The sequence below is a fragment of the Carettochelys insculpta genome, chromosome 2 (genome assembly GCF_033958435.1).
Source record: "Carettochelys insculpta isolate YL-2023 chromosome 2, ASM3395843v1, whole genome shotgun sequence".
In the NCBI taxonomy this organism is placed as follows: Eukaryota; Metazoa; Chordata; order Testudines; family Carettochelyidae; genus Carettochelys; species Carettochelys insculpta.
Genome location: NC_134138.1, coordinates 1,195,648 through 1,265,816, shown reverse-complemented (window position 1 = coordinate 1,265,816; position 70,169 = coordinate 1,195,648). Strand labels below are relative to the sequence as shown.

Here is a 70,169-nt window from a genome sequence, read left to right as displayed (position 1 = left end):
CGCTCATGCTCCCGCTCTTGCTCTCTCTCCTCACGCTCTCTTTCTCGTTCCTGGCGCTCGTGCTCACGCTCTCTTTCCCGTTCCTGGTGCTCCAGTTCCTTTAATTTCACCTCGAGCTCCAGCCGTCGCAGCTCTGCGGCGGGGGACTCTGCCCGCGATGGACCACCGCTAGCTGAGCGCGACCTGGCGGGCACCGCGTCTGTCTGACGGCGTCGAGCCCCTGCTCCTGTCAGAGAATCCGAAACGCTTCCCGAGGCTGACCGGCCACTTTCTGCTGGGACAGGCTCTGCCCCCCCAGATCGGTCATTCTCTTCCAGCTGTGCAATCAGCTGGGCCTTGGTCGCCTTCCCCACAGTCAGGCCCCTCTCTCTGCACAGCCCCGCTAGCTCTGCGTTCAGGAGTCGGGTATAATCCATCTCCCCGCTATCTCCCGGGGTATCCACTCACCAGCAGCAGCTGCAGGAATGGCTCTGTTCCCCCTCTGGCTCTTGTGAGACTCCTTCCTTCTCTGGTGCTCAGTCAGCCACTGCTGGGAGCTCATCCGTGGGTGCAGTGCATCCCACTCCTGACACCAGTGTGATGGGGTTCAGGGGTCCCCCTGCACTGCACCCCGTCCGCTGGCAGGAGAGACTCTCACTCAGCAGGTACAACAGCAGGTTTATTAGGCAACAGATGTCCAGTTTCTCACAGAAGCAACAGCACAGCAGCCAGAGACAGTCCTTCCAACCTGTCCTGGGGAGAAGACCCCGAGGGGTGCCCCTCTGGGGTGTAGCTTCCCCCTCCTCAGGCTGGCTGCCTTCCAGCTCTCCCTTTTCCTAGCCTCTAACTCCCGCGCCCAGTTCAAAAAACCCAGCTCAGCTCCTCCCTGCTCTTTGTTCAGGCAGAGGTGTCACCTGCCAGTTGTAGCCCCAGGGTCATCCTTAGCCACTGGGAGCTGCTGCTTGCCTCGGACATCCAGCCTGACTCACACATGCACTGCCCCCCGACTCCATCACACCAGGGTACTGAGGGAATTGGCAGATGTCATTGCAGAGCCTTTGGCCATTATCTTTGAAAACTCGTGGAGATCAGGAGAGATCCCAGATGACTAGAAAAAGGCAAACGTAGTGCCTAAATTTAAAAAAGGAAAGAAGGACAATAGACCGGGCAGCCTTACCTCAGGCCCCAGAAGATAACGGAGGGGATCCTCAAGGAATCCATTTTGGAGCACTTGGAAGAGGGGAAAGTGATCAACAGTAATCAGTGTGGATTCACCAAGGGCAAGTCCTGCCTGACCAATCTGATTAGCTTTTATGATGAGGTAACAGGCTCTGTGGACATGGGGAAGTCAATGGATGTGATGTACCTTGACTTTAGCACAACTTTCCCCCACAACATTCTTGCCCATAAGTTAAGGAAGTACGGATTGGATACATGGACTCTAAGATGGAGAGGAAGCCAGCTAGATGGTCAGGCCCAACAGGTAGTTGTCAATGGTTAATGTTTGGTTGTTGGTTTCACATGGGGTGCCCCACGTACCAATTCTAGGGCTGGTATTGTTCAACATCTTTATTAACGCTGGATGAGCGGATAGATTGCACTCAGCATATTTGCGGATGACACCAAGTAGGATAGGTAGACACATTTGAGGGTAGGGATATGGTCTACAGTGACCTAGATAAATTGGAGAATTGGGCCAAAAGAAATCTGATGAGTTTCAACAGTAAGAAGTGCAAAGTCCTGCACTTGGTATGGAAGAATCCCAAGCACTGTTATAAGCTGGGGGGCAACTAGCTAAGCAGAAGTGCAGCAAAAGAGGACATGGGGATTATGGTGGATGAGAGGCTGAATGTGAGTCAACAGTGTGCCCTTGTAGCCAAGAAGGCTAATGGAATATTGGGGTGCATTAGGAGGAGCATTTCCAGCAGAGAAGTTTGTATTCCCCTCTATTCCCCCTTGTGTAGCCTCATCTGGAGTGTTGCGTCCAGTTCTGGGCCCCCCCAGTATAGAAAGGATGTGGATTTGCTGGAGCAGGTTCAGCAAAGGACAACAAAAATGATGAAGACGCTGGAGCACAAGACCTATGAGGAGAGGCTGAGGGATTTGGGCTTGTTTAGTTTACAGAAGAGAAGACTGAGGGGTGATTTAATAGCAGCCTTCAACTTCCTGAAGGGGAGCTCTAAAGGGGATGGAGAGAGGCTGTTCTCAGTGGTGTCAGATGACAGAACAAGGAGCAATAGTCTAAAGCTACAGAGGGCTGGTAGGTTGGATATTAGGAACAAGTATTTCCCCAGGCGGGTGGTGAAGCACTGGAATGTGTTACTGAGACAAGTGGTGGAATCTCCATCCCTCGAAGTTTTTAAGTTTTTAAGTTTTTAGTTGGGGCTGATCCTGCTTGAAGCAGGGGGCTGAACTCGATGACTCCTGAGGTCCCTTCCACCCCTGGGATTCTAAGATCTTTTAGCTATGTGCCTGCGCTCCCGTGTACCACATTAGCCCTGCACAGATGGCTGGTATGGGAAACTTCCAGGGAGCCATCAAAGACCCTGAAGTCAGAGAAGGTATGAAGATGCTCAAACCAGATTTGTTAAACGAGGCACGGTAACAGCTGGCCGCAGGGTCTGCTGACCTAAGCTGCATTTGTACCCCTAACAACGAACCAGCTCAGTCAGTGCCTGGGCTGCAGCCCGGCCCTTGGCTGGACAGGTATAACGAGGTGTGATGGAGTGGGGGGGGTGCATGTGTGAGTCAGGCTGGATGTCCGAGGCAAGCAGCAGCTCCCAGTGGCTAAGGATGACCCTGGGGCTACAACTGGCAGATAACACCTCTGCCTGAACAAAGAGCAGGGAGGAGCTGAGAGGGGTTTTGAATCGGGGGTGGCAGTTAGAGGCTAGGGGAAGAGAGAGCTGGAAGGCAGCCAGCCTGAGGAGGGGGAAAGCTACACCCCAGAGGGGCACCCCTCGGGGTCTTCCCCCCAGGACAGGTTGGAAGGACTGTCTCTGGCTGCTGTGCTGTCGCTTCTGTGAGAAACTGGACATCTGTTGCCTAATAAACCTGCTGTTGTACCTGCTGAGTGAGAGTCTCTCCTGCCAGCGGGCGGGGTGCAGTGCAGGGGGACCCCTGAACCCCATCACACGAGGTACCCCAGCTTGTATACACTGAGACAATCTGTGATGCACACCTTACACGTCAGCTTACACCTTAACAACACGGTTGTTACCTGCTCTTGTGCTTTCCTCCTGACATTTCAGCCAGAGCATTCCCGTGTTGTGTGCGCACTCCTGGTGTTGCAGGCAAATTAGCCCCGTTCCTGACTTGTGTCACACTGTTTCTTCGGGTGTGCGGCTGGGTGCCTGTGGGCTGTCCGGGTAGCAGGCTAGCCGTGTGCTGGGATGTACAGATGTGGTACACGCCTTCTAGCAGTGGTGACGGCGCTAGTGCCAGTTTCACGTCCCACACACCAACTAGCCAGCGGACGGCTGCTCCGGACAGGGCCCGCCTGTTACTCACAGTGTAACTCCCGCTGACTTCGGTTCAGCCTCAGCCCGTATGCCAGGCCCATGCTTCAGGCTCTTTCTTGCTCCTGCCCCAGCCCCAGCCTGTGCTCATGCCCCTCCCCGTCCCTGCTGCTCACTCCCTGGCAGCTCAGCATCCCCAGGCCCGGTGCTGGGCACTGGCTGGATACACCTCACTCCCGGCCAGCAGAGCAGCCCCAGGGGCACCCGAAGGCCAGGCCTTGCGCTGAGCTCTGGGTCTGTGATACTCAGACAGAGGCTTCAGCCACACTGCAAAATGAGAGACTTCAGCGAAGCCACCACGCAGCCAGGGCGGCAATCACCGTGCCAGCCGGCCCAGGAGTGCCTCTGTCTCCGAACCGTGTGGGGCACTGGCAGCCGGAGCCCCTCCCACGGGCTGGCAGCTTGAGCACTGAGCCTGGGGCACGGCTGGGAGCCGGGCACCCCCTCTCGAACCGACAGCCTGAGCTCACAGCTCGACACCCCCACTCGGGGCTGACAGCCAGGGTGCTCAGCCCCAGGCGGCGCGGAGGAGCTGCCAGGCAACAGGCAGTGTGGCTGATGCAGTGTCTACATAGACGCTGTGTTGCCCTGCCAACATCACCCAGCGTGCCGCACCTCTTGCACTGCCTGGTTGATGCAGCGGGTGACTCACAAGGGCAGGAGCCTCACCGCAGTGCAGACATGATGGCGATAGGGGACTGCACCGCCACACCTCGACCTCCTGCGGAGAGCAGCCAGCCCCAGGTCCCCGAGCCCCAGCAGCCCCTTGACGTGGCTCCTGCAGCACTCATCAGCAGCGCGTGCCATTTAGATACCTCGTTTCGTTACTGACACGCCTCCTGATCAGCCCGTACAGAGCCCTGAGCTGCACTCTTACCCCACTGTCACTGCTGACAACACTCGGCCAGTCCTCTCCCGGTGAGAACAACAGCCAGGAAACCTTGTTAGTTCCTGAGCTCACAGCACAGTAGCCAGGAGACCTGAATTCCTGGTGTAACCCACACGCCAGGGGCTGGGTCTCCGTCCCTTGTGGTGGCACTGAGACCATGTCCCCAGAGACAGGGCAAGCCGCCTCTGCAGCCGTGGCAGCATGTCTGCCAGCTTCCAGCACGCCTGTGCTGTAGCAGCTCCTGCACTGAGCTCCAAAGGTCCCTATTCAGTCTGCCGCTGGGCAGTGACGCGGGGCTGGGGCACTTTGGGCTGATCACTAGTTTGGCTCCTGAAGCACCAAGGTCTAAGGCCTTGTCTACACCACCGAGTTTTGTCACCAGCCACTGCTTTTGGCGACAGCACAGGGAGAGCTCACCCGCTGCAAGGCAGCCTTGGCTGGGAAACCATCCAGTTCCAGGGACCAAACACTTCTGCCCCACGAGAGTCTTTTCTTCCCCCCCATTTGGAGTCCACAAAGAGCCAGTGCAGATACTGCCCTTTGTTTTGTCAACAGAGCTGACTTCCCCCAGTATCCCACAATGCCTGGCCTGGTGGCTCTGCTCAGAGTCTGGATCTCTGCCCCTTTCAACGCTCTGGGAAGTATCTGACCACTGAGTGTGCTGCTCCATTTGGAATACAAAGAGCAAATCATTTGAGCCCTCTAACGTTTCCCGTCACACGGAAGTTAGAAATTTGTACAAAATTGATGAGGGAAGCCACGGGACGTAAGAAGAGGTCAATGGCCAGCAGGATTAAGAACAGTTTGAGGGTGCTCTCTAAATATATTAGGGTAATATTGATCCATTACTCGATGGAGGTAGTAGACTTATCAATTATGATAAAAAATAAAGACGCATTAAAAACTGTTTCTGTTCTGCATATGGGGAAAAACATCTTAGGTCATCTCCTCATATAGGCTATGTCTAGCCTGCTGGCTTCTGGCAGGAGACCTCGGCAGCAGCCCCACCCAAGCAACACTTCTGCTTTTCCACCACCACTCTCAGGAAAGTAGACACATTCTGCTGGGACATCCCTATGTACCTCGTGCCACAAAGCATAAGGGATGTCTGGGCAGAGGGGCTTTTCCCAACATTTGGCCTCATGGCTGGGCCAAATGTCGGGACAGCATCTCCCACCAGAATGGTCAGCACAAGATAAGCAAATTGCAGAGTGCAGTTTGCATATGGTTTTGCTGACAGTTCCCTGCAGTTTAGACGCAGCCATAGTGATAACTCTCTATTCTGCTTGTATCTGGAGGGTGTTATACAGAAGCTCCTAAAGTTAGACATTTTTAAATCACCTGGTCCAGATAACTTGTGCCCCAGAGGTAGAAGAGTTGGCCCAGGCTCTTGAGGGACCAATACTGTTGACTTCAGAAAGTCTTGGAGCCTCAGGGCACATCCAGAAGACTGGGAGAAAGTGACTGTTGGGCCAATATTTGCAAAGGGTAAAGAGGATGATGTGGGTGGTGACAGACTTGTCAGCCTGACACTGATCCCAGGCTGGATAATGGAGTGGCTGACATGGGACTGGACTAATAAAGAACCAACAGCGAGTAATAGATAGTCTGGGCCAGAAGCTTTCATGGGCAAAGTCCTGCTGCGTCACGTGCTTCTGCTGAAGCGGGTCTGTGCCCACAGCAATTTATGCTCCAAAAGATCTGTTAGGTTGTGAGGTGCCACAGGCCTTCCCGTTGGGTTTGAAGCTACACTAACACGGTGACCTCTCTGATAGCAGTGGGCAATCGAACTCGTGCAGATCAACGGGGGGCTCTGGGAAATAGACCCTGTCGCACTAACTCGGTGTCTGGTTGGTGAGATCGCACATCGGTTGCTATCGGTTACGGATGAGCTCCATTTTGGGATCTCTCAAGGGTTGGACTTGGTGCCACATGGCATTTTGATTACAAAGGTAGCACAATAGCCAATTACCACAGCCCACCTGGAGTGGAGTGAAACCTGTCTGAGTGACAGGTGTCAGAACATACCTGCATGTGAGGACTGCTCAGAGACACGGCCTGTTCCTGGGGGTCCCACCCGCTGGCACTGGGTCTTGGCTTTATCGGCGCCCTGTCCGAAACCCTAAAGCCATCAGTGACCGAGTTCATGGCCAACGAGAGCCGGGTCCATACTGGCGAGAACAGATCACCGATTCAGGGCACTCTGGGTAGCTTGGGAAACCGAACACACCGAACAAGTCACGTTTTCATACAGCTCGACGTCAATAGGCCGCTCAGCTGTGCTCGTGGTGGGGGAAGCAGGTAGCCTGCCAAAGGTTTGGGGCTCTGCTGGATAATCAGCTGTGACGTGGCGGCCAAAGAACCAGTGTGATCCCGGGGACCCTGGAGCAGGAGCAGAGAGATTCTTGTACCTCTGTGTCTGGCACTGGTGCAGCTGCTGCCAGCCTCCCGGGGCCAGTTCTGTTGCCTGCAGTGCTGGGAGAAGGTTGGTAGATCAGCGGGGGCTCGGGGAGTGCCCCGGCCTTAAGGACAGGGGTCAGAACCTGCCTGCCTGTGACAGCGACAGAGTCAAGCAGCTCGGTCTGGTTAGCTTAGCCATGAGCTTAAGGTGCAACTCATGAAAACCTGGCAGGTGCAGACAGCAGCAAGGGCCTGGGTCAAAGTTTAACGCAACAGGGCCTGTTTCCTGGAACCCCCCATTGATCTGCACAAGTTCCATTGCCCACTGTTATCAGAGAGGTACCAGTCCAGGCAGCTGTGGCACAGCACTGCAGGCAGGTCCATACCACGGCACTGCTGTGCCCACCCAGGGCAGCTACTGCTGGGGGTGGCAGCCCAGGTGTTCAGGGGCAGAGGTGGGGCCGTGCTGGGCTGGTGCCAGCAGCTGCTCTCTGGCTGGGGCTGGCTGGGGGGCCGGGGTGGGTGGAGCTGTGTGCCTGCCAGCAGTGGGGCTGGGCCGGCCGATGTGTCATCCCCAGGGGCGGGGAAGGGTTTAAATCAGGCTCCTGGCCCGCTCAGCCAGGCCCAGGACGGGGCGTCCCTGCCAGGGTCGCGGCCAGCAGCTCACCTGCGCCCAGCGCCAGCCCCGGCAGGTAGGACAGAGGCCGTGGGAAGGTGTGGGGGGCTGGGGCGTGTGCAGCAAACAGCCACGACAGGAATGCAGCACTCCCCTGCTGCCGCCTCGGGCAGGGCTGCCCTGGGCGCGGGGCTGGCGGGAGCTGCCGATGCCTGGGGCTGGGGCTGGGCCCCGCCAAGGCACCTGGCAGGTGAAACCGGCGGGGGCACCTCTGGGCTCGGACCCCCGGGGCTGCAGCTGCGGAGTCCCCGGAGGCTGCTCTGGGCCAGCATGGGCCACCCTGCTGTGGCAGCAGCCCCTCAGCTCACCTGCTGTGCCCCTGCGGCTCACCCCTCCCCCAGCTGCTCACCCCTCCCCCAGCTGCTCACCCCTCCCCCGTGCCCCTGCTGCTCACCCCCCCGTGCCCCTGCGGCTCACCCCTCCCCCAGCTGCTCACCCCTCCCCCGTGCCCCTGCTGCTCACCCCTCCCGCAGCTGCTCACCAGCTGCTCACCCCTCCCCCGTGCCCCTGCTGCTCACCCCTCCCCCCGTGCCCCTGCTGCTCACCCCTCCCTCGTGCCCCTGCGGCTCACCCCTCCCCCAGCTGCTCACCCCTCCCCCGTGCCCCTGCTGCTCACCCCCATCCCCTGCTGCTCACCCCTCCCGCAGCTGCTCACCCCTCCCCCGTGCCCCTGCTGCTCACCCCCCGTGCCCCTGCTGCTCACCCCTCCCGCAGCTGCTCACCCCCACCAGCTGCTCACCCCTCCCCCGTGCCCCTGCTGCTCACCCCTCCCGCAGCTGCTCACCCCCACCAGCTGCTCACCCCTCTCCCGTGCCCCTGCTGCTCACCCCCATCCCCTGCTGCTCACCCCTCCCTCGTGCCCCTGCGGCTCACCCCTCCCCCAGCTGCTCACCCCTCCCCCGTGCCCCTGATGCTCACCCCTCCCCCAGCTGCTCACCCCTCCCCCCATGCCCCTGCTGCTCACCCCCATCGCCTGCTGCTCACCCCTCCCCCTTGCCCCTGCTGCTCACCCCCCTTGCCCCTGCTGCTCACACCCCCATGCCCCTGCTGCTCACCCCCCGTGCCCCTGCTGCTCACCCCTCCCCTGTGCCCCTGCTGCTCACCCCCCTGTGCCCCTGCTGCTCACCCCCCGTGCCCCTGCTGCTCACCCCCCCGTGCCCCTGCTGCTCACCCCTCCCCCGTGCCCCTGCTGCTCACACACCCCCTCGTGCCCCTGCTGCGCTCAGGATGCCTGTAGCCAAATCTCTCCGGTGCCAGCTGTTGCACAGACTCTGCAGTTGCGGGCGCAGGGTGGGAAGGGGCCTAGACAGGTGTGATTTGGCTGCAGGACGCAGTGCTGGTTGAGGGTCTCCCGCAGGACCCGGCTTTGCTCAGCCTGTTCACCCGCACGCCTGGCACAGCTGCAGCAAGAGGCTTTTCACACTAGAGCAAGAGGCCAAAGCTGCCAGCCCTGGGCCAGGAGAACGCCGGCCTCACACATTAGGCCCACCTGCCCCAGGAGCCAAACCCTTCGCAGCACCTCACCTCACCTCACCCTGCTGCGGGGGGGTAGGGCAGGGCAGCCCCCAAAGATGTCATTGCTGCGCTGGCTCTAGGCATAGGCAGGCAGAGCCTGGAGGCCTTGTCGGGGGGCACCGTCTGCCGGGGTGTGCAGGGTTTGACTGCCTGGCTGCAGGCTGTACCACGGCATGATGCGGTCTCAGTGCCACCCCCCAGGACAGGGAACAGCAACGCCAAGATGTGTGGCTAGCACCGCGCCGTCAGCCCCGAAAGGACGAGCCCCGTGTAGTTCGGGACCTGGGGTCAGCTGGACTCTCAAGGCACACGTACACAGGGGGATAGCACACGCCTGACCTGTGAGCGTGCGTGTGAGCCGCACCAGCGTGTGCATGGACAGGCATGTGTCTGATCTGTGAGTGCATGTAAGTCGCACCGGCGTGTGCATGGACAGGCATGTGTCTGATCTGTGAGTGCATGTAAGTCGCACCGGCGTGTGCATGGACAGGCATGTGTCTGATCTGTGAGTGCATGTAAGTCGCACCGGCGTGTGCATGGACAGGCGTGTGTCTGATCTGTGAGTGCATGTAAGTCGCACCGGCGTGTGCATGGACAGGCGTGTGTCTGAGCTGTGCGTGGGTGTAACCCTCACCAGCGTGTGCATGGACAGCCGTGTGTCTGAGCTGTGCACAGACGTAAGCCTCACCAGCGCATGCATGCACAAGGGCCTGTCTGACCTGCACGCAGCTGTCAGCCTGCAGGTGGTGTGTGCGCACAGGGGTGTGTCTGACCTGTGTGGAGATGTGAGCCACACCAGCCTGCATGCCTGGGGTGTGTGTGTGACCCCTGTGTGCACGCCTGCAGGAGCACCATGTAAGGGCATGCAGGCATGCAGAGGTGCATGGGGGGCAGGGTGCTGTGGAGAAGACGTGCCTGGCTCCCTCGCACTGCCTGACAATGTCTCTCACTGCAGACTGTCAGGGCTGCCCTGGCCTGCGTCTGTGCGGCAGTCCCACCCCTCAGAGACGTGCTGCAGGCCAGGTCGGCATCTCCGTAACACTGGCTGGGCCCCCGGCATCGTCCTCAGACCCCAGTGATGTCGGGCTCAGCGGAAGCCCACACTGCTCTCCCTAAAGGCACAGCCCAGGTGCAGTGCAGGGATGGAGGCGCTCTGTGGGGTTTGCCGCCCCCAGGTGCAGTGCAGGGATGGAGGCGCTCTGTGGGGTTTGCCGCCCCAGGTGCAGTGCAGGGACGGAGGCGCTCTGTGGGGTTTGCCGCCCCAGGTGCAGTGCAAGGACGGAGGCACCCAAGGGGGATTGCTGCCCCAGGTGCAGTGCAGGGACGGAGGCGCTCTGTGGGGTTTGCCGCCCCAGGTGCAGTGCAAGGACGGAGGCACCCAAGGGGGATTGCTGCCCCAGGTGCAGTGCAGGGATGGAGGCGCTCTGTGGGGTTTGCCGCCCCAGGTGCAGTGCAGGGATGGAGGTGCTCTGTGGGGTTTGCCGCCCCAGGTGCAGTGCAAGGACGGAGGCACCCAAGGGGGATTGCTGCCCCAGGTGCAGTGCAGGGACGGAGGCACCCAAGGGGGATTGCCGCCCCAGGTGCAGTGCAGGGATGGAGGCGCTCTGTGGGGTTTGCCGCCCCAGGTGCAGTGCAAGGACGGAGGCACCCAAGGGGGATTGCTGCCCCAGGTGCAGTGCAGGGACGGAGGCGCTCTGTTGGGGCTGGAGCTGGGGCCATGCCTCCCACCCCCGCACCTCCTGGAGCAGGCAGCTGGGCTCGGCCTGAACCCTGTTCCCAGGGAGTGGCTGGTGCCGGCAGCCTTTGTAGCCCAGCCCGGCATTCCTAGGAAACTCGGTTAGTAAATGTTTCCAGCAAACCAACACCCGTACGTGCAGGAAGAGGCGCCTGCCCCGTCCAAGGCCTCCCCGTGGCCCCCGCCCCTATCACCTGGGACTTGGAACGTAGCCCACACCAGCAGGTCCAGACCCGTGCGCCAGCCCCAGCGCTGGATGCTGGTCTTGCAGTGCCCTTGCACAGCCAGCCTGGGAATCCTGCAGCCAGGCCCCTCTGCTGAGAGAGGCTGGGCTGGAGTAGCTGGGGCTTCCCGCCAGCCAGAGCCATGCCCTGCCCTGCCCCCCAGCACCTCCTGCTGGGAGCTGCACCCCCCATTACCCCGGCCAGCAACCTGCCCTGCCCCCCAGCACCTCCTGCTGGGAGCTGCACCCCCCATTACCCCGGCCAGCAACCTGCCCTGTCCCCCAACACCCCCTGCTGGGAGCTGCATCCCCCATTACCCCGGCCAGCAACCTGCCCTGCCCCCCAACACCCCCTGCTGGGAGCTGCACCCCCCATTACCCCGGCCAGCAACCTGCCCTGCCCCCCAACACCCCCTGCTGGGAGCTGCACCCCCCATTACCCCGGCCAGCAACCTGCCCTGCCCCCCAACACCCCCTGCTGGGAGCTGCACCCCCCATTACCCCGGCCAGCAACCTGCCCTGCCCCCCAACACCCCTGTTGGGAGCTGCACCCCCCATTACCCCGGCCAGCAACCTGCCCTGCCCCCCAGCACCTCCTGCTGGGAGCTGCACCCCATTATCCCAGCCAGCAGCCCGTCCTGTCCCCCAGAACCCCCTGCCGGGAGCTGCCCCCCATTACCTCAGCCAGCACCCTGCCTTGCCCTGCCCCCCACACCCCCTGCTGGGAGCTGCCCCTTCCAGCACTCCTGCCCCACCTCCCACAAGCACCCCCTACAGGACGCTACCCTGCCTCCGCCAGTGCCCCTGCCGGGCGCCCCGCCCAGGCCGATGCCTCGTGCCCTGCAATGCCCCCTGGGCTGTGTTGGCCCACGCTGGCTTGGCTGCTGCTGCCTGACCCTCACCACTCCGTGCAGCTGGGCCTTTGGCTGGGAACGGGTGGGGCTGGCCCCCAGAAGCCCCCTCCCCCGGCCCAGGTGCAGCTGCAGGAGGAGCCCGTAGCTGGCAATGCTGCTTGGCCTGTGCTGCCCGCGTAGCAGCAGCCATGGCCACCGGGGCGGGCGCCGTGCCCAGCAGCTGTCCTAGCCCGGAGCCTGGCCGCTGGGCTGGGCCTGGCAGAGGAAGTGACACCCGTGTACCCCAGAGGCCGAGGGAGAGCGAAGTCCCTGCTCGGCGGCCCTGGTGGAGAGCGCAGGGCTTCAGCCCAGAGGGTGGCGGGTGTAATCTCTCATGCTGCCCGCCTGGGTCTGCTGGCGTCAGACCTGGTGTCACCTCCTCCGCCAGGCTCTGGGCTAGGACGGCTGCTGGGCACGGCACCCGCCCCAGTCACCACAGCTGCTCTACAAGGGCAGCCGATGCTCTGGACTTCACACGCCAAACAGCCACAGCCATGAACCGCACAAACCGAACCCGCCGCGCCTCGGCTTTCACCAGCCCCCCCTCCCTTGGCCCTCTGCGCCCAGGACCTGGGGCACAGTGGCTGCACACCAGCGTGTGTGTTCAGCTCACAATCCAGCAACAGCACCCACTGATGCAGGAAGGTACGGCAGTCGTATGGCTCCCTGAACCCAAGGCTCTTCCACTTGTGGGTCTCAGACATCACTAGGGGTGTGAGGGTGTAACTCGGACGGCTTCTGAAAACTCCATCTGCCTGGAACAGGCTTTGCTGTTGCGGACATAACAGGAGCTTTGCTGTCTTTTACCAGCTTATGGCAAAACTTGGTTAGCGCCGCAGCAGCTCTGCACTTGGCGTGTGAGTGCTGTGGGGCCGAGACGAGCTTGTCAAGAGCTAAAGAGAACAATTAAGCCACACAAGAACTGGTGAATGTGGGGAATCCAGTTCACATCCAGTCAATGTGGGGGGATCTTGGCCATTACCCAGGAAAGCAATAGGGTTGTGTGCCTCGGTTTCCCTTTTCATACTGCACATTAGGGCTATGTCTACACTAGCCCCAGAACTTTGAAAGGGCATGATAATGAAGCCAACTGAAAGATGCTAATGAGGTGCTGATATGAATATGCAGCGCCTCATTCGCATAATGGCGGCTGTGGCATTTTGCACACGGCTGGCCTATGCAGGGTCCTTTTCAAAAGGGCCCCGCACACTTCGAAATCCCCTTTTTCCTATAACCAAACACGCTACAACCAAACAGGAATAAGGGGATTTCGAAGTGTGCAGGGCCCTTTTGTAAAGGACCCCATGTAGACGAGCCACCCGTGATCGAAAGTGGCACTTTCAAAGTGCCACAGCCACTGTTATGCTAATGAGGTGCTGCATATTCATGGCAGTGCCTCATTAGCATTTTTCAGTTAGGTTCACTATCATGCCCCTTTCGAAGTCCTGGGGCTCGTGTAGAGACGACCGTGGTCTGGAATGGCCTTTCTCCAGTGAGAAGCTCCAAGACGAGTTACAGGCGTCCCCTGTGAAATGTCAGAATCACAAGGTCTCTTCGCACGCCATGTGGCCTCCCTCGCATACCACGCTGGCATGTCCAGGGGTTGTGCATGTGGGTTACAATCTGTGCTAATAGTATTGGCAATAACTCCAGATCCATTGCCAAGTGTGCATCACGCCATGCCTTTGGCTCAACACCAGTGCAGTCTTGGCATTTCAGAGTTACCTTGCAGCTTCTCTTTGCAAAACTGAGGCATTTCCTTCCTGCTTGCCCAGTGGGCCAGAATCCCGAACTCTCTTGTTTAACAGGACTGCCTGGGCATGTCTCCCTTGCCAGCAATGGCCTGCTGGTGATGCGGGTCTGTGCCCATGAAAGCTTATGCTCCAAAATATCTGTTAGTCTATAAGGTGCCACAGGACAGCTTGTTATTCTCGAAGATACAGACTAACACGGCTCCCTCTGTGATAATGGCCATCAGGTCTTTCTCCCGGCAGCCAGGGAACTAGTACAAACACAGGCAGTTCTCGCAGTCTCCACTGTCACCGTGTTCGAGGTCCTGGCGTATTTCCACCACCAACCTCGGCTTCCACACAGAATCAGAGGGCAAGCCCACAAGATTAGCAGTGTCTGCAGCGGCTGGCGAGGGGGGATACCTCCTACCCCGCATGCTGGAGAGGCTACCTGCGCAGCCGCTCTGCGTTGCACGCCCAGCTACCAGGCTGTTTGCTGAACCTGGCATGCGCTGCCCGCTCCCACTGAAACAGCATCGTCGCCTTCCCAGCAAACAGCGTGGCTCTGGTCACCGCTTCCTTTCCGGGCTCGGGGTGGAGCCACAGCCAGCTCTGAGACAACGGCTTTGCTCGCCACCATCCCCGCCTGAGCGGCACCTCCTGCAGACGAGGGCTGGCTGGGAGGCAGGGTGCAGGAAGGGGGTGGGGGCCTGGGCAGGAGCAGGGGCAGGAGCAGGGTTGGTGATGGGGAGGGGCATTTACCTCCACACATCACGACCCCGCCCCCTGGCTGGGGGAAGGGCAGCATGAAGAGAAGCTTTTCTCCCCACCTCTCCCAGGCACCTCCCTCCTGTTGCTCTGATTGGCCGGATGTCCAGCCAATAAGAGCAGCTGGGGCGGTACCTGGAACAGGCATGGCGAAGAGGCTCCCCAGGGAGCCGTGAGCTACCCTTGCCCCAGCTGAGGGTGGGGGGTGGCAGTGGCCAGGTGGAGGTGGTGGCACCGCTGCTTCCTGCCCACACCAGGCGGAGCTTGTGGGCCGAATCTGGCCCCAGCTCTCCTGATCCGGCCTGCGAGGCTCAGGGCTCCCCGCCCCCGCCCCCGCCCCATCCCCCTTGTGGGCCAGATGCTGGGGAGGGGAGTCCCGAGCCTCGGGGGCCAGATCCAGACAAGCTGTCTGGGGTTCCCCGTCCCTGATCTAGTGCATACCTGACAGCTGCTCTTAAATATCTGCAAGGGCTCCACAGCCTCCCCAGGCCATTCACTGCAGTGCGTAATCACCTGACGCCTGGAGAGCTCTTCCTAACGCTCAGCTCAAACCGCCCATGCTGCGCGTCCAGCCTGCTGCTTCTTGTCCTGGCTCAAAGGTTAAGGAGACTCGTTTTTTGCCCTCCTCTCTGTAACAACCTTTTAGGTACTTGAAAGCTGTCATGTTCTCCTCTGAGTCTTCTCCTTTCTGGACTAAACGAAGCCAGTTCTTTTAATGTCCCTCACAGCTCATGTTCTCTGGACCTTGGATCATTCTTGTTGCTCTTCTCTGGGCCTTCTCCAGTTTCTCCACATTGTTCTTGAAACGCGGTGCCCAGAACTGGACACAGTGCTGCACTTGCGGCACAATCAGCGCAGAGCAGAGCGAAGAATGACTTCTCCTGTCTTGCTCCCAACATACCTGCTAGTGCATCCCAGGATCATGTTTCTTTCTGTAACCCCAGAGGCACTGGGACCACTGACCAGGAGAGTGGAGTCCTCTATGCAGCCTGAGCTGGGTGCCAGCTAGCTTTGACGGGCTAAGAACACAGAGTCAGACCCTCTACTGACAGCCAGGGTTTGTCTGCTTCATGCTTTTCTGCAGCAGCATCACTGTGTTGACTCCTATTTAGTGTGTGATCCCCTGTGGCCGCTCGAGCCCTTTCTTCAGTGCTCCATCTAGGGAGCCCCTCCCCATGCTGTGAAACTGACTGTTCCTCCCTATCGGGAGCACTTTGCATTTGCCCTTCTTAGACTTCATCGGACTTACTGCAGACCTTTTCTCCAGCTTGTCCAGACCGCTTTGAGTTGTGACCCCACCCGTCAGAGCGCTCGCAACCCCTCCCAGCTGGGTAAGCTCTCTGTGCCATTGTCTAAACCACAGACTCTCCTCTTGTGCCGGTTCACTTTCACAAGCGTCACTAGCCAACAGTCCATCACCATCACAAACTTCAACCTCTTCCTCAGCCACAGCTTCAACCTGACAGTCAAGGTCAATCCACTCCAGAGAAGCCATTTGCTGACGGCTGCACTTCCTGTGCTTGCTCTGGTTGCAGATGCCCTGCTGAGGAGGCAGGCAGGCCTTGGGAAGGAAACCTCAGCACAAACAGCTGTCTGCCTCAAGCAAACATTTGAAGAACCCCTCCCCTGGGTCACAGCAAAACTGGTTAGACCCAGACGCTTGCTGAGTCATATTGGCTTTTCTTACTGTGCATGAGGGTGGTGTATTTCTGCACCTTCTGCAGGACTCTTTAAAATACAGCCAGCTCCCCTGGACTCCTTTCCCACTCATGTTTAGTTTCCCAGGGGATCCTGCCCATCATTTCCTCTGCACCCCATCTGCAGCCAGGAGTGACTCTCACTCAGCAGGTGCAACAGAAGGTTTATCAGACCACAGGGGTACAGCATGGTACAGACTCATCAGTACAGCAACCAAAAGCCGTTAGTCTGACCCATATTGTGATCATCGTCTTCCTCCTCTTCTGTCCCCCCGACCGCCAGAGCTTCCTCCCCATCTACCCACCCCCCCACCTACAGGGAACCCCAAGCCTGGGGATCCTGCCTGCTTTGTTCCTTTCCTGCCTCCAGGCTAACTCCCTCGGCTGCCTAATTCTAATTGAAAATCCAGCCAGGCTCCACCTGTCTCTGTCTAGCTGCCCTGGGTAGCAAAAGTGTTACCTGGTCACCCAGGTTACAGAAGACCAGGCCCGGCCGCCAAGCCTACAGCCAGCAGGGATCTTAGACCCTCTGTGAGCTATTCAGCCTGTCACACCCCCACATTGTCACATCAGGTCAGGATGGCAGATGGATGATTCTGTCCCACTTGGGAGGGGGTCACCATCCACCACCACTGCCTGTCTCCTCCTCTTGGGATTGTTGGTTGTGGAACCTCCATCCCAGGGGCAATGCATCCTGTGCCTTCTGGCAGTGGGGTCCCTTGCTGGTCCCTTCCTCCAGAGGTCTCTTCCAAAGGACTCTCTGTGGTAGGATCTGTGGAGAGAGCTCAAAAACAGTTACTTGCCTTCATCTGATTTGGTGATACCCGAGTTGCCCGTCTTCTCCTGGAGGTCAGTTGTCTGGCTTGCTCTGCGCAGCCCTCTCCGGTTCTTCCACAAGCTGTGCCTGCGGTATCACCTGCCGACTTCTGTCCAGAAAGTGGTCGTCATCTCTGATGGAACGTAGGGTTGATACTTGGGCCTCCAGTCCTCTTCGGCCTCATATGGATCAGTCAGGATACCCGTGCCCCGGGGGATGCCTGGGCTCAGACTGCAGCAGGGTGACTCCAGACTCCTATAAAACAAGGGGCAGGCAGATGGCACAAGTTGTACCCACAGGCATCTGTCTGGAGTGCAGGAAATGGGGTGGGGATTCCCTGCCAGCTCTGTGCTCAGCAGCCCTGCTATTGTCCCGGGATATAACGCTGCTGGTGTGGTGGGCACCATTGTTCCCCTCAGTCTAGGGGCCGCTCCAGGACTGTGCCAGTGAGCACTGGGGTGCCCTGCGACGGCAGCTTGCCGTGGCGCGAGTGTCCACACCTCCCTGTCCTCTCAGCTGCTGGAGGCCAGCTCCTGAGCACTGTAGGAGTCTTCCCTGGTTCCTCCTGGGGAGGTCAGGCCCCCCAGACACCAGGCCCCTCCCCAGTGAATCCCAGTCTACTCAGGCAGGACCTGGCAGGTGGCAAACAGAAGTGGGAGCTCTGGAGTGGAGGAGGCAACAGCAGCTTAGGGTGCTTCAACATGCTGCTCCGGGGTGACCTTACCAGGTCAAGGCAGAACCACCTGCAGGGAAGCGGACTCAGCTCTCCGCCTGCAGCGCTCTGGCAGCTGTCATCACCTGTGGGTGCAGTGCCCAACACAGCTGACCCACAGCCCTCCCCCAGGCAGCAACCCGCTCTTACCTGTCCACCGAGTGAGCAGCTCTCCCAGTCAGGCAGGGGCCTGGGTATGGGGCCGAGTGGCTGGGTCCCAGGACGGAGCAGGGTGGTGGGTGCAGCTGGACATGCAGGCTCCAGCCAGGACATTTCTGGTTGTTTTCTCCTTTCCGGGGAGAGCTGTGACAAACCAGCCCCCAGAAGTGCTTGGATCAAACCCTGCCTCGGCTGGGCATAGGGCGGCCCTGGCTCCTTCTCCACTCCCATGGACCTTTAGGCCAGGTTCACCCTTCCCTTCCCAGAGCTTCCTGTCCATTTCTCCACTGACACCCAGAGCTTCCTCCTCTACTGTCCCCTCCACCCCCAGAGCTGCCTCCCCATCTATCCCCGACCCTCAGAGCTTCCTCCCCTTCTATCCCCCACCACCAGAATTTCCTCCTCTACTGTCTCCTCCACCCCCAGAGCTGCTTCCCCATCTATCTCCAACCCTCAGAGCTTCCTCCCCTTCTATCCCCCAACCACCACAGCTAACTCCCCTTGTTCCCGCCAACCCCCCAGAGCTGCCTCCCCATCTATCCCCCGACCCTCAGATTTTCCTCCTTTTCTGTTCCCCCAACCCCCAGAGCTTCCTCCCTTTCTGTCCCCGCCACCAGAGCTAACTCTTGTTCCCCCAATCCCCAGAGCTTCCTCCCCATCTATCCACCCAGCCCCAGAGCTTCCTCCTGTACTGTCCTCTCCACCCCCAGAGCTTCTTTCCCTTCTATCCCCCAACCCACAGAGCTTCCTCCCCATCTATCCCCCCCAGCCCCAGAGCTCCCTCCTCTTCTGCCCTGCCACACCCAGAGTGTCCTCCTCGTCTGTCCCCTCCACCCCCAGATCTTCATTCCCTTCTATCCCCATACTCCCAGAGCTTCCTTCTCTTCTGTCCCCTACACCCCCAGAGCTTCCTCTTCTTCTGTTCCCCCAACCCCCAGCGCTTCCTCCCTTTCTGTCCCCCCACCAGAGCTATCTCTTGTTCCCCCCAACCCCCAGAGCTTCCTCCTCTACTGTCCTCTCCACCCCAGCGCTTCCTTTCTTTCTATCACCCGCATTGCCAGAGCTTCCTCCTCCTCTGTCCCCCACCCCAGAGCTAACTCCCCTTGTTCCCCCCAACTCCCAGAGCTTCCTCCACATCTATCCACCCACCCCCAGAGCTTCCTCCCCTTCTGTACCTCCCATGCTCAGGCTTTTTTTCCCCCTCAGTTCATACAGGCTCAGTACCTGGGGGTTCCTCCTAACTTCAAAGACCAGAACTGTCTCAAGCCTCAATCTGCAGCCCACTCTGTTACCAAAGAGAAGTGGGAACCTGGTATCCATTGGGAAAACATGAAACACTCTACCCCCCGCAACCTCAGTTCACTCTCTGGGAACCTGCCCAGCCAGCTCCAACCTCAGCTCACCCCCCAGGAATCCGCCCAGTCACCCCTGATCATGGTTTGCTCCCCAGGAACCTGCCTGACAAACCCCAACCTCAACTTGTTCCCCAAGGAGCCGGCCCAATAACACCCCCACCTCTCAGCTCATTCCCTGGGAACCTGCCCAGCCACCCTCAACCTTGACTTGCTCCCTTGCAACCAACCCCCTACCCCCCAGCTCAGCTCACCCACCCCAGGAACCCTCCTGGCCACCTCCGCAACTTCAGCTCACTCCCCAGGAACCCAGCTGGCCACCTCCAACCTCAACTCACTTCCTGGGAACTCGCCTGTCCATGCCCGACTTCGGCTCACTCCCCGGGAACCCGCCTGGACACCTCCAACCTCAGTTCACTCCCTGGGAACTCCCCCAGCTACCCCCCCATCTTGGTTCTCTCCCCAGGAATTCGCCTGGCCACCCCCAGCTTCAGCTCACTCCCTGGGAATGCGCCCAGCCACCCTCGACCTCAACCTGCTCCCTGGGAACCCACCCGGCTACCCCCAACCTCAACTTAATCCCCAGGAACATGCCCGGCCACCCCCAACCTGTGCTGGCTACCCGGGAACCCACCCAGCTACCCCTGACCTCCACTGGCCACGTGGGAACACGCCCGGCCACCCCCGGCCTCCACTGGCCACCTGGGAACATGCCTGACCACCCCCGACTTCGGCTCGCTCCCCATGAATCCCAAATCACTTGTGCCTGCAGCATCACTGCTCCATGGGCTTTCCAGCCAGCTCTCTTCCCAACACACACTGCTGTTGTGCGAACCAGCCGCCCGCTCCCTTCAGGGGCAGCAGCTGGACTCCTAGCCAGAGGATGCTGCTTGTCCAGGACAAAGGGAGTCAGCGAGCCCCTTGGTGTCCTGCTCTGGCCATGCAGGAGTCATGGGGGACAGGCACCTTGAAGCTGAACAATGGTTGTGTGCCTCAGTTTCCCCTTCCATGCCACAGAGTAGGTTTGGAATGTTCCTCCTCATGTGAGAGGTTGCAAGACTAGTTACAGGGAGCAACGGTGACATTTCAGAATTACAAACGCCTTCAGCATACAACTCGTTCTTATTCATCAATGTCATCATGTCACAGGGCTCTTTCCAAACATTCAGTACATGGTACAATTCTACAGCTTTGGGTAGCAGCATCCACTGGTTACAGCAGCCTGTGTGAGTAACAGAACAAACCCATTGCAACTGCACATTTACGTTGCTCTTTGATAGACCACAACCTTTGTGTAACATCCTCGAGAATCTGGTATTTTGGGGATAAATGGCTGAGGCCTTTCTTTGCACCATCAAGTTCTAATCTTCCCCTTGCCCCCTGGGGTGGAAATCTGATCTCTCTGGGTGGGCCCTCCCTTCTAACAAGAGCTGGGCCATTGCTGATCTCAGGGAGACGGCCCCCTCCCAGCCAGCCTGGAAATTTGCAACCCAAACTGCTTTCTGAGAGTTGTTTTGTGAGTCCCAGACGCAGAATCCACATGAAGGAATCCCTGTTTATCCCTTACTGGCCCACCAGGCCCAAAGCTCCTTTGTCCTTCCACCTCCAACTTCTGCCCCCTCCCCATGGAATCAGAAGTGGAGTCCAGTATAAGAATATAAGCACTTTAAAGACTAGCAAAATAGTTCATTAGGTGATGAGCTTTCGTGGGACAGACCCACTTCTTCAGACCAGAGCCAGACCAGAACAGACTCAGTATTTCAATACACAAAACAAACATCAAAACACTCCAGATCCACAAACCAGTTAGTCAACATTTTAATGGAATGGGGCATTCTGTCAATGACCTCAAGGTATGTGTGTTACTGAAAAGAAATTATCGCTCCTTTGTAGAAAGGGAAGCGGACGAATTGACATTTATATCCAAATTCGGCACATTAACACATGGTTTAAATCGGGATGTGAACTTTCTGAGTCACAAAAGGGGTTCGTTTGCATACTTAACTCAATCTAATTCTTGATCTTCCCCCCCACCCCTCCACTCTCTGATTTGCTCACCTTGATTATCTTTTTCTGATTTGTCCTCCTTGCTTACTGTTTTTGGTTCTCTGTGTCTTAAATATTGAGTCTATTCTAGTCTGGCTATGGTCTGAAGAAGTGGGTCTGTCCCACGAAAGCTCACCTAATGAACTATTTTGCTAGTCTTTAAAGTGCTACTTGACTGTTTTTTTGTTTTGATAGTGTATAGACTAGCACGGCTTCCTCTCTGTTACTATAAGAATATAAGTGTTTCCAGCATCTGGAGATGGGGAATTGCTGGCCCTCTCCTGCATCCTACAGAGACTGACTGTGCAGCTGTTTTACTTGGTTATCACAGGGCTGCTCACATTCCCTGATAGTTTTCCCTTTACTTGGACCAACTTCCCGTTCCTGAGAAACATTTACCCTGCCTGCTTTGGACCCTTGCAGAGCACAGCCAGTGTTTCACACTCAGGCAGGTCCTGGCCAGCAGGAGCTGAAACAAATTTATCTGCAGACAGAGGGCTGGCTCCTACCAACAAGCCCCTTCCCTGATCACTCCCCTTCACGCCACTGCCATTTCCTGCAGTCCCCACAGACTGCTCAGGAAAAGTTTCAGGGAAATTCTCTTCCTCAAGAGCTCCCCAAAACAAAAACTCACCCCTGTCTGGCTCCACAGGGGCACTGCTCCCTTGAGCCACAACCAGCTCCTGGGGTTCACCTACGCCCAGGATCACTTCTAGCCCATCAGGCGGATTCCCACATAATCCCCCTCCAGGCAGACAGCTGGTACCACCAGACAGAAGGTTAGGATCCCTTTCCTCCCTTCTGCTACCAGTTTCTTTCTCTTCATCAGTCAGCGTAACTCCATTGCCAGTCTGCTCTTCCTAGCTACGTCTACACGCGGATGCTACATCGAAATAGTTTATTTTGATGTAGCGACATTGAAATAGGCTATTTCGATGAATAACGTCTACACGTCCTCCAGGGCTGGCAACGTCGACGTTCAACTTCGATGTTGCGCAGCACCACATCGAAATAGGCGCTGCGAGGGAACATCTACACGCCAAAGTAGCACACATCGAAATAAGGGTGCCAGGCACAGCTGCAGACAGGGTCACAGGGTGGACTAGCGCTTCTGGGGCAACAGATAGCTGCTCCCTTAAAGGGCCCCTCCCAGACACACTCAGCCTGCACAGCACGCGGTCTGCAGAGCCATAGGCACACAGACCCCGGGCGATGCAGTCATGGACCCCCAGCAGCAGCAGCAGCAGCAGCAGCCAGAGGTCCACCCAGCCGCCCCGTAGGAGCAGGGCTTGCCCTGATCCATGCCATGCGGGAGGCAGCTGAGCACCTCCTTGCCACAGAGGAGGAGCTGCCCGCAGGGGAGGAGGACACAACCCCCAACCCTGCAGCACCCCGCCCCCCCCAACCCCCCCACCGCCAGCTGTGGAGCTACCCCACCAGCACCGACTGGTGGGAGCGGCTGGTGCTTGGGGAGTGGGACGACGACCGCTGGCTCAGGAACTTCAGGATGAGCCGGCAGACATTTATGGAGCTGTGCCAGTGGCTCACCCCCGCACTGAGGCACCAGGACACTGCCATGCGGCGTGTCCTCACAGTGGAGAAACAGGTCAGCATCGCTGTCTGGAAGCTGGCCACTCCAGACAGCTACCGATCCGTGGGACAGCAGTTTGGCGTCGGCAAGGCCACCGTCGGGGCTGTTCTCATGGAGGTAAGAGAACCCACGGGGGGAGGCGGGGGAGGCAGCCCTGGGGGGGGAGGGGAGGGGAGCCCTGGGGGGTGGAGGGCCACACACACCCTGCTCACCCCTCACTGGTGCTCTCCCATGTGCTTTCCCTGCAGGTCGTCTGCACAATCAACTCCCTGCTCCTCCACAGGCTCGTGAGGCTGGGGGACCCGGATGCCGCCATCGCGGGCTTTGCCACCCTGGGCTTCCCCAATTGCTTCGGGGCTCTGGATGGGACTCACATCCCGATCCGCGCCCCAGAGCACAGTGGAGGACGCTACATCAACCGGAAGGGCTACCACTCAGTGGTCCTCCAGGCCTTGGTGGACAGCTGGGGCCATTTCCTAGACATTTATGTGGGCTGGCCTGGCAGCACCCACGACGCCCAGGTTTTCCGGAACTCGGGCCTGTGCCGCCGGCTGGAGGCGGGGACCTACGTCCCCCAGCGGGAGATCCCTGTGGGGGACACCACCATGCCCCTCTGCGTCATCGCAGATGCGGCATACCCCCTCCGGCCCTGGCTCATGCACCCGTACACGGGCCATCTGTCTGCCAGCCAGGAGCGCTTCAACCAGCACCTGAACCACACGCACCAGGTGGTGAAGCGCACATTTGGCCGCCTCAAAGGGCGCTGGAGGTGTCTCCTCAACCACCTGGATGCGGGCCCCACCAACATCCCCCAGATTGTGGGCGCGTGCAGCGCACTCCACAACCTGGTCGAGAGCAAGGGGGAGGCCTTCTTTCAGGGCTGGGCTGTGGAGGCCGGCAGGGCTGACGTGCAGCCACCCGCTGCCACCAGTCGCCAGGTGGACCTCAAAGGGTCCCAGGTCCGGGAGGCCCTGTGGGCCCATTTTGACCAGGCCTCAGGGTGAACGCTGGCAGGCCCCCCACTGCATCCCCCACCCCGTCCTCCACAACACTCCCTGCCCCCACAGCCACACCACGGAGCACCCAAGAGCACACCCCCACTCTTTTCTTGCAAATAAAAATAGACCTGTAGTTCTTGAAACCACAAAACGGTGAATTCTCTTATTATTACTACAAATATATATATATATATTATATGATAAATAGTGGAACACAAGGAAGGGGAGAACTATTTACATGGGGGGGCAGGTATCATAAAATAACATGGGTCTAATACAAACTATATACAAAATAATGGGGATATGTACAAAGGGGGGGGGGCCACGTCCTGGGCCCCGCACCCCCTAATGTCCAGCGCTGGGGGTGGGCGGCCGCGACCCACGCCTCGGCCTCAGCCCTGGCCAAGGCTGGCGGGGGGCTGGAGAACCGGCAGATATGGCCGGCGGGTGTCAGCAGGCCCCAGGTCCCCCTCGGCGGAAGGCCCCTCGGTGGCGGATGGCGGTGGGACGGCAGGTGGAGCAGCGGGTGGAGCGGCGGGTGGAGCAGGCAGGGAGGGCAGAGCGGCGGCCAGCGCTGCATGGGGGGGCCAGGTAGTCTGCAATGCACTCAAAAGTGCGCATAAAGGCCCCCCATGCCTCCTGGCGCCAGGCCAGCGCCCGCTCCTGCAGTTGCAGGCGCCGCTCGTCCATCCACAGGCGCTGCTCTGATACCTCCAGCTGTTGCCAGAGGGTCGCGAGCAGCTGGGGGTCCGTCGGCGTCCGGTGGTGGTACTGGGTCCGCCGTCGGCCCCGCCCTGGGGCTGGTCGGTGCTCCGCCGAGGGGCTGGCCTGCAGTGATGGCCCCGGTGGGCTCTCTGGGACCACTGACACCTCGCCGGCGCTCTGGTCCTTCCGATGGTGCAGCTGCGGAACAGGGTGGGAAGAAGAGTGGAGACAGCCATTATTGTGGCCCCTGAGCCGTGGCCCTTGTCCCTCCACCCCTCTGCTGCTGGTTCCCCATCCCCGTCCCCAGGAGAAGCTGCTGCTGCTGATGGGTGTCCCACTCCTTCCCCCCCGGGGGACCCTAGGTGCCACTCCCCCCATCCCCAGGGATGGGGCGTGGCTCTGTCCTGCTGTGGGGCAGGGGCTGCTGCACTCTTCTGAGGGACATGCCACTGCTGTCCTTGGGGCCATGGTCATCTGGGCATGTGGAGGGCCCTGGTCATGTCTCTTGTCCCTGCCCCTCAACCCTGGGGGTGTGCACCGGGGGGGTACATACCTGACGGTCCACTCCCACGGTCGGGGGACACCCTGTGGGCGGACGCCCTGCTGGAGCTCCGGGACGGCAGCGCGATGTGGAGCCCCCCGTCACTGGAGGAGGATTCCCCCTCCTCCTCCTCCTCCGGCATCCCAGGTGTGGGCTCCTGGGGGGGGCCCTGGGGTGCGGGGCTTGTCTCCGGGGCGGACTCCGCCTCCGGGGCCTGCTGGGGCTCGTCGGCTGAGGTATCAAGAGTGGCCGGAGGGGAGGAGTGTGCCGGGGGCCCAGGATGGCCCTGAGCTCCCTGTAAAAGGGGCAAGTGGCAGGGGGGCCCCAGATCGTCTGGCCGCATCCCGGGCCCAGGCGTAACCCTGCCGCAGCTCCTTCACCTTACTCCTGACGTGGTCAGGAGTGCGGGCAGGGTGACCCCGGGCGGCCAGGCCCTCGGCCAGCCGAGCGAACGCATCCGCGTTCCGCCTCTTGCTCCCCATTACCTGGAGCACCTCCTCCTCGCTCCAGAGCCCCAGCAGGTCCCAAAGCTCGGCCTCCGTCCAGGAGGGGCCCCACTGTCTTTTTCCAAGCTGGCTGCCAGGCTGGGAGCCCTGGCTCCCCTTGTGGGGGGTGCCCTGGGGGCGCTTGGGGGGCTGGCGGGCGGCCATCGCAGGGGGGGGTCTCTTGGGGCTGCAGGGAGGCGTGCAGGCTGGCCGCGTGTTACTGCTGCCGCCTGCACACGCTCTCTCAGCTTCCTGCACAGGAAGGCAGGGGGCGGGGAGCTTTAAGGGGCCGCTGCACAAGGCAACCATCGAGCTCAGGGGCTGGAGAGAGCGTCTCTCAACCCCTCAGCTGATGGCCGCCATGGTGGACCCCACTATTTCGATGTTGCGGGACGTGGATCGGCTACACGTGCCCTACTTCGACGTTCAATGTTGAAGTAGGGCGCTATTCCCATCTCCTGATGGGGATAGTGACTTCGACGTCTCGCCGCCTTACATCGATGTCAACTTCGAAATAGCGCTCACCACGTGTAGACGTGTAGACGTGGTGGGCACTATTTCGAAGTTGGCGCAGCTACGTTGAAATAGCCAGCATGTGTAGACGCAGCTCCTGTGTCCTGGCTAAAGGATGACCCTGGTCAGACAGAGTCCTCTCCCAGGAACACCTCAGCATCAGGCAGAGAACAAGTACCAGAATCGCCTGGTCTCTGGGATTCCCTGATGATACTAACTGGATCAGACCGAGTTAAAGCATCATCCCCCCTGCGAGACACAGAGGCAGGCCCACTTCCCACCTGGGCTTCAGCTGCACCCAGATCCAGCTCTGGGATCTTGGCCCCATCTCGAGCCCCCACAGGCTCAGACAAAGGATTCACTTCCCTGGAAGCAGAAGCACTTTTCTTGCACCAAGGACCAGCGTCCTTAGCAGGGATACCACTGCCCATCCCAGAGCCATTCCCTCTGCTCCAGCCCCCATGGCTGGATTCAGAGTCACACCTGGAATGCTCTTTTCTGGTTCCCTCTCCAGCCACCCCAGGCTGGGGAATCCTCCTCAGACAATGGGCTAGTTTCCTTATTGGCACCTTTTCCAAACGCAGGCTCTGCTCTCTCCCCAGGCTGCTGCTGCTGCTGCTGTTCAACACAGACAGACAATGGGAGACACTCTCTCCTTTGTCCCAGCCCCCCCCCGGCTGGTCTCAGACACACGCCCAGAAGGCGAAGCAGCTTCTCCCACAGACAACTTGCCATTCGCAGTGGACAAGCTGCTTTCCTGCACAGACACACAGGCACCTTCCTCGGCCTAGGCCTGGAAAACTCTTCGCAGGTCTGTCTTGGCCACTAGTAGACGATGGGTTGGAATTGCTCTTTCCCTCCTTGAGCTGTGGCAGGCCACTCGGTTCAGAGCTCCAGGCAGTCCAGGGTTCCCTGCCCTGATCTGGGCTCACCCCTGCAGGAGTTTCCTTAACCCTCAGCTCTGCCACTGCACATCCACGCTGCCTTGTCCAGCTCCTTTAATCTTGATTCGGTTTCCAGGTGCTGCCACTTCACAGCGGAGTTGCTCAGCGTGGTTGCAGGCTCTCAGGCTGATGCCCTCTGCACCCCGCGATCCCTGGAAGAATCCCTTCAGTGTGCCAGGCTCCTTGTGGGTCACAAGCTCCCCAGGGTTAGGCCATAGGCCCCTCCGCCCGCTGGGACCGACTCCAACAGACTCCCAGGGGAACCCCTTCTTCAGTGTGACACCCGCTCTCAGGGACCATGAGCACCCTGTCTTGGGACAAACTCATTCAGCCTGTCAGCCTCCTTGTGGGTCACTTGTTCCTGGGGGTTGGGCCCTCGGACCCTCCGCCTTCTGGGGCTGACTCTAACGGACTCCCAGGAGTAACCCCTCCTCGGGTGTGACACCCCCCTCTCGAGGACCACAACCAAAGTTGCTCGGGTTCGGCCGCAGGCCCCTCCGCCTTGGGGAGCTGCACCTCACTGCCCTTCAGCACACCTGGGTCTCGCAGGCCCCTATTTCTTCTTCCAGGGGCCCCCGTCAGTTACTACTGGATGCTCCATCCTCGGGGTGCAGAACATCCCACTGCTGATGCCAGTGTGATGGGGTTCAGGGGTCCCCCAGGCTCTGCACCCTGTCCGCAGGCAGGAGTGACTCTCACTCGGCAGGAGAACAGCGGGTTTATTAGCCAACAGGACACAGCATCTGTGATGGGGTTCAGGGGTCCCCCTGCACTGCACCCCGTCCGCTGGCAGGAGTGACTCTCACTCAGCAGGTACAACAGCAGGTTTATTAGGCAACAGATGTCCAGTTTCTCACAGAAGCAACAGCATAGCAGCCAGAGACAGTCCTTCCAACCTGTCCTGGGGGGAAGACCCCGAGGGGTGCCCCTCTGGGGTGTAGCTTTCCCCTCCTCAGGCTGGCTGCCTTCCAGCTCTCCCTTCTCCTCGCCTCTAACTGCCGCCCCCGATTCAAAACCCAGCTCAGCTCCTCCCTGCTCTTTGTTCAGGCAGAGGTGTTATCTGCCAGTTGTAGCCCCAGGGTCATCCTTAGCCACTGGGAGCTGCTGCTTGCCTCGGACATCCAGCCTGACTCACACATGCACCCCCCCCACTCCATCACATCTCTCCCCGCTTCCAGACCGCACTGAGCGGGGTCACTTAGCCAGTGACCTGGGGAAGTTCGGGGCCCTCCCTGCGTGACAGGGCATCGGCTATGGTGTTGTTGCTCCCCTTGACGTGGACCACCTCCATGTCGTAGTCCTGCAGGAGCAGACTCCACCGCAGGAGCTTGGCGTTGGCCCCTTTCATGTGATGCAGCCAGGTCAGGGGTGAGTGATCGGTGTACACGGTGAAACGCCGTCCAAACAGGTACGGCTGCAGCTTCCCCAGCGCCCACACCATGGCCAGACATTCCTTCTCTATGGCCGCGTAGCTCTGCTCCCGGGGCAGCAGCTTCTTACTAAGGTACACGATGGGGTGTTTCTCCCCTTTGTCAGTCACCTGCATTAGCACCGCCCCCAGCCCCACGTCCGAGGCATCGGTGAACACCAGGAAGGGCTTGTTGAAGTCTGGATTTGCCAGCACTGGGGCCCTGACCAGAGCCTCCTTCAGCGCGCAGAGGGCCTCTTGGCACTGCTCGGTCCAGACCACCTTGTCAGGCTTTCCCTTTTTACACAGCTCCGTGAGGGGGGCTGCGATGGAGCTAAAGTGGGGCACAAACCTCCGGTAGTACCCCGCCATCCCAATGAAGGCCTGGACCTGCTTCTTAGTCTGGGGTGTTGGCCAATCTCTGACAGCCTCCACTTTAGCTGGCTCTGGCTTTAAGCAGCCGCTGCCCACCTTGTGGCCCAGGTAGGTCACCTCAGCCATTCCCACCTTGCACTTCCCTGCCTTGATAGTCAGACCAGCCTTCTGGAGTCGGTCCAGCACCTGCTTGAGTTGGGACACATGGTCCTCCCACGTCTGGCTGAAGATGCAAATGTCGTCCATGTAAGCCAGGGCAAAGCTCTCCATCCCCTTCAGTAGCTGGTCCACCAGACGCTGGAAGGTAGCGGGTGCCCCCTTGAGGCCGAAGGGCAGGACCAAGAACTCGTAGAGCCCCACAGGAGTGATGAAAGCCGACTTCAGCCGGGCATCTTGGTCTAATGGCACTTGCCAGTACCCCTTGGTGAGGTCTATGGTGGTGAGGTAACGGGCTCCCCCCAGCTTGTCTAAAAGGTCATCAGGCCTGGGCATGGGGTAGGCGTCCGAGACAGTGATGGCGTTAAGCTTGCGATAGTCCACACAAAACCGAACAGACCCATCTTTTTTAGGGACTAACACCACGGGAGAGGCCCAGGGGCTGGACGAGGGTTGGATCACCCCCAGAGCCAGCATGTCTTCAACCTCCCGCTCTATGTCCTGAGCCGTCCTCCCTGTGGCTCTGAATGGCACACACTTGATAGGGGCGTGGGTGCCTGTCTCTATTCGGTGGACAGCCAGGTCAGTGCGTCCGGGTCTGTCCGAGAACAGCTGTTGATGCGAATGCAGCACCTCCTTGATCTCCGTCTGCTGGGCAGGGGTCAGCTGGTCTGAGAGGGGAATAGACTCCAGCAAGGAGCCGGCTCCAGTTCTTGTGAGTAAATCCACCAAGGGATCTTCCCCCTGCCCCTCCCAGTGTCTGCACACGGCCAGCACCAAGTTCTGCCTGTCCCAGTAAGGTTTCATCATGTTCACATGATAGACCCGGTGGCGGTGGGCCCGGTTCGACAGTTCCACCACATAATTCACGTCATTTAGCTGTTTGACGACCTTGAAGGGCCCATCCCAGGCCGCTTGCAGCTTGTTCCGCCGCACAGGTATAAGGACCATCACTTGATCCCCGGTGGCATAGGCTCGGGCCCTGGCGTTACGGTCATACCAGACCTTTTGCTTCCTTTGGGCCATGGAGAGGTTCTCCCTGGCCAGGCCCATGAGCTCGGTGAGTTTTTCCCGGAAGGTCAGTACATACTGTACCACTGACTCCCCTTCAGGGGAGGCCGTCCCCTCCCACTCTTCTCTGAGCAAGTCCAAGGGTCCCCGTACCCTCCTTCCATACAGCAGCTCAAACGGGGAGAACCCCGTGGATTCCTGGGGCACCTCCCTGTATGCAAACAGCAGGTGGGGTAAGTACTTGTCCCAGTCATGGGGGTATTGATTCATGAAGGTTCTCAGCATCTGCTTCAGAGTCCCATTGAACCTCTCCACCAGCCCATTGGTCTGCGGGTGGTAGGCTGTGGCCCAGGTGTGCCGGACCCCACACTTGTCCCACAAGCTTTGCAGTAGGGCCGACATGAAGTTGGACCCCTGATCTGTGAGGACCTCCTTGGGGAACCCCACTCTGCTGAAAATGGACAGCAGTGCATCTGCCACGGTGTCAGCGTCGATAGAGGTCAAGGCCACTGCTTCTGGGTATCGCGTGGCAAAATCTACCACTACCAAAATATATTTCTTCCCCGAACGCGTTGCCTTGCTGAAGGGTCCCACTATGTCCATAGCCACTTTCTGGAAAGGCTCCTCTATGATGGGCAGTGGCCTCAGGGCAGCTTTCCCCTGGTCCCGGCTCTTCCCCACCCTCTGGCAGGGATCGCAGGACAGGCAATACAGACGGACAGCTGCAAAGATCCCTGGCCAGAAAAAGTTCTGTAACAACCTTCTCCTGGTGCGGTGGATCCCCTGGTGTCCTGCGAGCGGGACATCATGAGCTAGGTACAGCAGCCTGCGCCGGTACTTTTGGGGAACCACCAGTTGCCTCTGGACCTTCCATGGCTCCGCTTTGCGTCTGGGAGCCCATTCCCGGTACAGGAATCCCTTTTCCCACAGGAATCTCTCCCTGCAGCCCTCCCCCAGCTGCGGAGCTGGGCTGAGACTGGCCAGTTCCCTCAGCTTCTGCAAGGAGGGGTCTCTCTGCTGCTCTGCCTGGAATTCTTCCGCTCGGGCAGGAGCGGAGGCTACTTCCCCATCCCTGCTTGGCTCCAGCATCCCTGGCCTGTGAGATCTGGTTTTTGGGAGCCCCCTTTCTCTCAGGGTTGGCCCCTTTGGCTTTGGCTGGGCCTGTACCCCTGAATCTGGGGAACGCACCCCTCGTTTTCTTTGGCTACGGGTCAGGACCAGGGCACGAGGGCGTTCACCTTGCCAGTTCTCCAGGTCAGCCCCCATCAGTACATCCGCCGGCAAATGGCTGTGCACGCCCACTTCCTTGGGGCCTTCCTTCTTCCCCCATTTCAGGTGCACCCTCGCCATGGGCACCTTGAAAGGGGTCCCATCAATTCCTGTTATCGTCAGGTGGGAATCGGGTATCATGCAGCCCGGTGCCACCACCCCGGGTCGGGCCAGCGTCACGTCAGCGCCTGTGTCCCAGAACCCCGTGACCTTTTTCCCGTCTACCTCGAGGTGTTTGAGACACTTGCTCCACAGAGGTAGCGCTGCCCCCACTCTGTAAACTGGCCTCTGAGCATTTGGTCCCCCTGAGGAGCTGGTCTGTGGGGCGGATTCGGCCCAATCCGAGTGCCCATTGTCAGCACCACCCGCCTTGGCCGCCAGCCCCTCTGACTTCTGGGACCCCATCCAGTTGACTCCATGACCCCCCGGCCTGCTCAACCTGTCTGGGAGCCTGGGGCACTGGGCTGCTCTATGCCCCTTTCGCCCACAGCGGTAACAGCCTGGGTCTGGTTGTGTCCCTCGGGCCGGCTGCTCTGTCCGGGCTCTGTTTGGCTCTCTGGGGGGTGGGTGGCTGGCCCCTCTTTCCTGGGCTTGCCCAAGAGGTGGTCCCCTCTGTCGTACAGTTAGGGACCGGTCTCTCTGAGATTCTCGGTTTCTCCAGGACTCCCTCTCCCTCCGGGACTCCCTCTCTCTCCGAGACTCCCTCTCCTTGTGGGGCTCACTTTCAAACCTGGCCCGGCTGTTTGTGAAGTCATCTGCCAGTTTCCCTGCATCATGTGAGTCCCCCGGCTTCCGGTCCACGAGCCACACCCTCAGGTCAGGTGCGCACATCTCGTAGAATCGCTCCACAACCGCCAGCTCGATCAGGTCCTCTACGGACTGGACTCCCATTCCGAATGCCCACTTCTGGTAGTATTGCTTCAGGCGGGCGGTTGTATCTACATGGGTTTCCTCTGGCCTCTTCTGCGCCTCCTGGAACTTCTTCTTGTACATCTCCGGAGTCAGCCCGAACTTATGCAGCAGGGCCTGTTTGAACCGTTCATAGTCCCCAGGCTGCAGCCCCCCAGCTGGCTGAGCACCGCTGCGCCCTTCCGGCCCAGCAAGGGGGTGAGGTGCCGGAGCCACTCATCTGGGGGAACCTCATGCAACTCACAGGCTCGCTCGAAGGCGGTAAGGAACTCGTCCATGTCCCCTGTGTCCTGACACTGGGCCAGCACACGCGTCTCCAAGTGACTGGCCACCCCGAGCCGTCTGGCCCTCTCCCCGCTTACCGCAGCTGGGGCCTCTTGGCGTCTCGCCTCTGCCATGGTTCGCTCATGCTCCCGCTCTCGCTCTCTCTCCTCCCGCTGTCTCTCTTGTAGCTGGCACTCGTGCTCACGCTCTCTTTCTCGTTCCTGGCGCTCGTGCTCACGCTCTCTTTCTCGTTCCTGGAGCTCACGCTCACGCTCTCTTTCCCGTTCCAGGAGCTCACGCTCACGCTCTCTTTCCCGTTCCTGGCGCTCACGCTCTCTTTCTCGTTCCTGGCGCTCGTGCTCACGCTCTCTTTCCCGTTCCTGGTGCTCCAGTTCCTTTAATTTCACCTCGAGTTCCAGCCGTCTCAGCTCTGCGGCGGGGGACTCTGCCCGCGATGGACCACCGCTAGCTGAGCGCGACCTGGTGGGCACCGCGTCTGTCGGATGGCGTCGAGCCCCTGCTCCTGTCGGAGAATCCGAAATGCTTCCCGAGGCTGACCGGCCACTTTCTGCCGGGACAGGCTCTGCCCCCCCGGATCGGTCATTCTCTTCCAGCTGTGCAATGAGCTGGGCCTTGGTCGCCTTCCCCACGGTCAGGCCCCTCTCTCTGCACAGCCCTGCTAGCTCTGCCTTCAGGAGTCGGGTATAATCCATCTCCCCGCTATCTCCCGGGGTATCCACTCACCAGCAGCAGCTGCAGGAATGGCTCTGTTCCCCCTCTGACTCTTGTGAGACTCCTTCCTTCTCTGGTGCTCAGTCAGCCACTGCTGGGAGCTCATCCGTGGGTGCAGTGCATCCCACTTCTGACACCAGTGTGATGGGGTTCAGGGGTCCCCCTGCACTGCACCCCGTCCGCTGGCAGGAGTGACTCTCACTCAGCAGGTACAACAGCAGGTTTATTAGGCAACAGATGTCCAGTTTCTCACAGAAGCGACAGCACAGCAGCCAGAGACAGTCCTTCCAACCTGTCCTGGGGAGAAGACCCCGAGGGGTGCCCCTCTGGGGTGTAGCTTTCCCCCTCCTCAGGCTGGCTGCCTTCCAGCTCTCCCTTTTTCTCGCCTCTCACTGCCGCCCCCGATTCAAAACCCAGCTCAGCTCCTCCCTGCTCTTTGTTCAGGCAGAGGTGTTACCTGCCAGTTTTAGCCCCAGGGTCATCCTTAGCCACTGGGAGCTGCTGCTTGCCTCGGACATCCAGCCTGACTCACACATGCACCCCCCCCTACTCCATCACAGCATCACACAGAGGAGTCAGTGCAGCCAGCAGAGACAGCCAGTCCCATCCATGCTGGGGAGAGGAGGCCCCAAGGGGCCCCCAGAGTTGGGGCCTGGCCCCCTCCTTTGTCTCGCTCTCTCCCAGCCCAGACTCACTGCTTCCAACGCCCAGTTCCAATTCAAACCCCTCCGGCTCCACCTCCTCCTTTGTCTGCAGTACAAAGGTGTTACTTGGTCATCAAGGTTATCCTCAGCAGGAGACCCCACCCTCTGTGAGCCCCTCACATACACACAGGTGTCCCCCACTCCTTCACAGCAGGTTTACCTGTGTAGCTTCTGGCTGGCCAATGGGGCTGGTAGAGGTGCTTTTGTGGCTGGTTGGATTTGCCTTAATGAGAAGGAAATCCCAGCCTGGGGCTGTAATTGGCCGGGTTTTTAGCAAAGGTACCTGGAGTGATTTCTCTAGCTGTGCCCAGAAATCCTGTCCTATCACAGCAATCCTGTGTCTCATGGAGCCTTTTCTCTCTCTGCAGAGCAGCTCCTGCTGCAGGAGGTGAGAGAGAGCCGCCTGAGGGAGCACACAGCGAGACATCATGGAGCATACGCAGGTAATGAATGGACATGCCTCTCCTGGAGGAAGGCAGGGTATGCAGTCTGGCAAGCCGGGAGAGATGGATGCAGAGGCACACGGGGCCAGAGAGCCCCTGGTGGGGACTGGGACCATTGCTGGTGTGTACAGGGAGGCTTCCAAGCAGACCATGAGCTTTTATGGTGCCACCCAAGAGCACTTCCTGATGTCGGAGCCAGCTCTTGCCCTTCTGGAGGCTCAGGCAGCCACTGGCTTCCTCGTGGACCCGGTGGGGAACAAGCGGCTCTCTGTGACAGAGGCCGTGCAGCTGGGGCTCGTAGGCCTAGAGCTGAAGGAGAAGCTGCTATCTGCAGAGAGAGCAGCCACTGGCTTCACGGACCCCTACACGGGTGAGAAGATCTCACTCTACCAAGCCATCCAAAAGGAGCTGCTGGGGCGCGAGCAGGGCACCCGTTTGCTGGAGGTCCAGCTCGCCACAGGGGGCCTTGTGGACCCAGCCACTGGCCAGCGCATCCCCTTGGAGGCTGCCTACAAGCGGGGCCACTTTGGGGACGACATGAGCCAGCTCCTCTCTGACTCCAGCTCTGCTGCCACCGGAGGGTTTGTTGACCCAAACACCAGCGAGAGGGTCACCTATCAGGAGCTTAGGAAACGGTGCACAACTGATCCGGCCACAGGGCATCTCCTCTTGCCTCTGAAAATCACCTTCCCGGGGCTGAGAGGGAGAGTGAGCAGCAGCGATCTGCTCAGCTCCAGCATCATCGACATGGACACGTTCAGGGCCCTCCAGGAAGGTCGGGTCTCCATCCAGGCGGTTGCAGAGATGGGCCATGTTCAGCGGTACCTGGAGGGCACAGGCGGCATTGCGGGTGTGGCCATACTGCCGACTGGAGAAAGAAAGGGCCTGTACCAAGCACTGACCGAGCACCTCCTCATGCCGGGCACAGCACTGGCCCTCCTGAAGGCACAGGCTGCAGCCGCCTGCCTGACAGAGCCCACCAGGAAGCAAAGACTCTCAGTTGATGATGCTGTCAAGGCTGGTGTGGTTGGACCAGAGCTCTATGAGAAGCTGTCATCCGCTGAGAGAGCTGCCATTGGGTACCAAGACCCCAGCACTGGGGAGCTGCTCTCTCTGTTTCAAGCCATGCAAAAGGGGCTCATCACCAGGGACCAGGGGACTTACCTACTGGAGGCCCAGCTGGCCACCGGTGGCCTCATCGACCCAGTCCGCAATCACCGTGTCCCAGTGGAGGTGGCCTGCCAACGGGGCTACCTCAATGAAGAGATGAAGCAGCTCCTTTCCCATCCCACCCATGACGTCAGAGGGTTCTTTGACCCCAACTCGACGGAGGTCCTGACGTATGCAGAGTTACTGGAGAGGTGTGTCACAGACCCGGACACTGGGCACCGCCTGCTGCCACTCTTTGCAGACGGTGGGGAAGGATCTCGGGATGTTCATTCCTTCATTGACCACAGGACCCGGCTGGCTTTGGAAAACACAACAATGCATGTGGCCTCTGGCAAACTCAAGGGGAAATCGGTGTCGCTCTGGAAACTGCTCTTCTCAGACTACTTCACAAGTGAGCAGCGGGCCAGGCTCACCCAGCAGTGCCGCACTGCCACGCTGTCCTTGCAGGAACTGGCTAAGACTGTCAGCACCACTGTTCAGCAAATGGCTTCCACCGCCAACACCACCTTCAAGGGCCTGAGGCACAAGGTAACAGCTGACCAGCTCCTGAACTCTGAAATCATCAGCAGGGATTTGTTTGAGAAGCTGCGCCATGGGGAGACCTCTGCCAGAGAAGTGGTCAGCATGGACACAGTCAGGAAGTACCTGGAAGGGACAGGCAGTATCAGTGGGCTGCTGCTGCCCGATTCCCAGGAGAAAATCAGCATCTATCAAGCGAAGAGGAAAGGCCTTCTAATGCCAGGGACATCCCTCATCCTCCTGGAGGCACAGGCTGCCACAGGATTCATCATTGACCCAGCTGCAAACAAGAAATACTCTGTGGAGGAGGCTCTGCGAGCCAATGTCATTGGGCCAGACGTTTACAACAAGCTCCTGGCAGCAGAGAAAGCAGTCACTGGCTACAGAGACCCTTACACCGGCAACAAGATCTCCCTCTTCCAGGCCATGAGCAAAGGCCACATTGTCAGGGACCACGGCATCCGCCTGCTGGAGGCCCAGATCGCCACCGGCGGCATCATCGACCCCGTGCACAGCCACCGGGTCCCCGTGGAGGTGGCTTACAAGCGGGGCTACTTTGACAAGAAGATGAACCGGATCCTCTCGGACCCCAGCGATGACACCAAGGGCTTCTTCGACCCCAACACTCATGAGAACCTCACCTACCTGCAGCTGAAGGAGAAGTGCATCACAGAGCCGTCCACTGGCCTCTGCCTCCTGCCGCTGAACAGCAAGAAGCACCAGTTCATCGACGACGCCACGAAACAGGCCTTCCGGAGCGTCTGTCTCCTCGTGCAGTACGGGAGGTTCCAAGGAGAAAGCGTCTCCCTGTGGGACCTGCTGAACTCTGAGTATTTCAGCGAGGGAAAGCGGCGGGAGATATTTAATCACTACCGGCTGCGGAAGCTCACTCTGGAGCAGATCAGGCTCATGCTGGGGGAAGAAATGAAAAAATGGGCCCCCATCAAATTTCCAGCCATGAGAGGCAGTGTCACGGCTTACCATCTGCTAGAAACTGGCGTCATAGACAGGGCCCTGTTCGAGGGGTTGGTAGAGGGATCTGTGAGCCCAGAGGATGTCCTGCGCATGGACTCTGTCAGGAAATACCTCTACGGCTCTGGCAGCATCGGCGGGATCGTCCTCCAGCCATCAAACCAGAGAATGAGCATCTACGAAGCCATGAAGCAGAAGATCATGATGCCAGCAGTGGCTCTCCCACTACTCGAGGCCCAGGCTGCTACTGGCTTCATCATCAACCCAGTGACCAACCAGAAGCTGTGCGTTGACGAAGCCGTAAGGGAAGGCGTTATCGGGCCAGAGGTCCATGAGAAACTACAGCACGCGGAAGGAGCTGTAACGGGCTACAAAGACCCTTTCACTGGAGAAAAGGTCTCCCTCTTCCAAGCCATGAAGAAAGGCCTCATGACTGACAAACAGGCAGTTCAGCTCTTGGAAGCTCAGATTGCCACAGGAGGTGTCATTGATCCACACCATGGCCATTATGTCCCTGTGGCATTTGCTCAGAAACAAGGCTACTTGGATGAGGACATGAGCAAAACTCTGTCCAGTGCTGCGGACAATACCAGGGCCTACTGCATCCCCAACAGCAAGGAGCCTGCGACCTATGCTCAGCTCATTGCGTGCTGCCAGAAGGACAAAAATTCCGGCTTCCACTTGCTGCCTGTGCCACAGACAGCTGTGTCTGTCCCCACAGCTGAGCAAATCCAACAGCTGTTCCAGGAGACCATGGTGAGGGAGAAAGAGGTCTCCCTCTGGGAGCTGCTCCACTCTGGCTACTTCACTGAGGAGGAGAGGAGCAACTTTGTGGAGATGTTCTGGGCTGAGGACATGCCTGTCTGGCAGCTTGTCGCTCTGATCCTGAAGCACGTGAAGGCCATGGAGATGAAAGCCCACACTCACATCACCTTCGAAGGCCTGCGGGGCAGTGTGCCTGCGGTCTGGCTGCTCGATGCTGGCATCCTGACGGAGACGACCTTTGAGGAGTTGGCTCGGGGAGTCCGAATGGCTGAAGAAGTAGCTGAGATGGAGAGTGTGAAGAGGTACTTAAAGGGCACAGGAAGCATAGCTGGAATTTTTATACAGGCCTCCAAGAAGAAGATGAGCATTTATCAAGCAATGAAAAACAACCTCCTCCTGCCTGGGACAGGACTACTGTTGCTAGAGGCTCAGGCAGCCACAGGAGCAGTAATAGACCCAGTAACAAACCAGAAGCTTGGTGTGGAAGAGGCCATCAAAGGAGGCGTTGTTGGTGAGGAGCTCATGGAGAAGCTGCTCCTAGCCGAGAGGGCAGTGACCGGTCTCACGGACCCATACACCGGAAACTCAGTCTCAGTCTGTCAAGCAATCAGGAAAGGCCTCCTTGCCATGAGTGATGGCATTCCCTTGCTGGAGGCCCAGCTGGCCACAGGCGGGATCATTGATCCCACCCACCACCATCATCTCCCTCTTCCTGCTGCCTACGCGCACAGCTTTTATGATGAAGAAATGAACGAGGCCCTCACCCAGCTCAATGACAGCACCAAAGTCTTCTTTGATCCCAACACAAAGGAGAATTTGACCTACCAGCAGCTGAAAGATAGATGCATCCCTGATGCTGAGACAGGCCTCTGGCTTCTACCACTGTCTGAGACTACAGCCTTCTACGTGGACAAACAAGCCATGGAGGTGCTGAAATCTGTGATGGTCTGTGTCACAGTGGGCCGGTTCAAAGGGCAGAGGGTCTCCCTCTGGGACCTGCTCAACTCTGAGTACATCACAGACTGCAAGCAGAGAGAGCTGGTTGAACTCTACAAAGAGGAGAACACTGCGGCGCTGCAGGAAATACTCACCAAGATTACCACAGTCATTGAACAGACCGAGAAGCAAGGCAGGAGGTTCACATTCAAGGGCTTGCGAAAGCAGGTGTCTGCCAGTGACCTTTTCCAGTCCCAGCTGATAGACAAGAAAATCCTGGATGAACTCAGTCAGGGACGGAAAACTGTCCAAGAAGTCACAGAGATGGACTCTGTCCGCAGATACCTGGAGGGGGGGAATTTCATCGCTGGCGTGCTGGTACAGCCAGCTAACAAGAAGATGAGCATCTACCAGGCTATGACAAGAGGCCTGCTGAGGCCAGGCACGGCACTGGTGCTGCTGGAGGCACAGGCAGCCACGGGGTTTGTTATAGACCCGGTTAAAAATCTGAGACTGTCAGTGGAGGAGGCGCTGGCTGCTGGACTCATTGGACGAGAGGTTTATGAGAAGCTGCTGTCTGCGGAGAGAGCAGTGACCGGATACACTGACCCCTACACACAAGACCAAATCTCCCTCTTTGAAGCCATGAGAAAGGGACTGATCCTGGAGGGCCACGGCATCCGCCTGCTGGAGGCCCAGATCGCCACCGGCGGCATCATCGACCCCGTGCACAGCCACCGGGTCCCCGTGGAGGTGGCTTACAAGCGGGGCTACTTCGACGAAGAAATGAACCGGATCCTCTCGGACCCCGGCGACGACACCAAGGGCTTCTTCGACCCCAACACTCACGAGAACCTCACCTACATGCAGCTCCTGGAGAGATGTCTCCAAGATCCAGAGACTGGGCTGTACATGCTACAAATAGTAAAGCCCGGGGAGAGATACTTCTATATAGATGAGCCAACAAAAGAATTTTTATGCTCAAAATATACCACAATACAAGTTGGGAAATTCAGAGGCCAAACCATGTCCCTCTGGGACCTGCTCTGCTCTCCGTACATCTCAGGACAGAAAAGAACAGAACTAGTGAGGCAATATGTATGTGAAACCCAGACACTAGACCAGCTCATCACAGCCATCATCACTGCCATCGAGGAAATAGAGCACAGAAGCCAAGCCCTTCAGGTGAAAGGCCTCAGGCGAGACGTGCCAGTCTCAGAATTATTCAATGCTGAGGTAATTGACAAAGCAACGCTGGACAGTCTGCACAAAGGAACTCTGACCATCCAGAAACTCGCCCAAATGGACTCTGTCAAACGGTATCTGGATGGAAATGGCTGCATTGCAGGAGTACTACAGCCATCCCAGGAAGGCAGAATGAGCATCTACAGGGGTATGGAGAGAGAGCTCCTCACACCAGAATCAGTTCTGGGGCTGCTGGAGGCTCAGGCGGCCACCGGCTTCATTATCGACCCGCTGAAGAACGAGAAGCTGTCTGTCGACCAAGCCGTCTCCACTGGCCTGGTGGGCAGAGAGATTCACGAGAAGCTGCTGTCTGCAGAGAAAGCAGTGACCGGATACACTGACCCCTACACGGGAAGCAAGATCTCCCTCTTCCAGGCCATGAAGAAAAGCTTAGTAGAGGAGGAGCAAGCCATCCACTTGCTAGAGGCCCAGCTCGCCACTGGTGGCATCGTCGACCCCGTGCACAGCCACCGTGTCCCCCTGGAGGTGGCTTACAAGCGGGGATATTTGGATGAGGACACATTTTTCCTGCTTTCTGATCCACACTATGGCACCAAAAGATTTATGGATCCTAACACCCACGAAAAACTCAGTTATGCTCAGCTCTTGGAGCGCTGTAGTAAACAACCAGACACAGGACTGTATTTTCTCCAGATACAGGAAAAGAAAAAAGACTATTTCTACATTGATGAGCAAACAAAAACTATTCTGGAAAGCGCCAAGGTTCAAGTACCAGTAGGGAAATACAAAGGACAGGACATCACATTATGGGCACTCCTCAATTCTGAGTATGTCGGTGAGGAAAAGAGAAAAGAATTGATAAAAAAATACAAAAAAGACTCTAGAGATACTCTACAAAAGATAAGTGATTCCATTTTAAGAACTATACATGAAAAAGAGAGCAGAAGAAAAGACATATGGTTCCAGGGAATTAAAAAACAAGTCACCGCATCTGAACTCCTCAACGCACACATAATTACAAAGGACACAATGAAAAACCTAGAGGAAGGCAAACAAACAGCAGAAGACATAGAAAAGATGGATTACGTGAAGAGATACCTGGAAGGCACGAGCTGCATTGCCGGAGTTCTCGTGCCGGCCAAGGCAGACCCGGCCAAGACGGAGAAGATGAGCATCTACCAGGCCATGTGGCAGGGCATTCTCAGGCCGGGCACCGCGCTGGTGCTGCTGGAGGCTCAGGCGGCCACCGGCTTTATCACCGACCCGCTGAACAACGAGAAGCTGTCCGTCGACCAAGCCGTCTCTGCCGGCCTGGTGGGCAGAGAGATTCACGAGAAGCTGCTGTCTGCAGAGAGAGCAGTGACCGGATACACTGACCCCTACACGGGAAGCAAGATCTCCCTCTTCCAGGCCATGAAGAAAGACCTCATCGTTAAAGACCACAGCATCCGCCTGCTGGAGGCCCAGATCGCCACCGGCGGCATCATCGACCCCGTGCACAGCCACCGGCTCCCCGTGGAGGTGGCTTACAAGCGGGGCTACTTCGACGAAGAAATGAACCGGATCCTCTCGGACCCCGGCGACGACACCAAGGGCTTCTTCGACCCCAACACTCACGAGAACCTCACCTACATGCAGCTCCTCAGCAGGTGCGTCCCAGACCCGGACACGGGCCTCCTTATGCTTCAGATCATGCCCAAAGGCTCTGTGCTCTTCCAGCTCGATGAGCAAACGCGAATCTCCTTACAGTCCGCCCCTGCCGCCGTCAGCGTGGGACTCTTCCAGGGGCAGAGCGTGACCGTGTGGGAGCTTCTCTTCTCCAGATACCTCCCCGACCACAAGAGGCAGGAGCTTCTGAAGCGGTACAAAGCGGGGACGCTAACCATTCGGGAAATGACAACCATCCTCACCACCCTCGTCACCGAGGCCGAGGAAAAGAGCAGCCCAGAGCCCAGGCGCGTGAAAAGTGCCGGCACGCAAGAAGACCAGGCTGCCCATTCGCAGAGAGACGAAAAACGGGAAAAGGCCTTAAAGACTACGACAGTGGCCGGGCCAGTGGGCGAGTTCCAAGGGCAAGAAGTCTCTGTGTGGGATCTGCTGTTCTCCAGACACATCCCTGAACAGCAAAGACAAGAGCTGCTGAGGAACTACAAAGCAGGGGCGCTCACCATCCAGGAAATGACAACCATCCTCACCGCCACCGCTACCGAGACCGCAGGGAAAAGCGGCGAGCCGCCCGCAACGAAGAAAGAGAGGACGACGCCATCAGAGAAAGTCAAAGATGCCCCCTCCCGGGAAGCGCAGGAAACGGAAAAGGCCCTCAAGTCAACCCTGCTGGAGGTGCCGGTGGGCGAGTTCCGCGGCAGAAAGGTCTCTGTGTGGGACCTGCTCTTCTCCAAATACGTCCCCGAAGAGAAGAGGAAGGAGCTCCTGGAGCTCTACGGGGCCGGGATATTAACCACGGAACAAATGAAAACCATCCTCACCACCATCGTAACCAAAACAGAGGAGGAAAGTCACCGTCTACCGGGACACGGGGACAGCCCCAGCGCAGAGACCACAACCTCGGAGGAAGCGGAGACTCCCCGCTCACCGCACGACACACGTTTGGAAAACGCTCTGCGGTCGGAGACCGTCGACGTTGCTGTCGGGGAATTCAAAGGGCAGGAGGTCTCCCTGTGGGAGCTCCTCTTCTCGAGCTGCGTCTCTGAAGCCAAGCGACGGGAGCTCCTGAAGGAGCATAGCGCAGGGACGCTAACCGTTCGGGAAATGACAGCCATCCTCATCACCCTCATCACCGAGACAGAGGAAAAGAGCGGCCGAGAGGAGACAGCACCCGGCGGAGCTGCCGCTGCCACCGCCCCCTCTCCCCAGGACCAGCAAGCGGAAAACGCTCTCCGGCTCACCACCGTCGAGGTGTCCGTCGGCGAGTTCCGGGGGCGAAAGGTCACCGCGTGGGAACTTCTCTTCTCCAGATACCTCTCGGAAGAGAAAAGGCAGGAGCTCCTGGAGAGGTACAGAGCAGGGACCGTGACGCTGCAGCAGCTGCTCAGAACCCTCACCACCGTGGTTGAGGAGACGGCAGAGCGAAGCAGCAAACTGAAGTTCTCCGGCCTCAGGAGGCAGGTGACTGCCTCCGAGCTGTTCAGCTCTGAAATTATTGACCGGAACACGCTGTCCGAACTCACCCAGGGCACCAAGACGGTGCAGGAGATCACGGAAATGGATTCCGTAAAGCGATACCTGGAAGGCACGAGCTGCATTGCCGGAGTCCTCGTGCCGGCCAAGGCAGACCCGGCCAAGACGGAGAAGATGAGCATCTACCAGGCCATGTGGCAGGGCATTCTCAGGCCGGGCACCGCGCTGGTGCTGCTGGAGGCTCAGGCGGCCACCGGCTTTATCACCGACCCGCTGAAGAACGAGAAGCTGTCCGTCGACCAAGCCGTCTCCGCCGGCCTGGTGGGCAGAGAGATTCACGAGAAGCTGCTGTCTGCAGAGAGAGCAGTGACCGGATACACTGACCCCTACACGGGAAGCAAGATCTCCCTCTTCCAGGCCATGAAGAAAGACCTCATCGTTAAAGACCACGGCATCCGCCTGCTGGAGGCCCAGATCGCCACCGGCGGCATCATCGACCCCGTGCACAGCCACCGGCTCCCCGTGGAGGTGGCTTACAAGCGGGGCTACTTCGACGAAGAAATGAACCGGGTCCTCTCGGACCCCGGCGACGACACCAAGGGCTTCTTCGACCCCAACACTCACGAGAACCTCACCTACATGCAGCTCCTCAGCAGGTGCGTCCCAGACCCGGACACGGGCCTCCTTATGCTTCAGATCATGCCCAAAGGCTCTGTGCTCTTCCAGCTCGATGAGCAAACGCGAATCTCCTTACAGTCCGCCCCTGCCGCCGTCAGCGTGGGACTCTTCCAGGGGCAGAGCGTGACCGTGTGGGAGCTTCTCTTCTCCAGATACCTCCCCGACCACAAGAGGCAGGAGCTTCTGAAGCGGTACAAAGCGGGGACGCTAACCATTCGGGAAATGACAACCATCCTCACCACCCTCGTCACCGAGGCCGAGGAAAAGAGCAGCCCAGAGCCCAGGCGCGTGAAAAGTGCCGGCACGCAAGAAGACCAGGCTGCCCATTCGCAGAGAGACGAAAAACGGGAAAAGGCCTTAAAGACTACGACAGTGGCCGGGCCAGTGGGCGAGTTCCAAGGGCAAGAAGTCTCTGTGTGGGATCTGCTGTTCTCCAGACACATCCCTGAACAGCAAAGACAAGAGCTGCTGAGGAACTACAAAGCAGGGGCGCTCACCATCCAGGAAATGACAACCATCCTCACCGCCACCGCTACCGAGACCGCAGGGAAAAGCGGCGAGCCGCCCGCAACGAAGAAAGAGAGGACGACGCCATCAGAGAAAGTCAAAGATGCCCCCTCCCGGGAAGCGCAGGAAACGGAAAAGGCCCTCAAGTCAACCCTGCTGGAGGTGCCGGTGGGCGAGTTCCGCGGCAGAAAGGTCTCTGTGTGGGACCTGCTCTTCTCCAAATACGTCCCCGAGGAGAAGAGGAAGGAGCTCCTGGAGCTCTACGGGGCCGGGATATTAACCACGGAACAAATGAAAACCATCCTCACCACCATCGTAACCAAAACAGAGGAGGAAAGTCACCGTCTACCGGGACACGGGGACAGCCCCAGCGCAGAGACCACAACCTCGGAGGAAGCGGAGACTCCCCGCTCACCGCACGACACACGTTTGGAAAACGCTCTGCGGTCGGAGACCGTCGACGTCGCTGTCGGGGAATTCAAAGGGCAGGAGGTCTCCCTGTGGGAGCTCCTCTTCTCGAGCTGCGTCTCTGAAGCCAAGCGACGGGAGCTCCTGAAGGAGCATAGCGCAGGGACGCTAACCGTTCGGGAAATGACAGCCATCCTCATCACCCTCATCACCGAGACAGAGGAAAAGAGCGGCCGAGAGGAGACAGCACCCGGCGGAGCTGCCGCTGCCACCGCCCCCTCTCCCCAGGACCAGCAAGCGGAAAACGCTCTCCGGCTCACCACCGTCGAGGTGTCCGTCGGCGAGTTCCGGGGGCGAAAGGTCACCGCGTGGGAACTTCTCTTCTCCAGATACCTCTCGGAAGAGAAAAGGCAGGAGCTCCTGGAGAGGTACAGAGCAGGGACCGTGACGCTGCAGCAGCTGCTCAGAACCCTCACCACCGTGGTTGAGGAGACGGCAGAGCGAAGCAGCAAACTGAAGTTCTCCGGCCTCAGGAGGCAGGTGACTGCCTCCGAGCTGTTCAGCTCTGAAATTATTGACCGGAACACGCTGTCCGAACTCACCCAGGGCACCAAGACGGTGCAGGAGATCACGGAAATGGATTCCGTAAAGCGATACCTGGAAGGCACGAGCTGCATTGCCGGAGTCCTCGTGCCGGCCAAGGCAGACCCGGCCAAGACGGAGAAGATGAGCATCTACCAGGCCATGTGGCAGGGCATTCTCAGGCCGGGCACCGCGCTGGTGCTGCTGGAGGCTCAGGCGGCCACCGGCTTTATCACCGACCCGCTGAAGAACGAGAAGCTGTCCGTCGACCAAGCCGTCTCCGCCGGCCTGGTGGGCAGAGAGATTCACGAGAAGCTGCTGTCTGCAGAGAGAGCAGTGACCGGATACACTGACCCCTACACGGGAAGCAAGATCTCCCTCTTCCAGGCCATGAAGAAAGACCTCATCGTTAAAGACCACGGCATCCGCCTGCTGGAGGCCCAGATCGCCACCGGCGGCATCATCGACCCCGTGCACAGCCACCGGCTCCCCGTGGAGGTGGCTTACAAGCGGGGCTACTTCGACGAAGAAATGAACCGGGTCCTCTCGGACCCCGGTGACGACACCAAGGGCTTCTTCGACCCCAACACTCACGAGAACCTCACCTACATGCAGCTCCTCAGCAGGTGCGTCCCAGACCCGGACACGGGCCTCCTTATGCTTCAGATCATGCCCAAAGGCTCTGTGCTCTTCCAGCTCGATGAGCAAACGCGAATCTCCTTACAGTCCGCCCCTGCCGCCGTCAGCGTGGGACTCTTCCAGGGGCAGAGCGTGACCGTGTGGGAGCTTCTCTTCTCCAGATACCTCCCCGACCACAAGAGGCAGGAGCTTCTGAAGCGGTACAAAGCGGGGACGCTAACCATTCGGGAAATGACAACCATCCTCACCACCCTCGTCACCGAGGCCGAGGAAAAGAGCAGCCCAGAGCCCAGGCGCGTGAAAAGTGCCGGCACGCAAGAAGACCAGGCTGCCCATTCGCAGAGAGACGAAAAACGGGAAAAGGCCTTAAAGACTACGACAGTGGCCGGGCCAGTGGGCGAGTTCCAAGGGCAAGAAGTCTCTGTGTGGGATCTGCTGTTCTCCAGACACATCCCTGAACAGCAAAGACAAGAGCTGCTGAGGAACTACAAAGCAGGGGCGCTCACCATCCAGGAAATGACAACCATCCTCACCGCCACCGCTACCGAGACCGCAGGGAAAAGCGGCGAGCCGCCCGCAACGAAGAAAGAGAGGACGACGCCATCAGAGAAAGTCAAAGATGCCCCCTCCCGGGAAGCGCAGGAAACGGAAAAGGCCCTCAAGTCAACCCTGCTGGAGGTGCCGGTGGGCGAGTTCCGCGGCAGAAAGGTCTCTGTGTGGGACCTGCTCTTCTCCAAATACGTCCCTGAGGAGAAGAGGAAGGAGCTCCTGGAGCTCTACGGGGCCGGGATATTAACCACGGAACAAATGAAAACCATCCTCACCACCATCGTAACCAAAACAGAGGAGGAAAGTCACCGTCTACCGGGACACGGGGACAGCCCCAGCGCAGAGACCACAACCTCGGAGGAAGCGGAGACTCCCCGCTCACCGCACGACACACGTTTGGAAAACGCTCTGCGGTCGGAGACCGTCGACGTCGCTGTCGGGGAATTCAAAGGGCAGGAGGTCTCCCTGTGGGAGCTCCTCTTCTCGAGCTGCGTCTCTGAAGCCAAGCGACGGGAGCTCCTGAAGGAGCATAGCGCAGGGACGCTAACCGTTCGGGAAATGACAGCCATCCTCATCACCCTCATCACCGAGACAGAGGAAAAGAGCGGCCGAGAGGAGACAGCACCCGGCGGAGCTGCCGCCGCCACCGCCCCCTCTCCCCAGGACCAGCAAGCGGAAAACGCTCTCCGGCTCACCACCGTCGAGGTGTCCGTCGGCGAGTTCCGGGGGCGAAAGGTCACCGCGTGGGAACTTCTCTTCTCCAGATACCTCTCGGAAGAGAAAAGGCAGGAGCTCCTGGAGAGGTACAGAGCAGGGACCGTGACGCTGCAGCAGCTGCTCAGAACCCTCACCACCGTGGTTGAGGAGACGGCAGAGCGAAGCAGCAAACTGAAGTTCTCCGGCCTCAGGAGGCAGGTGACTGCCTCCGAGCTGTTCAGCTCTGAAATTATTGACCGGAACACGCTGTCCGAACTCACCCAGGGCACCAAGACGGTGCAGGAGATCACGGAAATGGATTCCGTAAAGCGATACCTGGAAGGCACGAGCTGCATTGCCGGAGTCCTCGTGCCGGCCAAGGCAGACCCGGCCAAGACGGAGAAGATGAGCATCTACCAGGCCATGTGGCAGGGCATTCTCAGGCCGGGCACCGCGCTGGTGCTGCTGGAGGCTCAGGCGGCCACCGGCTTTATCACCGACCCGCTGAAGAACGAGAAGCTGTCCGTCGACCAAGCCGTCTCCGCCGGCCTGGTGGGCAGAGAGATTCACGAGAAGCTGCTGTCTGCAGAGAGAGCAGTGACCGGATACACTGACCCCTACACGGGAAGCAAGATCTCCCTCTTCCAGGCCATGAAGAAAGACCTCATCGTTAAAGACCACGGCATCCGCCTGCTGGAGGCCCAGATCGCCACCGGCGGCATCATCGACCCCGTGCACAGCCACCGGCTCCCCGTGGAGGTGGCTTACAAGCGGGGCTACTTCGACGAAGAAATGAACCGGGTCCTCTCGGACCCCGGCGACGACACCAAGGGCTTCTTCGACCCCAACACTCACGAGAACCTCACCTACATGCAGCTCCTCAGCAGGTGCGTCCCAGACCCGGACACGGGCCTCCTTATGCTTCAGATCATGCCCAAAGGCTCTGTGCTCTTCCAGCTCGATGAGCAAACGCGAATCTCCTTACAGTCCGCCCCTGCCGCCGTCAGCGTGGGACTCTTCCAGGGGCAGAGCGTGACCGTGTGGGAGCTTCTCTTCTCCAGATACCTCCCCGACCACAAGAGGCAGGAGCTTCTGAAGCGGTACAAAGCGGGGACGCTAACCATTCGGGAAATGACAACCATCCTCACCACCCTCGTCACCGAGGCCGAGGAAAAGAGCAGCCCAGAGCCCAGGCGCGTGAAAAGTGCCGGCACGCAAGAAGACCAGGCTGCCCATTCGCAGAGAGACGAAAAACGGGAAAAGGCCTTAAAGACTACGACAGTGGCCGGGCCAGTGGGCGAGTTCCAAGGGCAAGAAGTCTCTGTGTGGGATCTGCTGTTCTCCAGACACATCCCTGAACAGCAAAGACAAGAGCTGCTGAGGAACTACAAAGCAGGGGCGCTCACCATCCAGGAAATGACAACCATCCTCACCGCCACCGCTACCGAGACCGCAGGGAAAAGCGGCGAGCCGCCCGCAACGAAGAAAGAGAGGACGACGCCATCAGAGAAAGTCAAAGATGCCCCCTCCCGGGAAGCGCAGGAAACGGAAAAGGCCCTCAAGTCAACCCTGCTGGAGGTGCCGGTGGGCGAGTTCCGCGGCAGAAAGGTCTCTGTGTGGGACCTGCTCTTCTCCAAATACGTCCCCGAGGAGAAGAGGAAGGAGCTCCTGGAGCTCTACGGGGCCGGGATATTAACCACGGAACAAATGAAAACCATCCTCACCACCATCGTAACCAAAACAGAGGAGGAAAGTCACCGTCTACCGGGACACGGGGACAGCCCCAGCGCAGAGACCACAACCTCGGAGGAAGCGGAGACTCCCCGCTCACCGCACGACACACGTTTGGAAAACGCTCTGCGGTCGGAGACCGTCGACGTCGCTGTCGGGGAATTCAAAGGGCAGGAGGTCTCCCTGTGGGAGCTCCTCTTCTCGAGCTGCGTCTCTGAAGCCAAGCGACGGGAGCTCCTGAAGGAGCATAGCGCAGGGACGCTAACCGTTCGGGAAATGACAGCCATCCTCATCACCCTCATCACCGAGACAGAGGAAAAGAGCGGCCGAGAGGAGACAGCACCCGGCGGAGCTGCCGCTGCCACCGCCCCCTCTCCCCAGGACCAGCAAGCGGAAAACGCTCTCCGGCTCACCACCGTCGAGGTGTCCGTCGGCGAGTTCCGGGGGCGAAAGGTCACCGCGTGGGAACTTCTCTTCTCCAGATACCTCTCGGAAGAGAAAAGGCAGGAGCTCCTGGAGAGGTACAGAGCAGGGACCGTGACGCTGCAGCAGCTGCTCAGAACCCTCACCACCGTGGTTGAGGAGACGGCAGAGCGAAGCAGCAAACTGAAGTTCTCCGGCCTCAGGAGGCAGGTGACTGCCTCCGAGCTGTTCAGCTCTGAAATTATTGACCGGAACACGCTGTCCGAACTCACCCAGGGCACCAAGACGGTGCAGGAGATCACGGAAATGGATTCCGTAAAGCGATACCTGGAAGGCACGAGCTGCATTGCCGGAGTCCTCGTGCCGGCCAAGGCAGACCCGGCCAAGACGGAGAAGATGAGCATCTACCAGGCCATGTGGCAGGGCATTCTCAGGCCGGGCACCGCGCTGGTGCTGCTGGAGGCTCAGGCGGCCACCGGCTTTATCACCGACCCGCTGAAGAACGAGAAGCTGTCCGTCGACCAAGCCGTCTCCGCCGGCCTGGTGGGCAGAGAGATTCACGAGAAGCTGCTGTCTGCAGAGAGAGCAGTGACCGGATACACTGACCCCTACACGGGAAGCAAGATCTCCCTCTTCCAGGCCATGAAGAAAGACCTCATCGTTAAAGACCACGGCATCCGCCTGCTGGAGGCCCAGATCGCCACCGGCGGCATCATCGACCCCGTGCACAGCCACCGGCTCCCCGTGGAGGTGGCTTACAAGCGGGGCTACTTCGACGAAGAAATGAACCGGGTCCTCTCGGACCCCGGTGACGACACCAAGGGCTTCTTCGACCCCAACACTCACGAGAACCTCACCTACATGCAGCTCCTCAGCAGGTGCGTCCCAGACCCGGACACGGGCCTCCTTATGCTTCAGATCATGCCCAAAGGCTCTGTGCTCTTCCAGCTCGATGAGCAAACGCGAATCTCCTTACAGTCCGCCCCTGCCGCCGTCAGCGTGGGACTCTTCCAGGGGCAGAGCGTGACCGTGTGGGAGCTTCTCTTCTCCAGATACCTCCCCGACCACAAGAGGCAGGAGCTTCTGAAGCGGTACAAAGCGGGGACGCTAACCATTCGGGAAATGACAACCATCCTCACCACCCTCGTCACCGAGGCCGAGGAAAAGAGCAGCCCAGAGCCCAGGCGCGTGAAAAGTGCCGGCACGCAAGAAGACCAGGCTGCCCATTCGCAGAGAGACGAAAAACGGGAAAAGGCCTTAAAGACTACGACAGTGGCCGGGCCAGTGGGCGAGTTCCAAGGGCAAGAAGTCTCTGTGTGGGATCTGCTGTTCTCCAGACACATCCCTGAACAGCAAAGACAAGAGCTGCTGAGGAACTACAAAGCAGGGGCGCTCACCATCCAGGAAATGACAACCATCCTCACCGCCACCGCTACCGAGACCGCAGGGAAAAGCGGCGAGCCGCCCGCAACGAAGAAAGAGAGGACGACGCCATCAGAGAAAGTCAAAGATGCCCCCTCCCGGGAAGCGCAGGAAACGGAAAAGGCCCTCAAGTCAACCCTGCTGGAGGTGCCGGTGGGCGAGTTCCGCGGCAGAAAGGTCTCTGTGTGGGACCTGCTCTTCTCCAAATACGTCCCTGAGGAGAAGAGGAAGGAGCTCCTGGAGCTCTACGGGGCCGGGATATTAACCACGGAACAAATGAAAACCATCCTCACCACCATCGTAACCAAAACAGAGGAGGAAAGTCACCGTCTACCGGGACACGGGGACAGCCCCAGCGCAGAGACCACAACCTCGGAGGAAGCGGAGACTCCCCGCTCACCGCACGACACACGTTTGGAAAACGCTCTGCGGTCGGAGACCGTCGACGTCGCTGTCGGGGAATTCAAAGGGCAGGAGGTCTCCCTGTGGGAGCTCCTCTTCTCGAGCTGCGTCTCTGAAGCCAAGCGACGGGAGCTCCTGAAGGAGCATAGCGCAGGGACGCTAACCGTTCGGGAAATGACAGCCATCCTCATCACCCTCATCACCGAGACAGAGGAAAAGAGCGGCCGAGAGGAGACAGCACCCGGCGGAGCTGCCGCTGCCACCGCCCCCTCTCCCCAGGACCAGCAAGCGGAAAACGCTCTCCGGCTCACCACCGTCGAGGTGTCCGTCGGCGAGTTCCGGGGGCGAAAGGTCACCGCGTGGGAACTTCTCTTCTCCAGATACCTCTCGGAAGAGAAAAGGCAGGAGCTCCTGGAGAGGTACAGAGCAGGGACCGTGACGCTGCAGCAGCTGCTCAGAACCCTCACCACCGTGGTTGAGGAGACGGCAGAGCGAAGCAGCAAACTGAAGTTCTCCGGCCTCAGGAGGCAGGTGACTGCCTCCGAGCTGTTCAGCTCTGAAATTATTGACCGGAACACGCTGTCCGAACTCACCCAGGGCACCAAGACGGTGCAGGAGATCACGGAAATGGATTCCGTAAAGCGATACCTGGAAGGCACGAGCTGCATTGCCGGAGTCCTCGTGCCGGCCAAGGCAGACCCGGCCAAGACGGAGAAGATGAGCATCTACCAGGCCATGTGGCAGGGCATTCTCAGGCCGGGCACCGCGCTGGTGCTGCTGGAGGCTCAGGCGGCCACCGGCTTTATCACCGACCCGCTGAAGAACGAGAAGCTGTCCGTCGACCAAGCCGTCTCCGCCGGCCTGGTGGGCAGAGAGATTCACGAGAAGCTGCTGTCTGCAGAGAGAGCAGTGACCGGATACACTGACCCCTACACGGGAAGCAAGATCTCCCTCTTCCAGGCCATGAAGAAAGACCTCATCGTTAAAGACCACGGCATCCGCCTGCTGGAGGCCCAGATCGCCACCGGCGGCATCATCGACCCCGTGCACAGCCACCGGCTCCCCGTGGAGGTGGCTTACAAGCGGGGCTACTTCGACGAAGAAATGAACCGGGTCCTCTCGGACCCCGGTGACGACACCAAGGGCTTCTTCGACCCCAACACTCACGAGAACCTCACCTACATGCAGCTCCTCAGCAGGTGCGTCCCAGACCCGGACACGGGCCTCCTTATGCTTCAGATCATGCCCAAAGGCTCTGTGCTCTTCCAGCTCGATGAGCAAACGCGAATCTCCTTACAGTCCGCCCCTGCCGCCGTCAGCGTGGGACTCTTCCAGGGGCAGAGCGTGACCGTGTGGGAGCTTCTCTTCTCCAGATACCTCCCCGACCACAAGAGGCAGGAGCTTCTGAAGCGGTACAAAGCGGGGACGCTAACCATTCGGGAAATGACAACCATCCTCACCACCCTCGTCACCGAGGCCGAGGAAAAGAGCAGCCCAGAGCCCAGGCGCGTGAAAAGTGCCGGCACGCAAGAAGACCAGGCTGCCCATTCGCAGAGAGACGAAAAACGGGAAAAGGCCTTAAAGACTACGACAGTGGCCGGGCCAGTGGGCGAGTTCCAAGGGCAAGAAGTCTCTGTGTGGGATCTGCTGTTCTCCAGACACATCCCTGAACAGCAAAGACAAGAGCTGCTGAGGAACTACAAAGCAGGGGCGCTCACCATCCAGGAAATGACAACCATCCTCACCGCCACCGCTACCGAGACCGCAGGGAAAAGCGGCGAGCCGCCCGCAACGAAGAAAGAGAGGACGACGCCATCAGAGAAAGTCAAAGATGCCCCCTCCCGGGAAGCGCAGGAAACGGAAAAGGCCCTCAAGTCAACCCTGCTGGAGGTGCCGGTGGGCGAGTTCCGCGGCAGAAAGGTCTCTGTGTGGGACCTGCTCTTCTCCAAATACGTCCCCGAAGAGAAGAGGAAGGAGCTCCTGGAGCTCTACGGGGCCGGGATATTAACCACGGAACAAATGAAAACCATCCTCACCACCATCGTAACCAAAACAGAGGAGGAAAGTCACCGTCTACCGGGACACGGGGACAGCCCCAGCGCAGAGACCACAACCTCGGAGGAAGCGGAGACTCCCCGCTCACCGCACGACACACGTTTGGAAAACGCTCTGCGGTCGGAGACCGTCGACGTTGCTGTCGGGGAATTCAAAGGGCAGGAGGTCTCCCTGTGGGAGCTCCTCTTCTCGAGCTGCGTCTCTGAAGCCAAGCGACGGGAGCTCCTGAAGGAGCATAGCGCAGGGACGCTAACCGTTCGGGAAATGACAGCCATCCTCATCACCCTCATCACCGAGACAGAGGAAAAGAGCGGCCGAGAGGAGACAGCACCCGGCGGAGCTGCCGCTGCCACCGCCCCCTCTCCCCAGGACCAGCAAGCGGAAAACGCTCTCCGGCTCACCACCGTCGAGGTGTCCGTCGGCGAGTTCCGGGGGCGAAAGGTCACCGCGTGGGAACTTCTCTTCTCCAGATACCTCTCGGAAGAGAAAAGGCAGGAGCTCCTGGAGAGGTACAGAGCAGGGACCGTGACGCTGCAGCAGCTGCTCAGAACCCTCACCACCGTGGTTGAGGAGACGGCAGAGCGAAGCAGCAAACTGAAGTTCTCCGGCCTCAGGAGGCAGGTGACTGCCTCCGAGCTGTTCAGCTCTGAAATTATTGACCGGAACACGCTGTCCGAACTCACCCAGGGCACCAAGACGGTGCAGGAGATCACGGAAATGGATTCCGTAAAGCGATACCTGGAAGGCACGAGCTGCATTGCCGGAGTCCTCGTGCCGGCCAAGGCAGACCCGGCCAAGACGGAGAAGATGAGCATCTACCAGGCCATGTGGCAGGGCATTCTCAGGCCGGGCACCGCGCTGGTGCTGCTGGAGGCTCAGGCGGCCACCGGCTTTATCACCGACCCGCTGAAGAACGAGAAGCTGTCCGTCGACCAAGCCGTCTCCGCCGGCCTGGTGGGCAGAGAGATTCACGAGAAGCTGCTGTCTGCAGAGAGAGCAGTGACCGGATACACTGACCCCTACACGGGAAGCAAGATCTCCCTCTTCCAGGCCATGAAGAAAGACCTCATCGTTAAAGACCACGGCATCCGCCTGCTGGAGGCCCAGATCGCCACCGGCGGCATCATCGACCCCGTGCACAGCCACCGGCTCCCCGTGGAGGTGGCTTACAAGCGGGGCTACTTCGACGAAGAAATGAACCGGGTCCTCTCGGACCCCGGCGACGACACCAAGGGCTTCTTCGACCCCAACACTCACGAGAACCTCACCTACATGCAGCTCCTCAGCAGGTGCGTCCCAGACCCGGACACGGGCCTCCTTATGCTTCAGATCATGCCCAAAGGCTCTGTGCTCTTCCAGCTCGATGAGCAAACGCGAATCTCCTTACAGTCCGCCCCTGCCGCCGTCAGCGTGGGACTCTTCCAGGGGCAGAGCGTGACCGTGTGGGAGCTTCTCTTCTCCAGATACCTCCCCGACCACAAGAGGCAGGAGCTTCTGAAGCAGTACAAAGCGGGGACGCTAACCATTCGGGAAATGACAACCATCCTCACCACCCTCGTCACCGAGGCCGAGGAAAAGAGCAGCCCAGAGCCCAGGCGCGTGAAAAGTGCCGGCACGCAAGAAGACCAGGCTGCCCATTCGCAGAGAGACGAAAAACGGGAAAAGGCCTTAAAGACTACGACAGTGGCCGGGCCAGTGGGCGAGTTCCAAGGGCAAGAAGTCTCTGTGTGGGATCTGCTGTTCTCCAGACACATCCCTGAACAGCAAAGACAAGAGCTGCTGAGGAACTACAAAGCAGGGGCGCTCACCATCCAGGAAATGACAACCATCCTCACCGCCACCGCTACCGAGACCGCAGGGAAAAGCGGCGAGCCGCCCGCAACGAAGAAAGAGAGGACGACGCCATCAGAGAAAGTCAAAGATGCCCCCTCCCGGGAAGCGCAGGAAACGGAAAAGGCCCTCAAGTCAACCCTGCTGGAGGTGCCGGTGGGCGAGTTCCGCGGCAGAAAGGTCTCTGTGTGGGACCTGCTCTTCTCCAAATACGTCCCTGAGGAGAAGAGGAAGGAGCTCCTGGAGCTCTACGGGGCCGGGATATTAACCACGGAACAAATGAAAACCATCCTCACCACCATCGTAACCAAAACAGAGGAGGAAAGTCACCGTCTACCGGGACACAGGGACAGCCCCAGCGCAGAGACCACAACCTCGGAGGAAGCGGAGACTCCCCGCTCACCGCACGACACACGTTTGGAAAACGCTCTGCGGTCGGAGACCGTCGACGTCGCTGTCGGGGAATTCAAAGGGCAGGAGGTCTCCCTGTGGGAGCTCCTCTTCTCGAGCTGCGTCTCTGAAGCCAAGCGACGGGAGCTCCTGAAGGAGCATAGCGCAGGGACGCTAACCGTTCGGGAAATGACAGCCATCCTCATCACCCTCATCACCGAGACAGAGGAAAAGAGCGGCCGAGAGGAGACAGCACCCGGCGGAGCTGCCGCTGCCACCGCCCCCTCTCCCCAGGACCAGCAAGCGGAAAACGCTCTCCGGCTCACCACCGTCGAGGTGTCCGTCGGCGAGTTCCGGGGGCGAAAGGTCACCGCGTGGGAACTTCTCTTCTCCAGATACCTCTCGGAAGAGAAAAGGCAGGAGCTCCTGGAGAGGTACAGAGCAGGGACCGTGACGCTGCAGCAGCTGCTCAGAACCCTCACCACCGTGGTTGAGGAGACGGCAGAGCGAAGCAGCAAACTGAAGTTCTCCGGCCTCAGGAGGCAGGTGACTGCCTCCGAGCTGTTCAGCTCTGAAATTATTGACCGGAACACGCTGTCCGAACTCACCCAGGGCACCAAGACGGTGCAGGAGATCACGGAAATGGATTCCGTAAAGCGATACCTGGAAGGCACGAGCTGCATTGCCGGAGTCCTCGTGCCGGCCAAGGCAGACCCGGCCAAGACGGAGAAGATGAGCATCTACCAGGCCATGTGGCAGGGCATTCTCAGGCCGGGCACCGCGCTGGTGCTGCTGGAGGCTCAGGCGGCCACCGGCTTTATCACCGACCCGCTGAAGAACGAGAAGCTGTCCGTCGACCAAGCCGTCTCCGCCGGCCTGGTGGGCAGAGAGATTCACGAGAAGCTGCTGTCTGCAGAGAGAGCAGTGACCGGATACACTGACCCCTACACGGGAAGCAAGATCTCCCTCTTCCAGGCCATGAAGAAAGACCTCATCGTTAAAGACCACGGCATCCGCCTGCTGGAGGCCCAGATCGCCACCGGCGGCATCATCGACCCCGTGCACAGCCACCGGCTCCCCGTGGAGGTGGCTTACAAGCGGGGCTACTTCGACGAAGAAATGAACCGGGTCCTCTCGGACCCCGGCGACGACACCAAGGGCTTCTTCGACCCCAACACTCACGAGAACCTCACCTACATGCAGCTCCTCAGCAGGTGCGTCCCAGACCCGGACACGGGCCTCCTTATGCTTCAGATCATGCCCAAAGGCTCTGTGCTCTTCCAGCTCGATGAGCAAACGCGAATCTCCTTACAGTCCGCCCCTGCCGCCGTCAGCGTGGGACTCTTCCAGGGGCAGAGCGTGACCGTGTGGGAGCTTCTCTTCTCCAGATACCTCCCCGACCACAAGAGGCAGGAGCTTCTGAAGCGGTACAAAGCGGGGACGCTAACCATTCGGGAAATGACAACCATCCTCACCACCCTCGTCACCGAGGCCGAGGAAAAGAGCAGCCCAGAGCCCAGGCGCGTGAAAAGTGCCGGCACGCAAGAAGACCAGGCTGCCCATTCGCAGAGAGACGAAAAACGGGAAAAGGCCTTAAAGACTACGACAGTGGCCGGGCCAGTGGGCGAGTTCCAAGGGCAAGAAGTCTCTGTGTGGGATCTGCTGTTCTCCAGACACATCCCTGAACAGCAAAGACAAGAGCTGCTGAGGAACTACAAAGCAGGGGCGCTCACCATCCAGGAAATGACAACCATCCTCACCGCCACCGCTACCGAGACCGCAGGGAAAAGCGGCGAGCCGCCCGCAACGAAGAAAGAGAGGACGACGCCATCAGAGAAAGTCAAAGATGCCCCCTCCCGGGAAGCGCAGGAAACGGAAAAGGCCCTCAAGTCAACCCTGCTGGAGGTGCCGGTGGGCGAGTTCCGCGGCAGAAAGGTCTCTGTGTGGGACCTGCTCTTCTCCAAATACGTCCCCGAGGAGAAGAGGAAGGAGCTCCTGGAGCTCTACGGGGCCGGGATATTAACCACGGAACAAATGAAAACCATCCTCACCACCATCGTAACCAAAACAGAGGAGGAAAGTCACCGTCTACCGGGACACGGGGACAGCCCCAGCGCAGAGACCACAACCTCGGAGGAAGCGGAGACTCCCCGCTCACCGCACGACACACGTTTGGAAAACGCTCTGCGGTCGGAGACCGTCGACGTCGCTGTCGGGGAATTCAAAGGGCAGGAGGTCTCCCTGTGGGAGCTCCTCTTCTCGAGCTGCGTCTCTGAAGCCAAGCGACGGGAGCTCCTGAAGGAGCATAGCGCAGGGACGCTAACCGTTCGGGAAATGACAGCCATCCTCATCACCCTCATCACCGAGACAGAGGAAAAGAGCGGCCGAGAGGAGACAGCACCCGGCGGAGCTGCCGCTGCCACCGCCCCCTCTCCCCAGGACCAGCAAGCGGAAAACGCTCTCCGGCTCACCACCGTCGAGGTGTCCGTCGGCGAGTTCCGGGGGCGAAAGGTCACCGCATGGGAACTTCTCTTCTCCAGATACCTCTCGGAAGAGAAAAGGCAGGAGCTCCTGGAGAGGTACAGAGCAGGGACCGTGACGCTGCAGCAGCTGCTCAGAACCCTCACCACCGTGGTTGAGGAGACGGCAGAGCGAAGCAGCAAACTGAAGTTCTCCGGCCTCAGGAGGCAGGTGACTGCCTCCGAGCTGTTCAGCTCTGAAATTATTGACCGGAACACGCTGTCCGAACTCACCCAGGGCACCAAGACGGTGCAGGAGATCACGGAAATGGATTCCGTAAAGCGATACCTGGAAGGCACGAGCTGCATTGCCGGAGTCCTCGTGCCGGCCAAGGCAGACCCGGCCAAGACGGAGAAGATGAGCATCTACCAGGCCATGTGGCAGGGCATTCTCAGGCCGGGCACCGCGCTGGTGCTGCTGGAGGCTCAGGCGGCCACCGGCTTTATCACCGACCCGCTGAAGAACGAGAAGCTGTCCGTCGACCAAGCCGTCTCCGCCGGCCTGGTGGGCAGAGAGATTCACGAGAAGCTGCTGTCTGCAGAGAGAGCAGTGACCGGATACACTGACCCCTACACGGGAAGCAAGATCTCCCTCTTCCAGGCCATGAAGAAAGACCTCATCGTTAAAGACCACGGCATCCGCCTGCTGGAGGCCCAGATCGCCACCGGCGGCATCATCGACCCCGTGCACAGCCACCGGCTCCCCGTGGAGGTGGCTTACAAGCGGGGCTACTTCGACGAAGAAATGAACCGGGTCCTCTCGGACCCCGGCGACGACACCAAGGGCTTCTTCGACCCCAACACTCACGAGAACCTCACCTACATGCAGCTCCTCAGCAGGTGCGTCCCAGACCCGGACACGGGCCTCCTTATGCTTCAGATCATGCCCAAAGGCTCTGTGCTCTTCCAGCTCGATGAGCAAACGCGAATCTCCTTACAGTCCGCCCCTGCCGCCGTCAGCGTGGGACTCTTCCAGGGGCAGAGCGTGACCGTGTGGGAGCTTCTCTTCTCCAGATACCTCCCCGACCACAAGAGGCAGGAGCTTCTGAAGCGGTACAAAGCGGGGACGCTAACCATTCGGGAAATGACAACCATCCTCACCACCCTCGTCACCGAGGCCGAGGAAAAGAGCAGCCCAGAGCCCAGGCGCGTGAAAAGTGCCGGCACGCAAGAAGACCAGGCTGCCCATTCGCAGAGAGACGAAAAACGGGAAAAGGCCTTAAAGACTACGACAGTGGCCGGGCCAGTGGGCGAGTTCCAAGGGCAAGAAGTCTCTGTGTGGGATCTGCTGTTCTCCAGACACATCCCTGAACAGCAAAGACAAGAGCTGCTGAGGAACTACAAAGCAGGGGCGCTCACCATCCAGGAAATGACAACCATCCTCACCGCCACCGCTACCGAGACCGCAGGGAAAAGCGGCGAGCCGCCCGCAACGAAGAAAGAGAGGACGACGCCATCAGAGAAAGTCAAAGATGCCCCCTCCCGGGAAGCGCAGGAAACGGAAAAGGCCCTCAAGTCAACCCTGCTGGAGGTGCCGGTGGGCGAGTTCCGCGGCAGAAAGGTCTCTGTGTGGGACCTGCTCTTCTCCAAATACGTCCCCGAGGAGAAGAGGAAGGAGCTCCTGGAGCTCTACGGGGCCGGGATATTAACCACGGAACAAATGAAAACCATCCTCACCACCATCGTAACCAAAACAGAGGAGGAAAGTCACCGTCTACCGGGACACGGGGACAGCCCCAGCGCAGAGACCACAACCTCGGAGGAAGCGGAGACTCCCCGCTCACCGCACGACACACGTTTGGAAAACGCTCTGCGGTCGGAGACCGTCGACGTCGCTGTCGGGGAATTCAAAGGGCAGGAGGTCTCCCTGTGGGAGCTCCTCTTCTCGAGCTGCGTCTCTGAAGCCAAGCGACGGGAGCTCCTGAAGGAGCATAGCGCAGGGACGCTAACCGTTCGGGAAATGACAGCCATCCTCATCACCCTCATCACCGAGACAGAGGAAAAGAGCGGCCGAGAGGAGACAGCACCCGGCGGAGCTGCCGCTGCCACCGCCCCCTCTCCCCAGGACCAGCAAGCGGAAAACGCTCTCCGGCTCACCACCGTCGAGGTGTCCGTCGGCGAGTTCCGGGGGCGAAAGGTCACCGCGTGGGAACTTCTCTTCTCCAGATACCTCTCGGAAGAGAAAAGGCAGGAGCTCCTGGAGAGGTACAGAGCAGGGACCGTGACGCTGCAGCAGCTGCTCAGAACCCTCACCACCGTGGTTGAGGAGACGGCAGAGCGAAGCAGCAAACTGAAGTTCTCCGGCCTCAGGAGGCAGGTGACTGCCTCCGAGCTGTTCAGCTCTGAAATTATTGACCGGAACACGCTGTCCGAACTCACCCAGGGCACCAAGACGGTGCAGGAGATCACGGAAATGGATTCCGTAAAGCGATACCTGGAAGGCACGAGCTGCATTGCCGGAGTCCTCGTGCCGGCCAAGGCAGACCCGGCCAAGACGGAGAAGATGAGCATCTACCAGGCCATGTGGCAGGGCATTCTCAGGCCGGGCACCGCGCTGGTGCTGCTGGAGGCTCAGGCGGCCACCGGCTTTATCACCGACCCGCTGAAGAACGAGAAGCTGTCCGTCGACCAAGCCGTCTCCGCCGGCCTGGTGGGCAGAGAGATTCACGAGAAGCTGCTGTCTGCAGAGAGAGCAGTGACCGGATACACTGACCCCTACACGGGAAGCAAGATCTCCCTCTTCCAGGCCATGAAGAAAGACCTCATCGTTAAAGACCACGGCATCCGCCTGCTGGAGGCCCAGATCGCCACCGGCGGCATCATCGACCCCGTGCACAGCCACCGGCTCCCCGTGGAGGTGGCTTACAAGCGGGGCTACTTCGACGAAGAAATGAACCGGGTCCTCTCGGACCCCGGTGACGACACCAAGGGCTTCTTCGACCCCAACACTCACGAGAACCTCACCTACATGCAGCTCCTCAGCAGGTGCGTCCCAGACCCGGACACGGGCCTCCTTATGCTTCAGATCATGCCCAAAGGCTCTGTGCTCTTCCAGCTCGATGAGCAAACGCGAATCTCCTTACAGTCCGCCCCTGCCGCCGTCAGCGTGGGACTCTTCCAGGGGCAGAGCGTGACCGTGTGGGAGCTTCTCTTCTCCAGATACCTCCCCGACCACAAGAGGCAGGAGCTTCTGAAGCGGTACAAAGCGGGGACGCTAACCATTCGGGAAATGACAACCATCCTCACCACCCTCGTCACCGAGGCCGAGGAAAAGAGCAGCCCAGAGCCCAGGCGCGTGAAAAGTGCCGGCACGCAAGAAGACCAGGCTGCCCATTCGCAGAGAGACGAAAAACGGGAAAAGGCCTTAAAGACTACGACAGTGGCCGGGCCAGTGGGCGAGTTCCAAGGGCAAGAAGTCTCTGTGTGGGATCTGCTGTTCTCCAGACACATCCCTGAACAGCAAAGACAAGAGCTGCTGAGGAACTACAAAGCAGGGGCGCTCACCATCCAGGAAATGACAACCATCCTCACCGCCACCGCTACCGAGACCGCAGGGAAAAGCGGCGAGCCGCCCGCAACGAAGAAAGAGAGGACGACGCCATCAGAGAAAGTCAAAGATGCCCCCTCCCGGGAAGCGCAGGAAACGGAAAAGGCCCTCAAGTCAACCCTGCTGGAGGTGCCGGTGGGCGAGTTCCGCGGCAGAAAGGTCTCTGTGTGGGACCTGCTCTTCTCCAAATACGTCCCCGAAGAGAAGAGGAAGGAGCTCCTGGAGCTCTACGGGGCCGGGATATTAACCACGGAACAAATGAAAACCATCCTCACCACCATCGTAACCAAAACAGAGGAGGAAAGTCACCGTCTACCGGGACACGGGGACAGCCCCAGCGCAGAGACCACAACCTCGGAGGAAGCGGAGACTCCCCGCTCACCGCACGACACACGTTTGGAAAACGCTCTGCGGTCGGAGACCGTCGACGTCGCTGTCGGGGAATTCAAAGGGCAGGAGGTCTCCCTGTGGGAGCTCCTCTTCTCGAGCTGCGTCTCTGAAGCCAAGCGACGGGAGCTCCTGAAGGAGCATAGCGCAGGGACGCTAACCGTTCGGGAAATGACAGCCATCCTCATCACCCTCATCACCGAGACAGAGGAAAAGAGCGGCCGAGAGGAGACAGCACCCGGCGGAGCTGCCGCTGCCACCGCCCCCTCTCCCCAGGACCAGCAAGCGGAAAACGCTCTCCGGCTCACCACCGTCGAGGTGTCCGTCGGCGAGTTCCGGGGGCGAAAGGTCACCGCGTGGGAACTTCTCTTCTCCAGATACCTCTCGGAAGAGAAAAGGCAGGAGCTCCTGGAGAGGTACAGAGCAGGGACCGTGACGCTGCAGCAGCTGCTCAGAACCCTCACCACCGTGGTTGAGGAGACGGCAGAGCGAAGCAGCAAACTGAAGTTCTCCGGCCTCAGGAGGCAGGTGACTGCCTCCGAGCTGTTCAGCTCTGAAATTATTGACCGGAACACGCTGTCCGAACTCACCCAGGGCACCAAGACGGTGCAGGAGATCACGGAAATGGATTCCGTAAAGCGATACCTGGAAGGCACGAGCTGCATTGCCGGAGTCCTCGTGCCGGCCAAGGCAGACCCGGCCAAGACGGAGAAGATGAGCATCTACCAGGCCATGTGGCAGGGCATTCTCAGGCCGGGCACCGCGCTGGTGCTGCTGGAGGCTCAGGCGGCCACCGGCTTTATCACCGACCCGCTGAAGAACGAGAAGCTGTCCGTCGACCAAGCCGTCTCCGCCGGCCTGGTGGGCAGAGAGATTCACGAGAAGCTGCTGTCTGCAGAGAGAGCAGTGACCGGATACACTGACCCCTACACGGGAAGCAAGATCTCCCTCTTCCAGGCCATGAAGAAAGACCTCATCGTTAAAGACCACGGCATCCGCCTGCTGGAGGCCCAGATCGCCACCGGCGGCATCATCGACCCCGTGCACAGCCACCGGCTCCCCGTGGAGGTGGCTTACAAGCGGGGCTACTTCGACGAAGAAATGAACCGGGTCCTCTCGGACCCCGGCGACGACACCAAGGGCTTCTTCGACCCCAACACTCACGAGAACCTCACCTACATGCAGCTCCTCAGCAGGTGCGTCCCAGACCCGGACACGGGCCTCCTTATGCTTCAGATCATGCCCAAAGGCTCTGTGCTCTTCCAGCTCGATGAGCAAACGCGAATCTCCTTACAGTCCGCCCCTGCCGCCGTCAGCGTGGGACTCTTCCAGGGGCAGAGCGTGACCGTGTGGGAGCTTCTCTTCTCCAGATACCTCCCCGACCACAAGAGGCAGGAGCTTCTGAAGCGGTACAAAGCGGGGACGCTAACCATTCGGGAAATGACAACCATCCTCACCACCCTCGTCACCGAGGCCGAGGAAAAGAGCAGCCCAGAGCCCAGGCGCGTGAAAAGTGCCGGCACGCAAGAAGACCAGGCTGCCCATTCGCAGAGAGACGAAAAACGGGAAAAGGCCTTAAAGACTACGACAGTGGCCGGGCCAGTGGGCGAGTTCCAAGGGCAAGAAGTCTCTGTGTGGGATCTGCTGTTCTCCAGACACATCCCTGAACAGCAAAGACAAGAGCTGCTGAGGAACTACAAAGCAGGGGCGCTCACCATCCAGGAAATGACAACCATCCTCACCGCCACCGCTACCGAGACCGCAGGGAAAAGCGGCGAGCCGCCCGCAACGAAGAAAGAGAGGACGACGCCATCAGAGAAAGTCAAAGATGCCCCCTCCCGGGAAGCGCAGGAAACGGAAAAGGCCCTCAAGTCAACCCTGCTGGAGGTGCCGGTGGGCGAGTTCCGCGGCAGAAAGGTCTCTGTGTGGGACCTGCTCTTCTCCAAATACGTCCCCGAAGAGAAGAGGAAGGAGCTCCTGGAGCTCTACGGGGCCGGGATATTAACCACGGAACAAATGAAAACCATCCTCACCACCATCGTAACCAAAACAGAGGAGGAAAGTCACCGTCTACCGGGACACAGGGACAGCCCCAGCGCAGAGACCACAACCTCGGAGGAAGCGGAGACTCCCCGCTCACCGCACGACACACGTTTGGAAAACGCTCTGCGGTCGGAGACCGTCGACGTCGCTGTCGGGGAATTCAAAGGGCAGGAGGTCTCCCTGTGGGAGCTCCTCTTCTCGAGCTGCGTCTCTGAAGCCAAGCGACGGGAGCTCCTGAAGGAGCATAGCGCAGGGACGCTAACCGTTCGGGAAATGACAGCCATCCTCATCACCCTCATCACCGAGACAGAGGAAAAGAGCGGCCGAGAGGAGACAGCACCCGGCGGAGCTGCCGCCGCCACCGCCCCCTCTCCCCAGGACCAGCAAGCGGAAAACGCTCTCCGGCTCACCACCGTCGAGGTGTCCGTCGGCGAGTTCCGGGGGCGAAAGGTCACCGCGTGGGAACTTCTCTTCTCCAGATACCTCTCGGAAGAGAAAAGGCAGGAGCTCCTGGAGAGGTACAGAGCAGGGACCGTGACGCTGCAGCAGCTGCTCAGAACCCTCACCACCGTGGTTGAGGAGACGGCAGAGCGAAGCAGCAAACTGAAGTTCTCCGGCCTCAGGAGGCAGGTGACTGCCTCCGAGCTGTTCAGCTCTGAAATTATTGACCGGAACACGCTGTCCGAACTCACCCAGGGCACCAAGACGGTGCAGGAGATCACGGAAATGGATTCCGTAAAGCGATACCTGGAAGGCACGAGCTGCATTGCCGGAGTCCTCGTGCCGGCCAAGGCAGACCCGGCCAAGACGGAGAAGATGAGCATCTACCAGGCCATGTGGCAGGGCATTCTCAGGCCGGGCACCGCGCTGGTGCTGCTGGAGGCTCAGGCGGCCACCGGCTTTATCACCGACCCGCTGAAGAACGAGAAGCTGTCCGTCGACCAAGCCGTCTCCGCCGGCCTGGTGGGCAGAGAGATTCACGAGAAGCTGCTGTCTGCAGAGAGAGCAGTGACCGGATACACTGACCCCTACATGGGAAGCAAGATCTCCCTCTTCCAGGCTATGAAGAAAGACCTCATCGTTAAAGACCACGGCATCCGCCTGCTGGAGGCCCAGATCGCCACCGGCGGCATCATCGACCCCGTGCACAGCCACCGGCTCCCCGTGGAGGTGGCTTACAAGCGGGGCTACTTCGACGAAGAAATGAACCGGGTCCTCTCGGACCCCGGCGACGACACCAAGGGCTTCTTCGACCCCAACACTCACGAGAACCTCACCTACATGCAGCTCCTCAGCAGGTGCGTCCCAGACCCGGACACGGGCCTCCTTATGCTTCAGATCATGCCCAAAGGCTCTGTGCTCTTCCAGCTCGATGAGCAAACGCGAATCTCCTTACAGTCCGCCCCTGCCGCCGTCAGCGTGGGACTCTTCCAGGGGCAGAGCGTGACCGTGTGGGAGCTTCTCTTCTCCAGATACCTCCCCGACCACAAGAGGCAGGAGCTTCTGAAGCAGTACAAAGCGGGGACGCTAACCATTCGGGAAATGACAACCATCCTCACCACCCTCGTCACCGAGGCCGAGGAAAAGAGCAGCCCAGAGCCCAGGCGCGTGAAAAGTGCCGGCACGCAAGAAGACCAGGCTGCCCATTCGCAGAGAGACGAAAAACGGGAAAAGGCCTTAAAGACTACGACAGTGGCCGGGCCAGTGGGCGAGTTCCAAGGGCAAGAAGTCTCTGTGTGGGATCTGCTGTTCTCCAGACACATCCCTGAACAGCAAAGACAAGAGCTGCTGAGGAACTACAAAGCAGGGGCGCTCACCATCCAGGAAATGACAACCATCCTCACCGCCACCGCTACCGAGACCGCAGGGAAAAGCGGCGAGCCGCCCGCAACGAAGAAAGAGAGGACGACGCCATCAGAGAAAGTCAAAGATGCCCCCTCCCGGGAAGCGCAGGAAACGGAAAAGGCCCTCAAGTCAACCCTGCTGGAGGTGCCGGTGGGCGAGTTCCGCGGCAGAAAGGTCTCTGTGTGGGACCTGCTCTTCTCCAAATACGTCCCCGAGGAGAAGAGGAAGGAGCTCCTGGAGCTCTACGGGGCCGGGATATTAACCACGGAACAAATGAAAACCATCCTCACCACCATCGTAACCAAAACAGAGGAGGAAAGTCACCGTCTACCGGGACACGGGGACAGCCCCAGCGCAGAGACCACAACCTCGGAGGAAGCGGAGACTCCCCGCTCACCGCACGACACACGTTTGGAAAACGCTCTGCGGTCGGAGACCGTCGACGTCGCTGTCGGGGAATTCAAAGGGCAGGAGGTCTCCCTGTGGGAGCTCCTCTTCTCGAGCTGCGTCTCTGAAGCCAAGCGACGGGAGCTCCTGAAGGAGCATAGCGCAGGGACGCTAACCGTTCGGGAAATGACAGCCATCCTCATCACCCTCATCACCGAGACAGAGGAAAAGAGCGGCCGAGAGGAGACAGCACCCGGCGGAGCTGCCGCTGCCACCGCCCCCTCTCCCCAGGACCAGCAAGCGGAAAACGCTCTCCGGCTCACCACCGTCGAGGTGTCCGTCGGCGAGTTCCGGGGGCGAAAGGTCACCGCGTGGGAACTTCTCTTCTCCAGATACCTCTCGGAAGAGAAAAGGCAGGAGCTCCTGGAGAGGTACAGAGCAGGGACCGTGACGCTGCAGCAGCTGCTCAGAACCCTCACCACCGTGGTTGAGGAGACGGCAGAGCGAAGCAGCAAACTGAAGTTCTCCGGCCTCAGGAGGCAGGTGACTGCCTCCGAGCTGTTCAGCTCTGAAATTATTGACCGGAACACGCTGTCCGAACTCACCCAGGGCACCAAGACGGTGCAGGAGATCACGGAAATGGATTCCGTAAAGCGATACCTGGAAGGCACGAGCTGCATTGCCGGAGTCCTCGTGCCGGCCAAGGCAGACCCGGCCAAGACGGAGAAGATGAGCATCTACCAGGCCATGTGGCAGGGCATTCTCAGGCCGGGCACCGCGCTGGTGCTGCTGGAGGCTCAGGCGGCCACCGGCTTTATCACCGACCCGCTGAAGAACGAGAAGCTGTCCGTCGACCAAGCCGTCTCCGCCGGCCTGGTGGGCAGAGAGATTCACGAGAAGCTGCTGTCTGCAGAGAGAGCAGTGACCGGATACACTGACCCCTACACGGGAAGCAAGATCTCCCTCTTCCAGGCCATGAAGAAAGACCTCATCGTTAAAGACCACGGCATCCGCCTGCTGGAGGCCCAGATCGCCACCGGCGGCATCATCGACCCCGTGCACAGCCACCGGCTCCCCGTGGAGGTGGCTTACAAGCGGGGCTACTTCGACGAAGAAATGAACCGGGTCCTCTCGGACCCCGGCGACGACACCAAGGGCTTCTTCGACCCCAACACTCACGAGAACCTCACCTACATGCAGCTCCTCAGCAGGTGCGTCCCAGACCCGGACACGGGCCTCCTTATGCTTCAGATCATGCCCAAAGGCTCTGTGCTCTTCCAGCTCGATGAGCAAACGCGAATCTCCTTACAGTCCGCCCCTGCCGCCGTCAGCGTGGGACTCTTCCAGGGGCAGAGCGTGACCGTGTGGGAGCTTCTCTTCTCCAGATACCTCCCCGACCACAAGAGGCAGGAGCTTCTGAAGCGGTACAAAGCGGGGACGCTAACCATTCGGGAAATGACAACCATCCTCACCACCCTCGTCACCGAGGCCGAGGAAAAGAGCAGCCGAGAGCCCAGACGCGTGAAAAGTGCCGGCACGCAAGAAGACCAGGCTGCCCATTCGCAGAGAGACGAAAAACGGGAAAAGGCCTTAAAGACTACGACAGTGGCCGGGCCAGTGGGCGAGTTCCAAGGGCAAGAAGTCTCTGTGTGGGATCTGCTGTTCTCCAGACACATCCCTGAACAGCAAAGACAAGAGCTGCTGAGGGACTACAAAGCAGGGGCGCTCACCATCCAGGAAATGACAACCATCCTCACCGCCACCGCTACCGAGACCGCAGGGAAAAGCGGCGAGCCGCCCGCAACGAAGAAAGAGAGGACGACGCCATCAGAGAAAGTCAAAGATGCCCCCTCCCGGGAAGCGCAGGAAACGGAAAAGGCCCTCAAGTCAACCCTGCTGGAGGTGCCGGTGGGCGAGTTCCGCGGCAGAAAGGTCTCTGTGTGGGACCTGCTCTTCTCCAAATACGTCCCCGAAGAGAAGAGGAAGGAGCTCCTGGAGCTCTACGGGGCCGGGATATTAACCACGGAACAAATGAAAACCATCCTCACCACCATCGTAACCAAAACAGAGGAGGAAAGTCACCGTCTACCGGGACACGGGGACAGCCCCAGCGCAGAGACCACAACCTCGGAGGAAGCGGAGACTCCCCGCTCACCGCACGACACACGTTTGGAAAACGCTCTGCGGTCGGAGACCGTCGACGTCGCTGTCGGGGAATTCAAAGGGCAGGAGGTCTCCCTGTGGGAGCTCCTCTTCTCGAGCTGCGTCTCTGAAGCCAAGCGACGGGAGCTACTGAAGGAGCATAGCGCAGGGACGCTAACCGTTCGGGAAATGACAGCCATCCTCACCACCCTCATCACCGAGACAGAGGAAAAGAGCGGCCGAGAGGAGACAGCACCCGGCGGAGCTGCCGCTGCCACCGCCCCCTCTCCCCAGGACCAGCAAGCGGAAAACGCTCTCCGGCTCACCACCGTCGAGGTGTCCGTCGGCGAGTTCCGGGGGCGAAAGGTCACCGCGTGGGAACTTCTCTTCTCCAGATACCTCTCGGAAGAGAAAAGGCAGGAGCTCCTGGAGAGGTACAGAGCAGGGACCGTGACGCTGCAGCAGCTGCTCAGAACCCTCACCACCGTGGTTGAGGAGACGGCAGAGCGAAGCAGCAAACTGAAGTTCTCCGGCCTCAGGAGGCAGGTGACTGCCTCCGAGCTGTTCAGCTCTGAAATTATTGACCGGAACACGCTGTCCGAACTCACCCAGGGCACCAAGACGGTGCAGGAGATCACGGAAATGGATTCCGTAAAGCGATACCTGGAAGGCACGAGCTGCATTGCCGGAGTCCTCGTGCCGGCCAAGGCAGACCCGGCCAAGACGGAGAAGATGAGCATCTACCAGGCCATGTGGCAGGGCATTCTCAGGCCGGGCACCGCGCTGGTGCTGCTGGAGGCTCAGGCGGCCACCGGCTTTATCACCGACCCGCTGAAGAACGAGAAGCTGTCCGTCGACCAAGCCGTCTCCGCCGGCCTGGTGGGCAGAGAGATTCACGAGAAGCTGCTGTCTGCAGAGAGAGCAGTGACCGGATACACTGACCCCTACACGGGAAGCAAGATCTCCCTCTTCCAGGCCATGAAGAAAGACCTCATCGTTAAAGACCACGGCATCCGCCTGCTGGAGGCCCAGATCGCCACCGGCGGCATCATCGACCCCGTGCACAGCCACCGGCTCCCCGTGGAGGTGGCTTACAAGCGGGGCTACTTCGACGAAGAAATGAACCGGGTCCTCTCGGACCCCGGCGACGACACCAAGGGCTTCTTCGACCCCAACACTCACGAGAACCTCACCTACATGCAGCTCCTCAGCAGGTGCGTCCCAGATCCCGACACTGGGCTTTATTTGCTGACGGTGGGGTTAGACTGATTTAAAGTTGTATTTTGTTGTGCTGCTGTTGTCCTTTGTTTTTATTTTTGAATAAATGGCATTCTTATGCCTTTGTCTCCACTCATTCTGAGTAACAGAATCTTTTTCTTTTTTGGTTATGTTCCCATCCCAGTCTGCTGGATAAAGGTGTGAATGAGATTTCTTATGCTTATGAACCACTTTTTCCCAGGTCTCTCAACTCGTTTGCTGTAGAAAGCCGTGTTATTTGTCGCCGAGGTTGCCAGGATATGAGTTCCTTGTATTCCGTAGTGCTGTGCAATGTGTGCGACACTCCTGAGTAACACAACACGTTGTGACGGCTGTGGAAATCAAAGTTGCTCACCATAAGCTGGGTTATATCAGAAATATTTGGGTCTTCTCTTTACAGTTTCTGCTCAGGGTAGTGCTGGAACTGAGTTCCAAAGCTGATGAAGGTCAGTTTTGAGGCTCATGAGCTGAGGCATATATGGCCTTTTCCAAGACTTGGAACCGGAATAGCTGATTTGGGTCAGAAGTATCAGCAGAGCTCGGTGAAGGCCGGAGCAGGAATGGCGCTGGGATTGAAGGAGCACTGCGGTGCATTGGCTGCGCTGAATGGCAGAGGGCTGCACAGCATTGGCCTGCACTGTTCTTGCTGATTTCACAGAACCACAGAATCCCAGGGATGGAAGGGAGCTCAGGAGGTCATCTAGTCCAGCTCCCTGCTTCGAGCATGATCAACCCCCACTAAGTCATCCCAGCCAGGACCTTGTCCAGCTGGGACTTAAAAACCTCAGGGGATGGAGAATCCACCACCTCTCTAGGCAACGCATTCCAGTGCTTCACCACCCAGCTGGTGAAGTAGTTTTTCCTAAT

General features: G+C 59.3%; 1 protein-coding gene across 1 annotated transcript; it reads left to right on the top strand.

The window, feature by feature from the left end:
* The first annotated feature begins 34,196 nt into the window (after nt 1-34,196).
* Nucleotides 34,197-69,389, top strand: EPPK1 (epiplakin 1). The gene is made up of 11 exons (XM_074986840.1): nt 34,197-41,963; nt 42,540-44,108; nt 44,685-46,253; nt 46,830-48,398; nt 48,975-50,543; nt 51,120-52,688; nt 55,410-56,978; nt 57,555-59,123; nt 59,700-61,268; nt 66,135-67,703; nt 68,280-69,389. The coding sequence occupies exons 1-11, from the start codon at nt 34,197-34,199 to the stop codon at nt 69,312-69,314; spliced, it is 22,923 nt and encodes a 7,640-aa protein (XP_074842941.1). The 3' UTR covers nt 69,315-69,389.
* The last annotated feature ends 780 nt before the right edge of the window (nt 69,390-70,169 follow it).

Coding starts and splice junctions, on each gene's coding strand:
- EPPK1 (XM_074986840.1), top strand. CDS start 34,197: ATGCAGTCTGGCAAGCCGGGAGAGATGGATGCAGAGGCACACGGGGCC. Junction 48,399..48,974: donor GGAAAAGCGGCGAGCCGCCC/GCAACGAAGAAA, acceptor ACAGAGGAAAAG/AGCGGCCGAGAGGAGACAGC. Junction 59,124..59,699: donor GGAAAAGCGGCGAGCCGCCC/GCAACGAAGAAA, acceptor ACAGAGGAAAAG/AGCGGCCGAGAGGAGACAGC.